General features: G+C 43.7%; 1 protein-coding gene across 2 annotated transcripts; it reads right to left on the bottom strand.

The window, feature by feature from the left end:
* Positions 1-33,266: 33,266 nt before the first annotated feature.
* Mdm4 (MDM4 regulator of p53) lies at positions 33,267-67,823 on the bottom strand. Of its 2 annotated transcripts, XM_032915672.1 has the most exons (11): positions 67,703-67,823; positions 60,658-60,768; positions 54,890-54,967; positions 53,566-53,699; positions 51,990-52,045; positions 47,257-47,324; positions 46,379-46,478; positions 44,200-44,360; positions 39,333-39,479; positions 37,117-37,197; positions 33,267-34,157 (listed from the first exon to the last, which is right to left on the bottom strand). In XM_032915672.1, the coding sequence occupies exons 2-11, from the start codon at positions 60,733-60,735 to the stop codon at positions 33,588-33,590; spliced, it is 1,473 nt and encodes a 490-aa protein (XP_032771563.1). In that variant the 5' UTR covers positions 60,736-60,768; positions 67,703-67,823; the 3' UTR covers positions 33,267-33,587. The 2 variants fall into 2 exon arrangements, with proteins under 2 accessions (XP_032771563.1, XP_032771562.1); XM_032915671.1 differs by lacking the exons at positions 53,566-53,699; positions 54,890-54,967; positions 60,658-60,768; positions 67,703-67,823 and having other exon boundaries at positions 47,257-47,295.
* Positions 67,824-72,089: the final 4,266 nt, after the last annotated feature.

The following is a 72,089-nucleotide window of genomic DNA, read 5'->3' as shown; positions in this document are numbered from 1 at the left end:
AGCAACCACTCAGGTTCCCTTCAGGGCAAACACTGACTGCATCCACTCTGTTCTTCTACCATCTGCTCCTCCATTTCCTGGTATGATAGAGAGAGAGAGAGATGGATGGATGGATAGATAGATAGATAGATAGATAGATAGATAGATAGATAGATAGATAGATAGATAGATAGATAGATGGATGGATAGATAGATAGATAGATAGATAGATAGATAGATAGATAGATAGATAGATAGATAGATAGATGGATGGATGGATAGATAGATAGATAGATAGATAGATAGATAGATAGATAGATAGATAGATAGATAGATGGATGGGCAGGCGGGTGGGCGGGTGGATGGGTAGATGGGTGGATGGGTGGGTAGGTGGATAGATGGATGGATAGATGGATGGATAAAGATAGATGATAGACAGATCCCTCTCTTCCCCTCCCTCTTTCCCTGCCATTCATTCAGCAAAGATGACCCATTCTCGATCATCAAGATGGTGCTCAGGAGCCCCTGAGTCAGGCCTTGAGCCTCAGCTCTCCTACTTACTAGTTCTTGGGCAATGAGCCTCACGTACTGTGTCTGTGAACTGGCAACAATCCAATACTCACACAAGCCGCTACAGACAATGAATGAGGTTCCAGCACACAGGCTGTAGGGGTCTTGGTGGGTCATTTCTCTGAGAATTTAATTCCTTCACTAGGGCGGAAACGATGGCTGCCTCTGATGCACAGCATCTAAGAAGATAGTAACTAGGAAAGTGCTTGCTTTTTTGTTTTTACTTTTGTTTTGAGTCAGGGTATGTCTATGTAGCTCTAGCTGACCTGAAGCTCACTATGTAGACCAGGCTAGCCACTAACTTCCAGAGATCTCCCTGCTTCTGCCCTCTGAGTGCTAGGATTAGAAGAGAACTGTCCATGAACTTGAGGCCACTTTAGGCCACATAGTAAACTAAGCACCATGACTAGATAGTAAGACCCAGCCTCAAACAAGACAAGACAAACAACACACCCCCGCCAAATCCAACCCCTTCAAGCAACCATGTTGCAAGCAAGGCATGGTGGAATGCGCCTGCAACACCGGCACTCAGAAGGATCACCAGTTTGGGGGCAGCCTGGGCTACTTAGTAAGATGCTACCTTAGGAAGAACAAATGAATTGCGAAAAATACACACATCTTATTGCAGTAAAGGTATTCGTGTCATTACTTCTCCTTCAGAGAAATCCTCAAGTCCACGAGTCCACCCATCCCTCAACAGAGCAAAGCAGGAGCACGCTGCTTCTGAACTGTCCTTCTCAAGCCAGAGTAATTCAGGGACGTTTCCCCTAGAAACCTGGGAGCCCTTTGATGAGCTGGGGGGCTCTCTTACTGAGTGATCGTGGATGTGTTAGCCTTTCTATGCTCCAACCTCTGTGACTGACCATAATAAAGTGTCTGATTTGTGAACTGCTCATACACACCCTGGCACAGGGTGAGGCTCCCTTACTGCTCTGCTGCTTCCCACCAGAATGTGGGGGATCTGGAGAGATGGCTCAGCAGTTAGAAGCCCTGACTGCTCTCCCAGAGGACCTGGGTTCAATTCCCAGTACTCATATGACAGCTCACAACCATGTATAAATCCAGTTCCGGGGGATCCGATGCCTTCTTCTGCCTCCATGGGCCCCGGACATGTGATACACAGACATGCATGCAGGGAAAACAGGCATCCACATCAATAAAAATGAGTCTTCAAAACAACAGCACTGCCCAACTACTGGGCACAGAGGTGACGAGATCATGACGGGCCTTTGGGATATTTATGACGTCACGGGAGGTGGGCAGTTCTTATAAAGCAACGAGTCCACACGACTGCTAGTGATCCAGCAGCCCTGGGGCAGGGTCCTCTCCAGCAATATCCTGCTACCCAGGGCCGGGGCCTCAAGGCAGTACTAGTCAAGCACCAATTGGCCCTCTTCTTGGAGGCTGAGGCTGAATCCCCGAGTCCACAGGCACAGTGTTGGCCTGTGCGTCGGTGTCTGCACACTCCAGCCAGCTTCATGAAGAAAGACTGCAGGGCTTCCTCCCATAAACCATCTTTATGGACCTGCAAACGCCAGACTCCAATGCTCTGTCTCTAGGGCGGACCTGCCTGAGTAAGCGATGCTGCCCCCACAGAGACTCCTAAACCAAAGCCTAGGTGGCACGGTGGCTGCCGTCCATAAGTCTAGCTCCATGGGACCGAAACACCCATTAATCTCGAAGAGGACCCCTACCGGCTCTCAGGCAGCGTGCGGCTCGCGTAACTTGCAGTCGTGTGTGTACTTACTAAACCTCCCTCAAATGCGCACTGTCTAGGGGACTCCTAGGACAAGTGACCCCGCCGCTTCCTTCCCAGAAATTGCATATCTGTATAGCAATTACGGCAAGACGCCCAGGGGCCCTGTGCACTGCACTCCCCAGACAACAGAACTGACGAGACAAAGAACGCACAACCCACCTAGCCCAGGCCAACCCACCCTACGAATCTGGATTTGGAACCAAGAGCTTCAGAGTCAGATAAGCTAGAGGTGTTCTTTCCCCCCACATACCAAGGGACGTACAGAAAGCTGGTCTGCAGCAAGAGGAAACACGAGTCTGATCCACAGGGAGAAGGCCCATTGCATCCACGACCCTGGGTTGTGGCCCATGCCTTTAAGCCCAGCACTCAGGAGGTGGGCTAGCCTGGCCTACATGAGTTCCAGAAGAGCCAAGACTACACAGAGAAACCCTGTCTCAAAGCGGGAGGGGGCTTTGTACAAGTTTCTCATGTTTCTCTAGACTTGGTTCTGTTACTCAAAGCCAATAAGGTAAGTCAAAAACCAAGGGTGGTTTTGTTCTCGGGAGACATTTAGGGATATCTCCAGGTATTTTGGGTATTTTGGAAGGAAGGGTGTCACCATCTAAAGACAGCAGGGGTGCTGGACAGGTCATACAGTTTGGAACCATCCAGTCCAAGATGTCAAGAATTGTCACGTGCTGCTGTCCAGGGCCCCTGGTGACTTGAGACACCAAGCTTGCCTCTGTGGTGAGACACTCCAGGATGCACATGGCCCCAGCACCAAAGAAAAGCAAGATGGGAGCCTCCTGATGTTTACTTCTCTCTCTCTCTCTCTCTCTCTCTCTCTCTCTCTCTCTCTCTCTCTCTCTCTCTCCTTTTTTTTTTTTAAGATTCCTTTATCTCGAATGATGATTTCTGGTGGGAAGAATTCTCATGCCTTCAACAGCAGAGCCGTGCTGACCAACGCCAAGGCTCTGAGGGATCATTAGTTTATATAGAACCCCTAGAATCCACTCTGAAACCTGTGGGTTATCTGGTAGAAACACTCCTTGGTAGAAAATCTTAAGTCTGAGACACCCTCCCACAAGGATGATGCAGAGGGATGCTTAGTACAGCTTTATGTAGATGGTAAGGACCCAAACACTGAAGAAATGACTGGCACTTTAGAGCACTTTTGCTCTTGCAGAGGATCTGGGTTCAACTCCCAGTACCTCCATAGTAGCATACAACCATCTGTAGCTCCTGTTCCAGAGGGTCTAACATTCCCTTCTGATCCCTATGGATACAGGAATTCACGCGGTGCATATACAAATATTCATGGAGGCCAGATACCCATACACATAAAATAATAAGATGAATAAAACCCACAGAAGCAACATGAATATCCAATCATCTGGATCTGATGCATGCTCTCACCATGCCCAGCCGCCTAGCCACGTACACATGTGGTTGCCATTCATGCACGGTGACATTCGTCAGACATTAACTGTGGCTATTCCAAAGGAACAGGCTGACACTAGTTTCATTTTCAAATACTTAAAGTATGCCCTTCAATGTTTCTACAATAAATATGTATTACTTTTTACATTTTTAAATTTCATGTGTGTTGGTGTTTTGCCTGCATGAATGTCTATGTTCCACTTGCAGGCATGGTGACCAAGGACTCCAGAATTGGGCATGAGTTTCCCAGGAACTGGAGTTCCAGAAGGTTGTGTACTGCTGTGTGGGTTCTGAGAACTGAATCTAGTCCTCTGGAAAAAGCAACTGGTGTTCTTAACCGCTGAGCCATCTCTGCAGCCCCATATATTACTTTTCTAATTGGAAAATTTTAGTGCTAAAAAAATGAATGGCATTAGAATTGAGGGCATAGATGTAGTCAACATCCAAAAATAAGCCTGTGCCAGACATTGGGAACAGGAGCAGACGGGTGCTGCCGGCATAGGGCTTTGGGTGCTGAAGAAGGAATACTAGGAAGTTTTTAGCCATTTGCAAGTTCACTATCCTAGAAAGCTATCGGAGAGGTCGTTTCACAGGTAATGGTGTGTGTTGAGAATTCATTAGGTAAGCATCATGATCAGACAAGCCCTAGCCGAGAGTATCGGTGGAAGGCAGTGGTCAGCTCAATCAAGATCCATGCTTGGACTGCCAGAGTCAATAGGTTGTCTATTCCACTCCTTCTGTTGCCAGCAAAGGACTCTGGGACCATGGTGGCCTGGTCGACAGGTCAATTCCATGAAGTGGAAAAGTGGGAGTCATCCAGTGGGATTTTAGGGTCAAGACACACAGATAGAAAGGTTCATGCAGGGGACACCTAGGCCACAGGTTGGCCAACAGTTAGATTGTTTGTAGTATGAAAGCTAGAAGGACCCAAGGCTGGCGCAAAGGATCAGTCACTGCCACAGATGCGGTCTTGGTAGCCCACAGGAAGGGAGGGAGAGAAGAGAAGAGAAAGCAACGGTCATTGAAGGACGTGTTTTAGAAAAACAACATGTTTAACGAAGGCTGCCGTAGCTGCAGCTCCGCCAACAAGGAGAGCCTCCCCTTCCCAGGAACCAGGATGTTAGAGGTTGCAGAATATGAGGAACACCTAAAGACAACTGTGTTAGCACCACAGATCCAATCCCGGGGACACGAAGGACAAAGCAAACCGGGAACTGTCAAAGGCTCCAGAGTCTGCCTCCTCCCAAGAAGTCTGGCTGGCTATCAAAGGCACAAAGGACCAGAGTACAGCTGACGGGCTTGAGAACTGGCCATGCAAACTGGAATAAGCTTCAAGACCAGCAGAAGCCTGTGGTGGGACGCCCTGGAGAACTTTGCCTGGAAGGGGTTAGGGGTTTGTGCTTTTAACAGCTGGCCAAAAAGCTCCACTCAAAGAAAGTAACAGCTGTTGGTGGGGACATTCTAGTCCCTTCTGTGACAGATGAGTTCATTTGGAAGAAGTTCTAGGGCAGCCTGAGCTGGCTTCACCCTCTGTTTTCTCTGCTTGGTTCGGATATGTCTTGGTCTGAAGACTTCCAGGGGAAACAGTGCAGAGCCAGGATCGATTGCATGCCACAGGGCCACACGCATCTTCACGCACATACATCCCAGATCCCTCGTCTTCACTTCCCTTGGAAATCGAGGAAGTTGGTGGCCTCCCCTGTTCAGAAGGGTGGTGTCAAAACAACACAGGTAAATAGACCTCTTAGGAACAGCCAGCTCAGGGCTTGAGAGATGTCTCAGGGGTTAAGAGCACAAAAGACTTGTATTGGATTCCCAGCCCCGACATGGCAGAGCACGATAAATCAGTCTATAGGATCCACTGCCCTCTGCTGGCCTCTTGTGGGTACTGCATGAGAGCAATACAGGAAGAACACAAAATGGATTTTCCTTTTAAAGAAACAGCCCACTCTTGCTGATTGGCGCTCCTACTGCTGCAGTTTTTAGGGTAGTTTGAGACAACAGTGTAAAACTCAAAGTATTGTATCTTCAAGTCAAAAGTATGTTGTCACTCCCTTCCCGGAGGCATCTAGCAAACAGACCATCCTTTCCTGGCTCCCCGGATGTCCATGGTGGCCTTTATCAGGCTCTCTCGTGGTCCTTCTCACTCACAAACCCTGCCCTGATTCGTCCCTCATGGAACCTCCCATGATCCTTCTCTGTGCTTCACATGTGCAATGCTCTGTCTTTTCTGCTTTTGTTTTGCCCTAATCCACTACGAATCCCTTGGGCACGGACAGGCTATCCTGACTCTTTTTTTTTCCTAGTATAGTGCTGGGAACTGAACCTCTGACTCGAACATGCTAGACTCCCACTGTACCGCAGGGCACATCCCCAGCCAGACATGTGACTCAGCAAATGTGCGTGGGTTTTAATGAATGAGTGAATAGCAGAATGTCTATGAATCACTTTTTACAGTTTTAGGAATGGTCATTATTAATCGTTTACTCTAAGGGTTCTCATTAATCACCCACTAATCTTCACTAGGCTGCATGGGGCCTCAGGCAACATGTAATGGAGTCTTGCCCTTGAGGAGTTCATAAGGGAAAAGAGGGAAATTTTGCAGTGTCAGTAACACAAACATATTAACACAAACGTGTGCCTGAAGAGGCTGGCTCTGATCTCTGGTAGTGTGGCCAGGGATCCTCCTGATGGAGGGGATCCTGGAGCTCTGCCTCATCTGGGATCCAGCTCTCCAAGCCGTACCCACTTGGTCTATCCTCTTCCTCTAGCTCATCTCAGGCCACCAAGGCCACAGGGTCACATTAGCCTGTGCTGCCTTGTGATGGTTTCTCTATGCTCAGCCCAGGGAGTGACACGATTAGGAGGTGTGGCCTCGTTGAAGTGGGTGGCCTTGGAGTGGGTGTGGCTTGTTGGAGTGGGTGTGGTCTTTGTTGGGTGGGTGTGTCACTGTGGGTGTGGGCTTAAGACCCTCAACTTAGCTGCCTGGAAGCCAGTCTTCCACTAGCAGCCTTCAGATGAAGATGTAGATCTCTCAGCTCCTCCTGCAGCATTCCTGCCTGGTTGCTGCCATGTTCCTGCCCTGATGATACTGGACTGAACCTCTGAACCTGTAAGCCAGCCCCAATTAAATGCTGTCCTTTATAAGACTTGCCTTGGCCACGGTGTCTGTTCATAGCAGTAAACCCTGACTGAGACATAACCCTTGCCTAGGCCTCCCCACCAGCAGAGATTATCTCACACACTCTTTGGAGTCCACCAAGCCCTGGTATGAGTCTAGGCCCTACTACCAGCTATGTGAGGTATTTACTTTACCCAAACCTCAATTTCTCAGAGTACAAAACAGGGGCAATAGTAATCTATGAGATGGCAACAGCTAAAGGAAAGAGAACTGGGCGTAGTTCCTGGGGCCCTCAAGAAATGACTAAGCAGTCAAGGCCTGTGTGGTGGCTTACAACCATCTGTGACTCCAGTTTCAAGGGAATCCAAGAGGTCCTCTATTGACCTCCGAGGGCACCAGGTATGCACATGGCACACATACAGGCAGACAAAACACTCATTTAAAAAAAATCTAGGGCTGGAGGAATGGCTCAGTGGTTAAGAGCACTAACTGCTCTTCCAGAGGTCCTGAGTTCAAATCCCAGCAACCACATGGTGGCTCACAACCATCTGTAATGAGATCTTCTGGTGTGTCTGAAGACAGCTACAGTGTACTTATCTATAATAAATAAATGAATTTAAAAAATCTAAAAAACATTGAAATCCCTCATAATGTCAACTGTTTGCCTCTAGGACCTATAAAATTTCAGTTCTGTGGGGACTCTCTAGTCTCTAGTCTCTAGTTCTCTAAATGGCTCAGAGGCTAACATATTGGGTGTTCTTCCAGACGACACAACTTTAATTCCCAGCCCAGCTCTTCTAGGAGATCCGCTGCCCTCTCCTGGCCCCCATGGGCACAAGGCAGGAAAATGTTAGCAGACAAGACACTCCTACACATAGACAATCCAGGACTGCATCCAGGGCTGCGTGTGCTCTGGGCTGAACAGGTTTGTTACACAGATATTTCATGGGCCCTAATTCTGGACTGCAGAATCTTACACGGATTAGTGAAGCCCAGCTCTCCCACACTTTATAGGGCATTTTGGAATATTTTCTATGTGCCTGAGTGAGGAGGTAAATGAACTCGTGGGTCCATTGAAAGAATTGTGTGTTTTAGCCTTTAATCCAGTGAGACATGTAGGCAGGGATATCTGCCCCAGTTGAAGAAACCAAATCCAAAAAGTGAAAATGATTTGCCAAGGTCATCAGCAAGCTGGTAGCATTCTCTAGAGCAGATTCACACTGTTCTCCACCACACATAGATGTTTATCACCACACTAGCCTGGCGGCACCTGGGGTCCAGAGTTGTGTAAAAGCTTTTGTTGCTAATACCGGTATTTGTCAGGTCTGGGGAGGACGATGCTGGAGGATGATCAGAAGCGTCTGAGAGTATGAGCTGGGGAGGCAGCTCAGGAGCTAAGACCATGAGGACCAGAGGTCAGATCCCAGAGAGCATGCAGCAAGCTGAGCATCCCAGGTATAGCCCAACTCCAAAGGAAACCGAGAGGAGACATGAGGGGATTTCAGGTGTCTGGCTTAGCCAAGAAATGCGAACCCCAGGTTCAGGGAGAGATAGTGACTCAAAGGAATAAGCTGAGGGTGATGGAAGAGAGTGCTGGGGACCACCTTCTGCCTCTATGCCTCCATGCTCACATATGAGTGCACACGCCCCTACATACACACTCACACACACAGAGAGAGACAGACAGACACACACACACACACACACAGAGGCACACTGAGAGGGAGAGACAGGCAGACAGACAGAGCGAGCGATAAACAGATACACACATACAGAGGGAGAAGGGGGAAGGGAGGAGAGAGACAGACATACACACACAGAGAGACAGATAGACAGACACACATACACACACAGAGAGAGATAGACACACAGACACACATACACACACAGAGAAAGACACATGTATACAGAGGGACAGACAGGCACACACACAGAGAGACAAATAGATACACGCAGAGAGATAGACACACACAGAGGGAGATACAGACACACATACACACAGAGGGAGACAGATAGACAGACACACATACACACAGAGACACATGTATACAGAGGGACAGACAGACACACAGAGAGACAAATAGATACACACAGAGAAATAGACACACACAGAGGGAGATACAGACACACATACACACACACACACAGAGACAGATAGACACACAGATACAGAGAGAGAGAGAGAGAGAGAGAGAGAGAGAGAGAGAGAGAGAGAGAGAGATTAATCCCTCTGGGAATGCCTAACAGTCCACCCTGAGGTGTGCTTTACAAGTCTCCTGGGAGCTTCTCAATACAACCAAGTTGACAGATTAACCATTACATATGATACTACCTCCAGGGTCCTCTCTCCTCCCATCCCGCAACTGCGGGAGCCCAGAGAGTCCTAGAAAACAGAGACTCTTTGCTGAGGGACTGAGAGGCATCTGCTCGGGTATCTCAAGCCTGTGCTTTCTAAGACTTGCTCAGTTCTATCGTGCTTGGCCCTTTATGTGGGGAATTGGAGAACAGCCCACGAGCCAGCCTGCCTGGTTCTAGAGCAGAAGCCACCCCGCCTGGTTCTAGAGCAGAAGGCAGCAACTCGATGACTGGCCCAGGTGCTGGCCGGGGAATCCAGAGTCTATTGCACAGTAGTTGTCAGATTGCTCTCCAGTAGCTGGTGTCCAGAATGACAGTGGAGTAGACAATGTGAAGAAGGAGGGAACTTTTTACCTAAGCCAGTTCACTGTATGGATTCAAGGAGAACTCAAGTATCAAAACTGGCACAGACAAAAGTTGGGAATAACAAACGTGGGGAAGAGGGCCTCCAAAGCAATCCCGTGGACCCCTGTTGGCCTCAGTGCCTGCCGCACAACCCCCTCCTGCCGAATCTTTGATTAAGAGAATGAGACCCAGTGAGGACTTGGTATGTAATCTGTCCAGAATGCTAGTGGAGTTGACAGTCGACTGGCCCTTGGATTGGCCAAGGAGATCAAAGCTGCCTCCTGCAGTACTCACTCTCTGGGGAAGCTAGTGGGAAGAAAATGGTTTAAGGACACACACACACACACACACACACACACACACACACTCACTCACTCACACACACACACACACCGGAAAGATGATGAAAGAGAATAGTGGTGAGGGTAGAAAAGTAAGAAAACAAAGCAAAGGGCACAAGCCCAGGCCAGGCTCTGCTCCACAGTGTCTCCCTCACCCCTAGCCTCAATGACAACAGATGCCCTATGTTCAGGCCACTGCAGTAGAAGTCCCTCCCCTGCATGCATTTTTTTTTATTCTGCCCCAATTTTTATTCGAGGGAGGTTAGAAGCTCCCTGATCTCACTGTTTCTCTTTCAGGCTCCAAGCCTTGCAATTGCTGCCACCTTGCCCGGCATATCCTTGGGATGGGTTCTACCTCCCACAATAAAAGGGAGTCTAATTTAAGAGAGTGCTTTCATAGCCAGGTGATGGTGGCACAGGCCTTTAATCCCAGCACCTGGGAGGCAGAAGCAGGCAAATGTCTATGAGTTTGAGGCTAGCCTGGTCTACAGAGTGAGTTCCAGGACAGACAGAGCTACACAGAGAAATCCTGAGAGAAAGAAAGAGGGGAAAAAAGGGAGAGGGAGGGAAAGGGAGGGAGGGGAGGGGAGAAGGGGAGGGAGGAGAGAGAGAGAGAGAGAGAGAGAGAGAGAGAGAGAGAATTTTCACAGGAGGGCACCCACTTGGGTGACCCCAGATAAGTCAACTAACTTCTCCATTCCACTTCTGACAACTTCAGTCAAAACAGTAACTCGCTCACAGAGCAGTAATTAGTGAGGTAATTCCCATAAAGGTCTGACTACCAAAGGACACACACTGCAGGATAGTGGACAGTTTAGCTCTGCCAGAGTAAACAAGTCCTTCACAGTTCCTGCTTCATTTCAAGGTCTGTCAGGTGGTTCTGGGCCAGAAGGCTGAAGACCGATGCTCCGATGTTTTGTGGAATGAGGGACTGTCCGGGTTGTCAGGTGTCTCTGCAACTGGTTAAGTTTTAGAGGCTATGTAGGCTCCCTACATCTTCAGGTAATATCTCACTCATCCTCGGATTTCTGACGGGGTTAAAGACGAGTTATGGTCTCATAATCAAACTCAGGTTGTTCAGCGTTGAGGAAGATGACAGAGAAAGAACGGTTTTCAGATGGTAATACAAGTTAAAGTCAGAACACAATCCAGGTATAAAATTGTAAACTCTTTAAGTCAGGATAAATGGTAGCGTACTTTAGCTAATTGACAAATATGATGGACTGGATGTTAATTATATATCTCATACTTTGTAATTTACATAATTGTTACGGTTATGCTCAATTTGAGTCAGAGAGAAGAGTCTTTATTTTTAATTTGGACAGAAAGGGTGAAATGTTGGGAATTGGCTCTAATGCTTTGTCTTAATTTGGCTCCCAAGAGCTGCTTCTAGACTTGAGGGTCCCTGCCCCTCGGCTGGCTTCAACTGGTAATAAAGAACTGCTGTACAGTCAATGGCTGGGCAGGGAGATGGGGTGGGACTTTTAGATTGCACAGGCAAGGGTAGGAGAGAAAGAGGAGGCGAATCACCATGACTCGGAGGCAGAGGGATCAGATTTAAGAGCTGGGGGGGGGGGGATCATCTAGCAATGTAGGTGGAAAGAGAAGTGGCCCTATGGGGCAGAGGTGAGGAGGAGGCTGCCCAGAAGGTAACAGGGCAACAACACTGAAATATAGATTTAGAAGTTGTCAAGCCAGGAATACTGGAGGGAAATGTGTGCTAGCCTCAGGGAGGTTTAGAAGCGCCCAGCCATGGAGCTATCATAAGCATATCAAAATTAGCTGCTGTGTGTGTGTGTGTGTGTGTGTGTGTGCCTGAGTGCCTGCGTGCGTGTGCATGTGTGTGTATTGCGTGTGTGTGTGTATGTGTGTGTGCATGTGTGTGTGTGCGTGTATGTGTGCATGCGTGGGTATGTGTGTGTGTATGTGTGTGTGTGCATGGGTCTGTGTGTGTGTGTGCGCATGCCTGTGTGTGTGTATGTGCGTGCATGTGTGTGTGCATGCATGTATGCATGTGTGCGTGTGCATGTGTGTGTATTGTGTGTGCGTGTGTGTGTATGTGTGTGTGCATGCATGTGTGCGTGCGTGGGTATGTGTGTGTATGTGTGTGTGCGTGTGTGTGTGCGTGTGTGTACGTGTCTGCACGTGTGTGTGTGTGCGCGTGCATGCATGTGTGCATGTGTGTGTGTGTGTGCGTGTCTGCATGTGCATGTCTGCATGTGTGTGCGTGCGTGTGCATTTGTATGTGTGTGAGATTCGTGAATCCAGAGCTCTTGGGTGGGTGCAGCACACACGCAAGGGACCCGCTGGGAGCCAAAGTGGTTTAACTAATTCACCCCTAGATTTGATTTGTCTCTGTGTCCCTGCGTGGTTATTGAAGGAATCCATATTCCTCACCTTAGCATAACTTTGTACTGTGTCTCAAGAACTCGTTATGTTCCCAGTGGTCAGCATCCGGACCTGGTGTTTCCAGGCTCTCGGCATCTTACTCAGAGAAATGAAAGAAGGGTGAATGGCACTTGCAAAGGTAGCAAGGAGACTTTATTCAAAGACAAAACAACAGTAAAGATCAGGTACACCACCAAAGAGCGTCGGGCACCCGAGGGAGCGAGCCTGGGGCCACGGGTTATTGCTTTTCTTATGAGGCCTTAAGAGACGGAGGGGCTCATTGCTGAAGCATGTGATTCAGTGGGTTCTCTGTTTTGAGTGGCAGGGTTGAGATATGTAAGTCACTGCTGGCTGTGCGTCCCCCTTCTCATGATGCATCTGATTTTGATCCTACGTATCCAAAATTATGTGTAGCTATAATGTGGTAAATAAGAACACTGGAGAGCTGGCTCCGCAGGTGAGAGCATTCCTTGCTCTAGCTGAGGACCAAGGCTCAGTTCCCAGAACTCCACGGTGATTCACAATAACCTGCAACTCCAGTTTAGGGAATTTCGGGGCGTCTGATGTCCTCTTCCGGCCTTCTGGAGCACCAGGTGTACAGATGGTGCATATACATGCATGCAGGCAAACGGCACATAAACTAAAATAATCTAAAGTACTTTTAGAAGAGGCAAATAGGATTCCTTGTTCTCTTCTTTTCTTTTCCTTTTTCTTTCCTCCAGTTCACTCGGCGGACAGTTTGCCGTACTGCACATGCGCCCTGCCTCGGTGAAGAGCAAGGCCAACTTACGGAAGGAAGCGTTTAATTGGCAGCTTGCTTACAATTCCAGCGGTTAAGGCAGCGATCATCGTGGCGGTGAGCATGGCGGCAGGCACATATGGTGCTGGAGCTGGAGCCCAGCGCTTACATCTGATCCGTAAGCAACGTGCAGAGGAGAGAGACTGGGCCTGGTGTGGACTTTTGAAACCTCAAAGCCGGCCCCTGTGGCACACCTCCAGTAAGGCCACGCCTCCTGCGCACAGGAAGCTGGATGTACTTAGGGGTCCTAGGTTGCCAAGTGCATTATTAGAAGAAAGGTGTGGGGAGTCCAAGGTGCTGTGCTTGCCTACCTCGGAATCCCTGGCCTTCATGTACAGGTAGGGCACCCCGTGCGGTGTTGCTGTTGTTGTTGTTGTTGTTGTTTGGTTTGGTTTTTTTTACCTTGCACAGCCTCCTTAAACAAAGCAAATGCATTTTCAGCTGCCCCGTAGAAGGCAGAGAGACAAGGGTACCTGAGGTAGGTCGCGAGGCAAGTTTGACAGCACAAGAGAGTGAGCGAAATGAAGGGCATCCACGTGGCGTTCTTCCTGTGGAGCTCCCATTCTCGTCTGTGTTTCTAGTGAAACTCTGTTGAAGGCCTGCCTTAATAACACGCAATTCTGCTTCCCTTGCTTTGAGAAGTTATGAAGTCTATCTATGTAGCTAACCCAGCAGCAGGTCTGGTCCATACACAGCCTTTGTTTGGGGACCCAGGCCCAACTGACAGATAGGAAGAAGTGCAAGGTGTGGTGGCACACACCTTAGTCCTGGCACTGGGGGCAGAGGCAGAGGCAGAGGCAGAGGCAGAGGCAGAAGGATATCTATGAATGTGAGGCCGTCCTGGGCTACATAGGAAACATCCCAGTCTCAAAAAGAAAGAGGGTGAGAAAGAGAAGAAAGGAGAGATGGGGAGGGGGGGGAAGGGGGAAAGGGGGGGGAGGGAGAGAAGGAAAGGAGAAGAAGAGGGGAGGGGAAGGAGAGGGGAGGGAGGGGGAGGGGGAGGGGGAGGGAGGGAGGGGGGAGGGGGGAGGGGGGGGGGGGGGGGGGGGGAGAGGGGAGGGGAGGGGGGGCACCCCTCCCCCTGAGAGGGTGAGAAAAGGGGAGAAGGGAGGGTTTAGAAAGGGGGGGGAGGGGGGGGGGGGAGGAGAGGGAGGAAGGGGAAGGAGGGGGAGGGGAGGAGGGGGAGGAGAGGGGAAGGAGGGGGGGGGGAGGAGGGGAGGAGAGGGAGAAAGGGGAGGGAGAGGGGAGGGGAGGGGGGAGAGGGAAGGGAAGGGGAGAATGAGAATGTTCATTTCTGAGTGCTGGTTTTCTATTCTTGGTGGAGGACACCGTCTGGTGTAGGGGACTTGAGAAAAGGCTTCTTGACTCCCAACAGTTGTCCTGGATTCAGGTAAGCCGAGGGCAGGCCACTCCTTGTTTGAGGAGTTAGGCTGGGACTCCACAGACAGCGCCAGTGAACAGCCGTCATATAAGACACATTATTGTCCAGCCAAGCCGAGAGCGTGCTGGAAGAGGGCAGCTCTGGTTTGGCAGGGTCCGCCTCAGCCAGGCCTTGCTTTACTCACAGCAGCTGCTGAAGCCCCCCATTGCACTGAGACTCGCTGCTTGTCCTTGACTCGAGCTCTACAGGGAAATCACGGGTCCGTCTCACCCGTCACTGCCTGTATCCTGCATGCTGGGAGATTCCAGGGACAATAATTTCTAAGTGAATTACTTAAGTGCAGAAGTTCTGCCCTGGGAACTTGGGGCATGGAGCAGGGACAGGCTGTGCATTCATCATAAAGCAATCAGTGGCTGGCAGGGGCCTGGAGCCACCGAGTCTGTCCAGTGGGGAAAGCACTTCAGGAAGGTTGCCTGCCAAGGAACGCCCATCTGTCATGAAGACATTGCTCACTGGGCTTCCAAGCCCAGGCCTCCTGGCTTTCCTACTAACAGAGACGTTGCCCTGGCCTTCCCCAACCTTGAGCCTGCCCTCTGTCCCAGCATCCATCTGCCCTGCTACTGTTGGCCCAGACCTTGCTCGAAGCTGCGTCCTTGGCAGGTTAACCTTCAGGATGCCACTTCTTGCATATGGCTTTTCCTCACAGTTCTCAGGTCCTGAGACCTGCTCTGCTCTCCCTAGTTTCCAAGAAGAGAGGACATATTCTTTTTTTTTTTTTTTTTTTGGTTTTTTTTTTCGGAGCTGGGGACCGAACCCAGGGCCTTGCGCTTCCTAGGTAAGCGCCCTCCCCCTGGGCTAAATCCCCACCCCCAAGAGGGGACATATTCTTGGCAGCTCCTTCACTCACTGACTTAGAAGATCCACCCCCAGCATCTCAGGCCATCTCTCCACTGAGATCAGAAACCTGATCTTCATGAGGCTCCCCTCTTACCTCCTTGAGTCATTCTGGACTTGGCCTTAACCCAGGCAAAGTGGCAGGCCTTCCAGATTGTTGCCATTTTACCAGGGAGCAAGAGCCAGGAATGATAGCACACGCCTTTAGTCCCAGCACTTGGGAGGCAGAGGCAGGAGCATCTGAAGATCAGAAGGCAACTTCAAGACTTGGTTCTCAGGCTGGAGAGATGGCTCAGTGGTTAAGAGCACTGACTGCTCTCCCAGAGGTCCTGAGTTCAAATCCCAGCAACTACATGGTGGCTCACGACCATCTATAATGGGATCTGATGCCCTCTTCTGGCGTGTCTGAAGACAGCTACAGTGTACTCATATAAATTAAATAAATAAATAAATAAATAAATAAATAAATAAATAAATAAATAAAAGACTTGGTTCTCTCCTTCCACCACGTAGGTTCTGAGACTCAAATTCCAGTCGTCAGACTTGACAGCAAGCACTGTCACCCTCTGAGCTAGCTCACCAGCCTGGCCCCTGTTCTTTTCTGAGAGGAGGTTCTCCATATGTAGTGCACACTGGTCTCAAACTTGAGGTCTTCGTACCTCAGCCTCCTAAGTGCTGGGACTGCAAAAGACGACTGGGCATAGAGGAAGCAGGAGGATCCAAGACTCTTGACTAAAAGAGCTATGACATGGTGTCGTTCACAGATGAGCCATGAACCTGGGATTCAGACCCCAGGATTGCAAATAAACCCAGAGAGCGCTTTTCTACCTGTATGTCTTTAAGTTCTCTTCTGTCTCCACTCATCCTCCTCCCATCCAGCCCAGGAAAGGATTCAAACGTTGATGCAAAGTCAGACTTTCTCCACCCACTGGCGGAGGTGTGGGTGGGGGTTAGGAAACATCCTTCTGTACCTAGATCCCACTAAGGCACTAAGGCACAGACCCCCCCACACCTAAAACACCTGTACACTGCACCCTGAATCTCTGTTACACTCACCAATGCACTCTCACGCTGTGAAACCCTGGGAAAGGTACTGACACCATAATGCAGATTGTTTGATCGAAAGATTTCCTGCTCTAGGACGTGACAGTAAATGCCTTTAATTCTACAGGGAGGATCTACATAGAAAATCCCTATCTTGAAATTTTTTCTTATTGTTGATTTTGCTTGTAAAAGCAAAGGACATCCCTCCAACCCCAGGCACAGACAACAAGAGGAAACATGGCTTGCACCCCTAGGGGCAGTCAGAAATCCTGCCTAGTCGTTCTCCTATACACCGCTCTCCTCACCCTTAAAACAACGACCTTCGAAAACCAATAGTGTTAAAGGGAATTCTCTTTAAAAGTAAATCCAAATCCCTCATAAAGATCTAAAATTGGCTCATGCCAATGATTCCGTTCAACTCATCAATTAACAAGGGAACTCATCGGAGAGCAGAAGCTATAGGAATGCTGAGAGCAATGTGCTTAGTGGATGGACAACAGTCCACACCTACAGAACAACAACCACCTGTGTCTCCACTCGACAGAGCGCGCATGTCCATAACACAATCGGCTGACACCCTTCTCTCTCTTACAGTCATAAGAAAGAACCCAAAGGAAAACTAAAAGTGGCCGTTCCAAGGTCTTTCATAACTTGACCTAACACTGAAGTTTTTATAAGCACAGAATACGAGGAAGGAGAGTCACCAGGCCTAGCCGGGTGGCTCCCAGATCCAGGCCCTTCTCAGGCCTGGGGAAGCCACATGTGGGATAAAAAGGAGAAAAACAAGGTTGTATGGAGCTGGAGGGATGGCCCAGCAGTTACGAGCACGTGCTGCTCTCGCAGGGTCGAGTTTGAGTGCCAGCACCCACGTCAGGCTGTGTGCAAACGCTGTAACTCCAGATCCAGAGATCCGATGTCCTCTTCTGGCCTCTGCGGGCACCAGTGCTTGTGTGGAACATAAATGTGTGTGTGTGTGTGTGTGTGTGTGTGTGTGTGTGTGTTATGAGGTACACATAAATATATATGCAGGCTTTCACACATACACATAAAATAAAAGTCTTTAAAAAGTAAGAATGTAAAAGTTTCCTATAAGCTAAATGACCTTCAGAGAATTTTACCTTACAGGAAATTATATGCTCCATGCAGGCTGAGGAAATAACTGAGTCATTAAAGTGCTTGTCATACAACCATGAGAGCCTGAATTTGATCCTAAAGCTGGACACTAAAAACAAACGAACAAACAAGCCAGGGCTGGAGAGATGGCTCGGTGGCTCAGAGCATGTGCTGCTCTTGTAGAGGCCCCAGATCAAGTTCCCAGCCCCCACGGAGGCTCACGGTCATCTGAAACTCTAGTTTCGGGGGGGGGGGTCTAATGTCCTCTGTGAGCTCTGCGGGCACCAGGCATGCGCGTGATGCACATTCATTCACAACAGCAAACATACACAAAAAATAAAACGAATAACTCTAAAGAATTTAAGCCAACGTTTTTACTCTTTCTGGGTGTTCAAAGTGGGGACATGGCATGTCCTCCGGTGTGAAATCCTGGGTTTCCCCAAGTTTTTCAATAAGAGCTATCAACAACTGACCTGACAACACAGGAGACAATTTCATTACCATCTCTTGTAGCAGATGATCAAGGGACAGCCTAGCAGATTCCCCCAGGCACCCCCACCCCAAACACACACACACACACACACACACACACACACACACACACACACACACACCCTGTCGCTGTGGCCGCTGCAGCAGCCCCCACAGACACCACAGATGCCTCCACTGCCACTGCTGCCACTGTGGGTGACGTGGTGATGGCCACAGTTAAGAAAGGCACATGTAGAGGATGGATAGGTGACCCACACCTTTGATCCCAGCACTTGGGAGGCAGAGGCAGGCCAAGCTTGAGTTCTACATTGGCTAGGGCTGCAGAGAGAAACTCTTGTTTCAAAGAGAAAGAAAGAAAGGCAGACAGAGAGAAGGGGGTTGGGGGAGGACGCATGGCCATGGCCTACTGAACTACTGGGGATGCCAGAATGGAGATGAAGGGAGGTTATCAGAGCGCCTTTCCTGGTGCTGGACTCCAGGACCATCCCATATCCTGTGTTCTATGGCTTGTGTATGGTCTTGATGCTCATGCACCCCAAATTCATGTTCAGTGTAACCTTTAACCCTATGGTCTGAAGACCTTTGAGAGGCAGTGATGCCATGGGGCTCTACCCCCATGAATAGGCTCACCAGATCACCAGACACAGAACCTACCAGCATCTTGAACACAGGCTTCCATCTCCAGAATGTTAATACATTTCCGATGTTTATCGATTACCCAGTCTTAAGTGGTTTTGCTGCATCAGCTCCAATGGCCAACAACGGCCTTTACCCATACATAGGGTCCTCTCTTGGGTTTTTCGTTTGTTTTGGGGTTTTGATTTGTTTGGAGACAGGGTCTCCCTGTGTAGTCCTGGCTGCCCTAGGGCTCTCTATATAGAACAGGCTGGCCTCAAACTTGAAGAGCTCACCCTGCCTCTACCTCTCAAATGCTAGGATTAAAGGCCTGTGCCACTATGACTTCTTATATGGTCACAGAAACTTATTTCTCTTTTCCGTTTTTAAAAACGCGTACAGGTGTTTTGTCTGCCTGTACGTCTGTTCCCACCTGTGCGGAGTGCCTCAGAGACCAGAAGAAGACATCAGATACCCTGGTGCTGGTGTTAGAGTTACAGACAGTTGGGAAGCACTACGTGGGCACTGGGAATTGAACCTCGCCTTCTGGGAGAACAGCCAGTGTTCTTAGCCATTGAGTCATCTCTCCCGCCCCGCGTAACAGCAATGTCTGAGATACCACCAAATCTAACCTGCCAGAATGCCAGGCCACTGGGACCATCTCCCTTCTGCTTGCTCCTACCTGGGACAAGCAGATGTAGGGAGGAGAGGGCCTCCGGTCTACAGAAACACTGACCGGGACCTAAGAAACAAGAGCAGGAATTTCTCAGTGCATTAGTGATGGAGATTTGCAGCCCACATTGCAGTTCGTTGGGAGTTTGGTTAAGGATGCCCTGCTTTTGCCCCCACTTTAGATCTCCCACTGCTGAAGCACCAGAAGCCATCAGGGGAAAGGCACTGTTTTAAAGGCACAGTGCGGATGGACCAGAGCGCAAGCCCCGTGGCGGCCCTCTCGGACCTGGGAGAACACACTCATTGGAGTTCCGGGTTTCAGCTAAACCCATGAGGAATCCCACTGCGCCTAACTGGGAAGGTGGGTTGAGACCGGTGCAGAGTGCTTGGGCACCAGTGTAGGTGTAGCTGATCTTTTTCCCTGTTGGCAGGAGGGAGGACAGAGCTCCCGGAGGGTTCATGGAACAGCAGGATTGGGAAATCATACATTTAGCTCTAGTAACAGGTGGTGCAGGGACTCTGGCCGAGAGAGAATAAAAACTGTTTGATCTCCCAAACTGCCGATGTTATGAATCAAGGCAAAGGACCCTGGGGAACATGGACTCGGGTAACTTATTTTTTGGTTCCTACACACCAGGCAGAATGACTGGATTTGGCTATGGCTATGTTGAGCTGTTTGCGCTACAACCGCTAGAGCACTGGTTCTCAACCTGTGGGTCACGACCCCCACAGGGGCCATATATCAGATATGTACATTATGATTCATAACAGTAGAAAACTGCAGTTATGAAGTAGCAAGGAAAATAATCTTATGGTTGGGGGTCAGCACTGCTCTGCCCAGTGGCCAGTTTAGACGGTGTCCTCCAGTTCCTTCTGCTATGCATTGAAATCTGCCTTGCAGGGTTGTGAGGTAGGCAAGACACCAAAAACCTTGCTTCCCCTGCCACCAGAACAGTGGGCATATTCAGATGAGCCTGGCCCTCACTTGACCCACAGGTCACAGGATAGTCCACAGACTCACTGACAGCCATTTTTGTATCGTTCTTAAGATCATCATCATCATCATCATCATCATCATCATCATCATCATCACTATTCAGTATTTATAAAAACAGAGGTTTCCTAGGAAACTCTGTCTTTGCATATTCTCTTGTAACATGGACAGGCAGGCAGCAAGGGCCCTGCGTCAGCCCCTGTAACACATCGGGCTGGAGTTAGGTAATGGACATTCATGATAGAGGCACAGCTGTCTAGCTTACCCAGTCCCTACTGTACCATGCTCCAGGTTTTACCAGGGACATGGCCAGGACAGTGCTAGAGTTCAACCCCTTCTGGGATCATGCTGCACCCCGGGTTCTTCTTCCCCATCTCGCTCCTGTGTGCATCTGTGGTCTTATTAATATAAAAATACGCAAGCCAGGAAAGCGAGTCCACATGCTAGTCTCCTTCATGTCCAAACACCTAAATCAGTGAGCCTCAGAAAAGAAAGGCCACTACTCACCCACCCTGAGGGCATCTGGAAAAAGGTTGCTGTGAGTGAAAGCCCAAAGGGTCCAATAGGATCGTCTCACTCTTCCTCTCCCTCTCCCTCTCTCTCTCTCCCCCCTTCCTTGTTTACACGCACACAATTTAGCAATTTATTCCATTCAAAATCCCACTAGCACTCATGGCAAAACACTGATTTAAATGGAATGGTGGTTAACTTTTTTCTCTTTTTTTTGAACAAGATCTCATTCATCCCATACTGGCTCAAACTCCAGAATAGCCAAGGATAACTTGGGCTGATTCTTCTGAGGGCTGAGATAATGGTCTGACGTACTGAACCTGGCATATTTGATTGTGGGGAGTAGAACCATGCTTCATTAAAGCTAGGCAAACACTCTATCCAGCAGGTATATCCCCAGGCTACCACGTCCCTCTTATTTAATTGCCCCATTCCTATGTAAAATGAGAATAACACCTCATTTCTCTAACACTGTATTTCTTTTAGAATTGTTATGATCATGTTGGGGATAGAACCTATGGCCATGCACAGTGCTAAATGAGTGTTCTACCACTGTGCTACACTCCCAAGTGCAAAGCACACTTGGCATGACTAACACACAAGTCTCAGCAACAATGACTCATGAGGACAGTAAAAGGGAGAATTAGTGTGCCTAGACAAGGCCAGCAACTAAGAGTACTTGTTGTTCACCGCACGCACACACGCACGCACGCACACAGAAGCTAACAACACTCTGTAACTCGTTATAAGGGCTCCACTGCCCTCTTTTGGCCTCTGCTGTCACTGCATGCATATGGAACACAGACACATATGCAGGCAAAACTCATACACATAAAAATAAATCTTTATAAATGAGATAAACTGATACTACTGAAGTTTTTGTGCTGGTGGTGCCACTTCTGTCCTCTGAACAAAAAGAGATTGGTACTGATTTCTGGAGAGACACCTCACTTATCTAAGTATTCTGCCGTTCCATGGTCCCAGAATGCACTTGGCGGTTCCTCCTGGCCTCCTGAAGGGCGCTTCTCTGGGACAGTGGTGAGCTAACCTGTAGCTGTATTTCCTTCCCACCAGTTAACCTAAGACAGATTTAAAGTTTTTATGTACGTTGGTGATTTGACTGCGTGTGTCTTTGTGAGGGTGTCGGGTCCCCTGGAACAGGAGTTATGTACAGAGCTGCCATGCAGTGCCAGGAACTGAACCTGGGTCCTCTGAAAGAGCAGCCAGAGCTCTTAATTGCTGAGCTGTCTCTCCAGCCCCCTAAGTTTTAAGAAGCAAATACATATATGATACACACTGAAGTCTGTTACACATTGTTCTCCTGAAGTCAGTGATATTTGTGGGGAGACTTATGGTGGTTGGTGGCCTCAACTTTTAGGTGTCTCCCAACACATGGGAAAATTTTCTCCGGGGGACAAGGCTTTCCGTGGTGAACACTTTCATAGAGCAGTTCAGGAGACATCTAAAGCTCTACAGAGCTTAGAAACAGACCACTGCCCCTTTTGCCTGCTGGGATGAAAGCTGCTCCTGTGGGGGGATGGGAGACAAAGGGGCAATGTATCTCAGAGGATGGAAAGAGCATTTGGATAAGCTGGAAACAAGGGAACTGTGATAGGTTATCACTGAGAGAAGACATTTGTAGCTGGGTTACAGCCAGGCTTGAGATAAGAGAGGGACCAGTAAACGCCGATACAATATTTTTCATAGCTGGTGTGTGCTGTTCAAGTATCACGTGTTCTTTAACTTAACGCTATGGTAGTGGACTTTAGAAGAATCTTACCAAAGATCCCTCAAACATCCTGACTATGGATATTTAAAGACTTAGAGACAATCTAGAGTTGTCTATCTACAACTGTATTCAGAGAAGGAACTTCCTCAAATTTCTAGGTTACTAGTGCCCTCTAGTGGGAGACCAAGGCTATGCCCACTGGTGAAGGCCAGCAAAGCACCTCACCAGTAATAACTCTATCCAGCTTGGCTATTGTATACACCAGGAGCTGAGGGACTAGACATTAAACAGTTTGTCTCAGGTACCCAATAAACCACTGGCAAGTCAGACGTTGTGTCACAGTTTTCATGAAGTGATAGTGTTTCAAACTGTTTTGTACAATCCAGAGAATAGCAACACCCATGCTTTGGATTCTGAAGACGTTTATTAAGTACATACCTCAAACAAAAGCATAAAGTTCTACCAGGCATGGTAATGAATGGACACTCAGGAGGCAAGGACAGATAAATCTCTGAGTTCCAGGATGGTCAGAACTATGTAGAAAGACTCTGTCTCGGGGGTTAAAGTGGGGGTGGGCTGGGGGAGCACAAAGCAATAGGGCTAGAGAGATGCTCTGTGGTTAAGCGACTGGCTGCTTTTTGAGGACCCGAGTTCAATTTTCAGCATTGACATGACAGCTCACAACTGTCCAGTTCAAGGAGATCCAACTCCCTCTTCTGGCCCCTACGAGCAATGCATGCAAAAGCGGTGCAGAAATACACATACACACCACATGCACACATGTTACAAAATAGCCAGTAGCAAAGAAAAGACAAAGAGAAATAGTGAAGCAGCAGCCCAAGTGAGAGAGCAAACAAGATACAGTGGTGTACATCTTTAATCCCAGCACTCAGGAGGCTGGGTAGTAAACAGAGATCTTGGACAGGCAGGGCTACATAGTCTCTCTCTCTCTCTCTCTCTCTCTCTCTCTCTCTCTCTCTCTCTCTCTCTCTCTCACACACACACACACACCACACACACACACACAACACCACACCACACACACACACACACACACACAAGCAGGAACGACAGGGTGGGGGTGTGTGTGGAGGGGAGGGAGCAGCAGCAGCCACAGGAGCAGAGGAGGCAGCCTCGCTGCACTTCCTAGTGGGAGTTGTAGTTGTGGGCAGAGCACAGTGTCCTCTCTTCAGATGAGCATCTGCCTTCTTCCTACCGTAAGCAGCTTTTCATTATGGGATAAAAACAATAACCTTGATGGGAAATAATTTACTTTCTAGCCATTCTCAAGGAAGCAGGCAATGCTCGTTTTAAGAGCTAATTGTATGGCCAAGCGTAGTGTATGCCTTTAATCCCAGCTCTCAGAAGGCAGAGGCAGGTGGACCTCTGAGTCAGCCTGGTCTAGAGTTCCAGGACAGGAAGGACCCTGTCTCAAAAAGACGGCTAATCATGAGGGGTGGTGCATGTGTGCATCTGAGTGAGGTGCCTGAGGAAGCCAGAGATATCGGATGCCCTGGAGCAAGAGTTACAGGCAGTTGTGGGCTACCAGGCTGCCAGCCCTGCGTCCTGGGAACTGAACTCAGACCCTGGGGAAGAGCATCAAGTGCTTCTAACAGTTGAGGCAGCTCTCCAGCCCAACATAGTAATGACTACTCTTAGGTGCTTGCTGTTTCCCATCCTGCTTGTTAGGGGCCAGCTCGGCCAGTTTTAGAGGAAACAAGAGGGTCTCCTCACTCCCAGAGTCTCACTGAAGCAACATCACAGATGTGTGCAGGTTTTGCAAGAACTTAAAGACTCCCAATTAGGGCAGTAGAAGTTTGAAGTCTCTACAGCTCAAATGCTCTGCTTAATGCCCATAATGATTTTTTTTCCAGAGGTTGAAGGATAAAGCCCCAGGTAGCTGAGACCAGACAAGGTCATAGGTCAAATATCACTTCCTGTCTTTGCAAATTGAAGATGATCGAGTCATGACAAAGTCATGTTAGCCTAAAAGACATCTTTTTACAAGTTGTGTCCTACACCTAAAACAAGTAGTTGCTTTGCTGACATGTTCTCTGTGGATATTTGCTGTTTTTGTTTGAGACAGAGTTTCTCTTTGAAGCCCCGGTGTCCTGGAACTCTGTCTGTATACCAGGCTGGCCTTGAACTCACAAAGATCAGCTTGCCTCTGCTTCCTGGGTGCTGGGATTAAAGGCATGCACCACCACCACCACCCAGCTAAGAAGAACTTTCAATCATGTGCAAGTGTTATTGAGGCCAGAAGCATTGGATCCCCAGAGCTGGAGTAACAGTGGAGGTGAGTCACCTTATGTGTGGCTGAGCCCAAACACAGGGCTTCTGAAGGGAAGTATGCACTGTTAACCACTGAGCCATCTCTTTAGCGCCCATGTTTTCCCCTCTCAATACCACAACAATCTCATCTCTAGTTACTGTTGGTCTCCACATGTAGCCCACACTGGCTTCGACTTTCAGTCCTGCCTCTGCTTCCCCAGGGCAGAGGTTAAAGGTGCACACCAGGAGTGGATGCAGGATTTTATCCATCTTTTTAAATTATTTTTGAGGCAGAGTTTTACTACGCAACCCTCACTGGCCTGGCCCTCAGAATTCTGCCTGCTTCTGCCTCCCAATAGCTAAAACTAAAGGCATGCACCACCTCCCCTGGCTTTCACTCCTGATTCTGATGAGTGGGAACCAGTCGTCCCAGCAGCTGGATACCTTTTACTCACTCCATACCCATTCCTATATTGGCTGTGTTCTCCACCATATCTTTGCTATCCCTAAACTCAACCATTTTTTTGCTATTTGTCTCAAACGTACCAAGTTAAGTCGCTGACTACAATTCCTGGGGCCTTGGACACATATCTAATGCCTCTACACCTTTATCGTCTCATGGATAACAGACACCAAGTGGGTCTCTCCAGGCCATCAGCTTGGGAATGACAGCATTCCCAGCTCCCATCTCTCCCGGCCTCACTGTGATCTGTTCCTGCTCTACAGCACTTGTCAGCAGAGAAATACAATGCAAGTACAAGCATGTCCGCCTACCACCTTTTCGTGGACCACCAGTGTCTTTGGGATGTAGATCGTCATCCTAGCCTGGCTCACGACCTTCTGCCCCCTCAGCACTCCAGCCCCCTTGCTCCATTCTCACTCCTGCCTCCTTGGTCATCACTGAGTTTACCTTTCATCCTAGTGACGTCCTTAAATGGCTAACTTGAAGGCAGCTTCCAAGTCACTGATGGGTTCACTATGTTCAGTATTTACTGGATCAATCTATCCTAAATGTGACTAATTATGAATGTGGGGCTGAGAATATGACAGTTAAAATTATCCCCATAATATCAAACTACAGTACCACTAAATATTCCTCTTTTAATGCAGTCACAGGTTGTGTTTTGCAGATCTGGGGCAGGGGTCGGGGGAGATGGGAGGAGACACTGACTTAGAATCTAACGAGTTCTGAAGCCGGTACTAGACTCCGCTTACTTCCCCTCCAGCATCACAAACATCAATCTTCAACCTTTGGCACCGTCAACTCCAGGACACGATATGTTAGGCAAAGAGCTGAGAATGGTGCTGCATACCTGTAATCCCAAGACCAGAGGCTAAGGCAGGAGGATCACAAGTTATGTAGTTATGTAATAAAAAGTTATGTACAGTTAGGGTTAGCCTGGGCTACATAAGCAACCTCTACTCCAAAACCAAACCAAACCAAAAGCACCTTGATGAGGTCACAAAATGTGAAAAGGTTGCCAAGATGAAAGCATCAGAACTGTTGTCAATCCACCGGCTTGGGTCCCACTTTAAAGTGCCACACCACAGCATCCCAGGGCTCATATAGGTGGAGCCACACACACTAGGAGGATAGTATTTATTTGGCATTCTGTGAGCAGTGCTCAGAGGTATGCCATACGCAACCATGTGTATCAATTACATGGCAGCCCATCCCCACCACAGGTTGGGGAACTGATTTCAGGGGTGTTTAGGTGAACTGCCTCTTGAATAGCATTTGCACTAGCAAGGTATCCCTCCAAAGAGCAGAACCCGAGAACCATGGAATGAAGGCCCTGAAATTTAATATAAAACATTTACACCAGATGGGGTGGCACATACCTTTCATCCCAGCACTTGAGAGACAGAGACAGAGGCAGGCAGATCTCTGTGAATTTGAGACCAGATACATAACAAGTTTCAGGCCAACCAAGGCTATAGAGTGAAACCTTGCCTAAAAATAAACAAACAAACACAGTTTAGAAAGAGCTTCCATACATTTCATTAATTTTCCCAGAACTCTACTCTCCAAAGGTCACGAGTCGCACTGCTGGACTCGCCAGGAGACCAGGGACGTACATGATCAGTATGCTTCATGATAAACACTCTGCACTCATCCTGACTGAAACTGCAGTGAGCTCCGTCTTTAATATTACCCTGCAGATGCTCAGTTTCTTTCAGACATGGGAAGCAGAAATGAATACAATTACTCTAATAGGCAACTTGAGGAAAAGTTGCCACTGACTTTAATCACTTCCCCAAATCATGCCAAAGATAACAGAAAATGGGTTAGCAGTACATAAACAAAATCACTCATTTTCAATAATGACAACACACAATGAAATGAAAATTGTTTAATCACACAAAAACACAATAAAAAGGCATTAGAAGCATTACATAGTGCAAACACCCAGGTACAGGGCTATTAATTTAGTGGCGCTGTAAAAAGTTACACAAGGACACACGGAAACATTTCCCTCTGGCCTCGTTAGTAAGCTGCCGTTCTTCTCAGTTTATTACCCTCGTTTGCTCCTGCACTGGCAAGCACCAGACTGGGAATGCCATGAACCTCCTCCTGCATACCAGCAGCAGGGCATCTTATGCCAGCTACTCAAGTGTATGCAGAACCAGTTCCTACACAGCAAGCCCACAGAAGAGCAAGCGCTCCATCAGCAGAGTGTGCTACGGAAACTTACATGTGCTTCTCAAAGCATCTGGAGACGACTCTTCCTAATCAAGAGCCTGGTGCCAAGGAAAGGACGAGCAGGGGAGCAGAGACTTACAGCAAACAATGCAGGTTCTACTAAGTAGGCAGCAGGAGAAGTAAACACTTCCAGAACATAAGGAATTCTCAATATAAACCTCAGAGCACAGTTGACCAAGACTACTAGCTTCCTCCACCTTCAAGGCAGTCAGAGTTGTTAAGAGTTGCTCCTCCATAGTCTCCGCAATAAACTGAGGTAGAAGGGTAGGTAGGTGTGTGTGCTGGCTTTACAGGTGAGAAAAACTGTAGCTTACAACTTCTAGAGTAGGCCCCAAGCTGCTGGCTAAGGCCAAAAGCACTGCATCTCCTCCTGTTTTCTTTTAAGGGGTGGTTCTTACTGAAAGGAAAGTGAAAACTATGGGCAGGAAGAGGGGGAAGACTGACCAAATTCCTTAGTGCTCAAACAAACCCCAACACCCCACGAAGGAAGCAGCTGGCCCTCACAGCTTCCCTCCTGAGAGAGCTCATGGTCCCACTCTGTAACCACAACACTGCTCAGGACAGGCTGAAGAAGGGCCCTACTTAAGTACACTGCACTTCTAAACACCCAGAGTGACAGATGGCCTCTGGCATAAAAACAATGTTCAAACGCAATGGGGAAGGAGGGAGGGAAAACGAAGGGAATGTCTACACACATCAAAGTACTTGCTGTTTAAAAATACAAAGCACCTTTGGGTAACAAATTAAATCCTCATATTGGCCCTCAAGAGTCACAACACAATGCTGATCTTCAGTAAAGCATCTGCCAAGCTCTAAAACCACTGAAGGAACTACTAGCCTTTTTAGCTTATCTCGGACTCCTCCACTCTAAGAAACGGGATTCTACTGTGCTGTGCCTATGCAAAGACATAAACTGGGAAAGCAACACCACAGATGTGAGATCACTTTTTGTGACATCGGTCATTCAGAAAACTACTGAGGGTGGGCATGGTGGCAGAAAGGCAGATCTCTGTGAGTTTGGGGACAGCCTAGTCATAAAGCAAGTTCTAGGTCAACCAAATAGTGAGACTCTGTCTCTGAAAACAAAACAAAAACAAAAAAAAAAAAAAAAAAAAACAAAAAACGAAGGCTATCAAGAGAAGATCAGAAATAACCTACAGCAAGAGTTTAACAATGCTACATTCACCAATAATGGCATTACTTGGGATTGCACATTACATCGAAAGATTTCAAAATGTCTACGCGACAATCTCTCACAGGAGGGGAGGGCTGGCAGCTCCTCTAAAGAAAGCATATGGTATCTGCTTGAAGCCATGAAGAACTGTCAACAGAAAGACCCAAGTGAGGTCTAGGAAATCACTCTAACCAACCACCTGTCTCGGAACTCTTACCAGCTTAGCCTTAAAAGGCTCAACAGATCCTCTCATAAGCTTAACTGCAACCACCTACTCATAAATCTAAGGGTCTAGTGACATAGTCTCACCATTCCCTACGGCAGTGCAAACGTCACCCATCTGTAAACATTGTACACTTTACTTTTGGCACAGAGGGCAGCTTCCCGGTTTATCTTTGAAGTGCAGGTTCTAAACAGCTAGTTCTTTATCTTAAGACATTTTTAGCAAAGGTAGCATCAATCTAGACAGTGTGCACACACAAGGGGCATCAAAAAATAGTATTCTTAAGACTGAATCAACAATTTGGGCTAAAGGGAAAATAACAGTCACAGTATCTAAAGCCGTGGAGATTCATAGAATATCATGGAAACAGAACAAAACAAAACAGCCGAACAGCTGGTCCAAGTGTCTTCCTTTCCAGAGAGAACTAAACAGGTAACATGAAGGAACTGGGAATGTTCCCTAATTTCTCAATCAACTTTTCAAAGGCCCCAACATTACACTGAATTGACACACAAAGATCCTGGCTTTCAGAATAAATTCTTTCAAACCATGCCAAGTATCACACACATCTAAATATACATAAATAATGAACACATCCACAGTCACAAATGCCTGGTGGTGCCATGTTCTATTATACAATCCTGTGGCAGGGAAGGGCCAGTCTGGCTGCTCTAATCTACCAGTTCCAGCCCTCGATCATAAATCTACTGTGTCCTAAGTAGGCCAGGGAGGCAGTAACCTGTGTGGAGCCTTGCTCTGACCCTCCCACCTGACACAGCAGTAAACTGAAGCACATCATCGATCATGAAGTCCCCTGTGAGTAACAGTGAGGCCCTGGAGACTGTTCTAATAATCTATCATCTCTGCTCTGCACTTTTTGTCCAAAATAGCATAACAAAACCTAACTTAAATGACTTAAAATAAGAAATTTAGTCATCACATGCCTAGAATTCCAGCAATGGAGAGGCAAAAGCGGGAAGGTCACTGAAAAGAAGGCCAGCCTGAGATATAGGGTAAGGCCCAGGCCAGTCATGGCAAAACAGCTAAATTCTACCCCTAAAGATTAAGAGAAGCCTTAGATGAAACTGATGTACTATATAACGCATCCTATCTTGAAAGTTGTGCTTGGAATTAAACATCCTAATGACCCAATTCCACCCAGGAGGTCCATGTCTAGGAAATGACTAGAGTCCAGGGCTAGGTAGATCACAGCCTATTCTCAAGTAGGGACTGAGACTGATAACAGCTATGATTACCTCGAAGCTACTTTTTCTCACTACCATGGAGATGCGGATAAACATGTCTGTTATCAGTTCCTCAAAGAAAATGCACATCAAGCCCAACTGGAGCTGCAGGATTTTCAATATGAGCAGAAGATGTGACCACTGAGAAAGGCAAAACTACCCAAGTTAACTAGTGAAATCGTCAACTGGGGGAAGCACAGATGTGACTAGGAAAGAGCTCCTTGGGAAACTAGTGGTTTGACGGAGAATGCTCCCCCACTCATGTTGAATATTTGGTCCCCAGTTGGAGGAACTACTTGGAAAGGACTAGGAGATAAGGCTTTGTTGGGGAGGTGTGTCACAAGGTGAAGGCTTTGAGGTTTCAGAAGTCCATGCCCTTCCCGGAGCTTTCTTTTCGCATCCTACTTGCAGATCAAGATAAAAGTTCTCAACTGTTCTTCTATCATGAACTAAAACCCTCTTAAACTATAAACCCAATAAATGCTTTCCTGTATACTCTGCCTTAGTCGGGTGCTTTGTCACAGCAATTGAAGAATAGCCAAGACACAGAAGCTGGTACCAGGAAGCGGATCTTAGCTGTGAAAGACCTGACCATATGGGTTTTTGTTTTTTGTTTTGTTTTTTTGTTTTTTTTGAGGAATGTAGAAAACTCTGGGACTTTGAACTAAGAAAATAAAGGGTTCAAGGCTGTAAGCAGAGCTTAATGGGTCCAGTAGGAGCCTAGGAGACAGCCGTGCTGAGAGTATGATCTGTGGAGGGCTAGAGCAAGAGGCTTAGGGGTAAAACATTAGTAACTGGCTAAAGACTTACTCTTGTTTTCTTTTGGCAAAGAATGTAGCTGCCTTCTACCCTTGTCCCAAGAATCTGCCTAAGTCCGAAGTGAAAAGTAATGAGACTAATTTCTTTGATAGAGGAGATTGCAGGAAAGCTTAATTCTGGCTCTGCAGCATTTTTATACAGGACTACAATAAAAAAAATCTCCAAGAAAAGCGCACAGGGAAGTTAATGTGCTCAAAGAGATAGAGATTAAGGAGAAGCCAGATAAAGAGGGATGACCAGGATAAAACCCCCGCCCAGTTAGGATTCCAACTTATGAAAGGAAAAGGCCTAAGGAATTCTCTGCTTCTAAAAGGCAACAACACATGAACACTACTGGGAGTGACTCAAGGTCAGGCTCCATCTGAGGCATGCAGAACTCAGCAATGTCATCTGGCTTTAGAGTCATGAAGGATACATGGAAGGATGCATGGGCTGTGGAATCTTTCTCCATAGTTAAGGAGTCACTAATATCACACAATGGGTTGTGAGGCAGTTTCTGCATGAAGGCCCTGAGAGGGCAAGAAGCCCCAAGAGGCCACTGCATGAAGCTGTGAAAGTAAAGCCTGAGTTGCACTGGAACCTATGAATGTCAGAAGCGTCAGAACCATGTGCTATCTGTCAGGGAGAGCTGCACACAAGAAATGGAATCAGGCAAAGTATGTTGCAGTCAACAAATCCAAAAGGGTAACTATAAACCCTTTGATATAGACATGGAGTTATAGGACTTGTAAATTGCCCTGCTGGGTTTCAGTCGAGCGTTGGTCCAGAATTTTCTCACTATTGCTGAAATATAACTTTTTGGAATAGTAATGTATATTCTGTGCCATTGTGTGTTAGAAATGTATAATTTGCTTTTTTGCTTTTTCAGGGGGTTACAATTATGAGACTGCCTTTGAGTTCAGAAGAGAATCTGACTTTAAATTATGTCAAGAGTAAAAAAAGACTCTGAGGAATTTTGAGGTTGGGCTAAATGCATTTTGCATTGTAATATGGCCAAGAGCCTATGGTGACTAGGGAGTGGAATGTGGCACTTTACATGAAAATATAAACCATAGGCTCATAAGTTTGAATACTTGACCCCCAGTTGGTGGAAACAGTAGACCAAGTATGACACTGGGGGGCAGGCCCTGGGGTTTCCCAGGGTTCTTTCTCTGCCTCCGACTTGCAGATCAAGATGTGAGCTCTCAGCTGTTCCTGCCATCATGGATTCTTAACGTCTCAAAAGCAAACCCAATTAATACTTCCTTTTCTATTTTGCATGGGCGCTTTGTCACGGCAATAGAGAGTAACTATGATAACTCATCTCCTGGGAATTGAGGTCTACTGGTAAAGCACGGGACGGACAGGAAACATGGGGGCAATGTAAGAACATAAGCTAACAGAGCTCCCCTCAGTACTGATTACAAGAGCCCCAGTGGTCCCGATCCAGCAGAGACATAATGACATAACAGGACTAGATATCCCCCTTCCTAACAGCAGGAGCCAAAGGAAGGCCAAGACGGCTAGATTACCCTCAAGTTCAATAGTTCTAGGAACTTGTCTTTAAAATGACATATTCATATCCCTGGGGAAACATCAAGATGGCCTCTATGGGTTCAGTGGACACAGAACAGATACAAGGGGTTCAGTTCAAAGACCTTCAGGTCATTTGTCGGTATTCTACTAAATTGATGTGGTCTAAAATGACTAAGCAGAACTGAAGTGATCAATTTGTTTCCCTCCCTTTCACAGCTGCTACACTGCTCCTCACACTTGCTCAAGCCCCATCATAGGCCACTGCCTTAGAATGGGAACAACTCCAGAGCACAAGATACAGAACGCCTAGCCAGCTTCTGACAAATGCAAAGTGCTGGCTACAAAGTCTGCACCTTTTCTCTTTTAGGACTGATAACTAATAAGGCTGTGAGATGTACACCTGTGGTATTTGTTCTAAAACTAAGATTTCACATGGGCACAGTAAGCAGAGGTGTGTAGATGGCAGAGATAAGGGGATGAGGGGATGAAGAGTTTAATGTCATCCTTGGCTGCACAATGAGCGACTGCTCATCAGATCTGCTCTCTTCAGTGTTAGCCCTAGTATTTTTTTTTTTTTTTTTTTTTTTTGGTTCTTTTTTTTGGAGTTGGGGACCGAATCCAGGGCCTTGCGCTTCCTAGGCAAGCGCTCTACCACTGAGCTAAATCCCCAACCCCCCTAGTATGTTTTTTAATAACTACCTTAGACTTTGATGCCTCAAGAACATTACATAACAGCAGGGTAAAGAATAAATCGACTAATGTATTATATTATTCTTGCAATAATTTTGGAAGTGAATAAAAGAATGCATTGTTATGTTTGTATTGGTATTATTGCCTCTCGGGTTTACAATTCGGAAGGAAAACAAAGTTATTTATGTATCTTCTCATCAATGAAACCCTCAAAACTGATCTAAAATTCCATATATGCTTATATAAATAAATATATATGATGGGTCACATTTATAAAAGATGCTCAATACTGATCCTTTTAAGACCGAGGTCTCATTATATGGCCCAGACTGGCATCAAAATTGGTAATCTTCTGCCCCTTCCTCTAAGAATACTGACTTTTGATAAATGACCTGGTACTCCTAGTATTTCTCTGCAACTGACTCAACTATGCTATAAAAACTTTAATAACCAACTGAATCTCTTTCTTACAAGTAGGACATGAAGCCCCAGACTTCTTCAGTCTCCTGGCACAGTGGAAACATGTAGTCAGATGGCTCGTCTTCCCATGAATAATGTTCCCATCCCGAGGCCTTTTTTCACATAAGCTACAGGGCTTCAAGACATTCTGGAAATCTTCCATACTTTCTGTTTCCGTCTTCTGCTCAGAGAAAATATCTGTTTGTTCTCTTGTGCTTGAGATGATCTCTTGGCTTTCAGAACTATGGGCCAAATCCAAAAATTCCACTGAGTTGCAAGGGTCAAACCTGGGCTTTTCCTCCTTTAAATATCCATCTTTAGGCCTAACCACAGGAGCAGAAATGGTTCTCCGACAATCGGGGACATCGATTCCTTCATTGTCCTTCTTTTCAGGTATGGCAGTGATATTAGATGTAGAGAGAGAATGAGTTAATTTAGAGCAATCCGAATACCAATCCTTCCTCAAGGCCCAGCAACGAAAACAGTACCTCTTGCTTGGAGAATTAAACTTCTTGCATTCCGTACACTGCCACTCATCCTACAAGAGGTTAGGTGAAGCCAGTGAATACTACGGTAAAGAAGATGCTGAGACAAATGTGTTCACCATCCCCCACAGTAATAACAAATAATAATTTTAAAACAAGTCGGGCCAAATTCGCATTTCCTTAAGTGTTTGGCAAGACATCCCAAACCAGAGGTCCAACCTGAGACCTAAACAAATTTCACAGTCACGAGGAAGAAGATCTTTGTAAGAACAGCCTATATGCTCTTAACCACTGCTCTTCCAGAGGTCCTGAGTTCAATTCCCAGCAAGCACATGGTAGCTCACAACCATCTGTAATGGGATCCCATGCCCTCTTCTGGTATGCAGGTGCACACAAAGAACAATCATATACAATCAATCAATAAACAGACAAAACAGGTTAAAAAAGAGGACACTACAGCTTAGTGAAATTTAGATGCCTTGCTTAATTACAAGGTAGTTATTTGGAATTGCCTAGTTTTGACAGAATCAATGGTTTAATAACACACAGACTGAGGGTTGGGGATTTAGCTCAGTGGTAGAGCGCTTGCCTAGCAAGCGCAAGGCCCTGGGTTTGGTCCCCAGCTCCGGAAAAAAAAGAAAAAATAAATAAATAAATAACACACAGACTGCATTTCTTTCAGGATGTGGTAGTCTGAATGAATTTCCCCTACAAGTCTCTAGCATTTGAATACTCAATCCCCAGTTGGTGAACTATTGGGAACAATTAGGAGTTATGGCCTGTGTTAGTATGAGTTTAGTTGAGAATGGCCCCCAAAGGTTCAAAGATTTGAATGCTTCCTTACTAGGCAATGGCACTATTTGAAAGAATTAAGAGGTATAGCCTTGTTGGAGGAAGTGTGTCACTGTAGGTGGGCTTTGAGGTTTACAAAAGCCCAAGCCAGATCCAGTGGCCCTCCCTTCTTGCTGTCTGAGGACTGAGATCTAGAACTCTCAACTACTTCTCCAGGACCATGTCTGCCTGCGTGCCACCCTGCTCCCTACCATGTTGATAATGGACTAAACCTCTGAAACTATAAGCCAGCCCCAATTAAATGTTTTCTTTGATAAGAGTTGTCTTGGTCATGGTGTCTCTTTAGAGTAATAGAACAGTGACTAAGATACGGCCTTACTGGAAGAGGTATAACTGGGAGACAGCCTGAGGTTTCAAAAACCCCCCTGCCTCCCCAGTGAGTTCTCTGCTCCTTGCAGTTTACTATGTGAGAAATCCAAGGTGCCCTCATTCTGCTATCACAGGCTCTAACCATCGAGGACTGTAGGAGTAATTAAATGCTTTCCAAGTTGCCTTGGTCATGGTGTTTTATCAGAACAACAGAAAAATAGCAGATGCACAGGACAAAGACCAAGCACCGCAAGTCGTTACTCAACTGTCTAGAACGAGAGGCAAGAGACATACAACACATGTTAAACTCAACACTCACCAGTTTAGGACCCTTCAATCTTGTATGAAATACTATATAAATACTCAAAAGACCATCATAGTAATTTGGAACTCATAATTGAGAGTTTGCTAGTTTAATTGCCATTGCTTTTTTTATAGTACATAACAGGGCTTATTAAGTCTAATGGCATCTTTTTGATGACATACCATCTATTTGCTTAATAGCTTTTCTGTGCCCAAGTGCCAAAGAAGTCTGGGTAAGATAAGAACATTTATCTAGTTATTTGTATCATGGTCAAGAACATTTATCAGACCGATTATGGCCCACTTATCTTTGCAAAGAATTACCGTAATAGTCAATAGTAGTAGGGATGGACAGGGGGTGAGAAACAACACCAGGAACAACCTAGAGATCTACCCCAAGCAGCAAAATGTGAAATAACCTTTTTATTGAACTCTATCATCTGTTTCCATTGTGAGTAATCTACAGGGGAAACATGATTCAAAAAGGAAGAGGAAGAAGAAAAAATTCAAAGTATACACTTGGGTTTAGATTTGTCACTTGGTAACAAAATCTGTTACCTAAAAGCTGAATTATCAACTCTTCTTCAGTAACCCTCCATTTATATCAACTTCATGGAAACGAAGCTGCTTCACCTGCAGTGGGGCTTTGTTGCTGCTGTTTGCTATTTCTATGGGGTCTCTGTGTAGCTCTGGCGTTCCTAGAACTTGCTCTGTACAACAGGCAAAGAGATCCCACTGCTTCTGCTTTCTGTGTACAATTTTTAACAGATGCTGATTAACTGTTTTTGTACATTAAATTATAGATCTGTCCTTAGATAAGAAAGTTGTTCAAGCCAGGAAAGTAATGGAGGGCTACTCTGCACAACTCTGCATCAGTCCTGCTGGATAACCAAAGAATTTGTGTTGTCACTACACTATGGGTTTTTGCATGTGTTTGTGTGTACACTGTGGGTCCAAGGATCAAATTCAAGTGGTTAGGTTAAGGCTTGGCAGCAAGCATCTTTGTCGTAAGACACAAGTGTGCCATAGCACGCTCTTGGAGGCCAAGGGGGAACTTTAGGTATGGTTTGTCATCTCTACCCTGTTTAAGACAAGGTCCCTGTCATTTGCTACTACATGTGCCAGGCTAGTTGGCCTTCAGGAATTCTTCTGCCTCCACCACCCTTATTGCTACAGGAGTACTGGGATTTCAGACATGCACTCTCAAGTCTGCTTTCCATGGGTTCTGGGGATTCAAAAGAAATTCCTTGTGCTTCATAGCAAGTGTTTCTCTAGTAAACTATTCTCCCCATGCCCTGTCCAGAGTTTTGTTAGCAGAACAGAGATAGTGATCATCTTTTCCAAAGTAGAAAAACATATTAGAACAAATTATTCTTTTATCTTCTCAAATTCTAATTAAAGGCTTCTAAAGAAGATGAAATGTAAAGTTCCCAACATATCTTAGTAAGTAGGAAAAGCAGACAGAAACAGGAAGAAAAAAAAGACAGTCTAGGATGCACAGGAACTAGGATTCAGCTAAAAATTGGCCACAGTAAAAACAGCTTTTACCTCAGAAGTGACTTCCACATCAGTATCATCACTTAAGGACTTGGAGTCCTCAAGGTCATCATCTTTTCCCCCTTCAACCATCTGTGAAGGAAAAGAGACCTCATCAGAAACGCTAACCTGCTTTACAGGAGATTATTTATCTGAGAGGAAAAATGATGAACAGCTTGAATATAAAACTCGCTCCATCCCACATAACTACCACTTAAAAAGGAGAATATAAATGTGAGACCTTGATCCTATAGACTCATGGCTGACATTTTAGTAGCACAAATGACCAAAAAGCAGCCACAAGGTTACCAAGTACCTTCTATATTCAGAAATAGGTGTCCAAATTCATAGCTTCAAAGAAAATGAATGCCAGAAGTATAAAAGCAACAATTCCTATGCCGGGAATTTCATCTTGTGTGTAGTAGCCACAGGGAATGAAATGGGAGCACTTTAAAGCTTTACTTTTCACACTCAGAAAGAAAGCCATGTGACAATCTGGCTGCCTTACAAAAGCCTGCCCACACACCAGGAATCAAAGCCAGTGTGCTACTACACACCTTTAATCCCAGCAGGCAGGAGGCAGAAGCAGACAGATTTCTGTGAGTTCCAGGCCAATCTGGTCTAATAGCGAGATTCTGCTTCAAAAGAAGGAAAGGAAAAGGGTATGGGGAGAGGAGGGGAGGGTAGAGGAGGGGAGGGGAGGGAAGAAAGAAAGAAATGTGGATGTTCTTGAACCCCATAGTGGTGCAGACCCATAATCTCAACATTCTGTAGGGAAAGACAAGAGACTGCCAATAGTACAGGGTCTACTTACTGAGTCTGCACATTGGGTTCCAGATCAAATAGTGATACAGAGCATTCCTTTCTCAAGAAATAATTCATTACCTAGGCATGGTAGTGCAGGCCTATACTTTGTGAAAGGCAGAGGGATCTTTGTGAGTTCTGGGCTACCCAGGACAACATGGACAAACTCTGATTTTCTCTCAAAAGTTCAAGTATTTAAGACCCATTCTTTTATATAAAAATATCCAAACTGCCATCTTCATTTCAGTCACTAATATTCCTGCCGATGTTTATGATTGGTTTAGAGAGTCTAATACATATTTATAGCAAACAACACAAATTCCTATGAAAACCTGTATGAATGAGATAGCCCAATTTAAGCCACCATTTGTTTTTTGTTGCTACCTTTATCTACAGTGGTATTTATTCAGTGGCTTTTTTTAGTAATTTATTTTTATTTTGTGTATTAGTGTTTTGCCTATATGTATGTGTGTGGTGTCAGATCCTATTGTTACTGACAGCTGTAAGCTGCCACGTAGGTATTGGGATTTGAACCTGGGACCTCTGAAAGAATAACTAGTGTTCTTAACCACTGAGCACCTCTCTGGCCCCTCAGTGTCTTTCTTTAAAGATCTTTCTTCAGTTAGTGTACAGTGACAATGGGTCTTGTATGACACTTCCCACCGTCAGTGGACACTGCTGAAGCCTGTCTCCGTGCTGAGCACTAGCTCTGCTGCCTAGTCTTCTGACACCCACGCTGCTACTTTAAGTGTGTGCCTTCACTGTGATACCTTTTTAAGTTCTTTTCAAGATAAGGTTTCTCTGTGTAGCCCTGGCTATCCTGGAACTAGCTCTGTAGACCAGGATGTCCACAAACTCAGAGGTCCACCCTCCTGCCCCTGCCCTCCAGTGCAGGGATTAATGGTGTGTACCACCATAAACAGGTCTAATTTCTTTTACTTTAAACAATGTGTATGTATGTGGCTTTAATCCTGTGAACAATGTTCAAGGAGACCAAGAGAGAGCATGGGCCTGAGAGACTGAATGCAAGCTCTTGGGGAGAACAATGGAAGCTCAAGCTCCTATCCTCATATAGGAGAAAAATCACACTGACTTTAAAACAGGTCTTAGAAATTAGCTTTTTCCAATTTTGTTATGAAGTGGTTACAAAGCTACCAAAGTTCTCTAAATTCAAGAAGTCTCTTCTCCTGTAACAGAAAACTGTTAAGGCCATTTATAGTTTTGCCTTATAAGCAAAAGTTTCTAAAAGAACCATTCCATAGTGAGCCCACTGAAGTGGAGGGGCAGCAGGTCCCTAACATTGCAAGAACCTCTCCATGAATCTTGGCTCACTTCTGAGGCAGCCTTGTCTAACGATTTAAATCTTAAAACTGAGGACAGTTCTAGAACACAGACAGACACCGGGTGAGGACGCTGGCACATACCTTCTTGTCTCTCGTTCTCCCTACTTCACTTGCTTGCTCACAGTTAGCAGCTTCAACTTTTACTCCAACACCTAATTGCTCTGACACGGTCTCATTTAAAAACCACAAATCGTCCGTAGTGTCTGAAACAATGGCAGTACCTATATCCTAACAGAGAAATAAAAGGAGCTTTGTAACTGGTGACTTATCAGACGCTGAGTCAACGTAAAGCCACCCAGAGAGCACCATCCAGAGAGCACCACGGCTCTCCTCAGCAGGATGTCCTCACTCAGCAGGTCTCTACAGAATGGACAGATGCAAGGGTACCTGACAAACAATTCTTTAACAGTAAATGAGGTACAAAATACAAGAAATGGTATAAAAGGAGCTTAAAAGAACTTAACAGTTGTTCTACTAAACAGAATGCACTCTACAGTCATCTCCATAAGTGAAAATCTAGAAAAGTCCTGTGCTTTCTGACATATCCTTCCTAATTTAATGCCAATGACTGCTTTCCAGAGAAACACTGATGCAATCCCATTCTTTGAACATGATACTTTTAAAATTTGTGTTTCTTTTTGAAAAATAGTTTCATTATGCAGTTCTAGTGAACCTGGAATTCACTGGATTCAAACTCAATATCCTCCTACCCCAGACTCTAGGTGCAGTCTACACACATATACCACCACACACAACTACTTTCTGAAGCTTTCAACAACATCCACCATATACAAACTTAACTTACTGCATTCACCTATACAGGTTTTTTAAAGATTTATTTTTATTCTGTCTGCACAGGTGTTTTGCTGCATACAGAGCCCACAAGGACCAGAAAAGGGCATCCTCTGGAACTGAGCATCACCAGCTGTGAGCCACCAAGTGGATGCTGAGAAGTAAGACTAGGTCCTCCGTAAGAAGAGTAAGCATTCTTAGTCTCTAAACCACCCCATTATCCACATGATATTTTATAGAACTTTGTACTCTGCCATTTAGGAATTATTTACTGTATACGAGTACTCTACCCTCATGTACACCTACACATCAGAAGAGGGCATCAGATCCCATTACAAATCTACCATGTGGATGCTGGGAATTGAACTCAGGACCTCTGGAAGAACAGCCTATATGGTCTTAATCACTGAGCCATCTCTCCAACCCTGCTCTGCTACTGTTATGCTATTACCAAATACTGCTAGTACCAGTTACTACTGGTGTAGGTACAGTAAGTAATCAATGAAAAGGCTCTGGTCTTACATTTCATTGAGAGTAAACAAACAATAAACACAAATGTAAAAACTAAAGTAGCAAGAGCAATTGAGACTATCAATTAAGATAACTAATTAAGGTAAGCAAACAAATGATGAAAGGGATGTTTATGCACTACTACTCACACACACACATACACACACACACACACACACACACACACACACACACACACTCACACACACACCATTAATGGAGTGACTATGGACATCAGCATGAAGGTTTCACATAAAACTCTTCCATTCCAGTACATACTCAAAGGACTCTAGGTCCTACCACATACATATTTGCATATCTATGTTTACTGCTGTACTTCTTCCAAAAGCAAAGAAATGGACCTACCCTAGATGTTCATCAACAGATGAATGGATAAAGAAAGTATGGTACATAGAGACAACAGAATCTTATTCAGCCATAAGAAACAAATGACATTCTCAGGCATTGTGTTAAGTGAAATAAGCCAGGCTCAGAAAGATATATACTGAATGGTGTGTGTGTGTGTGCGTGCGTGTGTGTGTGCGTGCGTGTGTGTGTGCGTGCGTGTGTGTGTGCGTGCGTGTGTGTGTGCGCGCGCGCGAGCGCGCGCGCATGTGGTGGTGGTGGTGGTGGTGGTGTCTTGTAAAACCACCAAGGAAAATAGAGATAGTCATTGAATACATGTGACATGAAAGCAAGTGGTGGTGGTGGAGGGGGCTACTAAGAGGGAAGAAAAGGACAACAGTAGACGACATAGGAAGGGAGTAGAGATGAAGGACCACTAAGGATGATCCATAAACCCTCCAAATCAACTGAGTAAAGTCCATATAACTCAGAGACAGAAACAGCAAATGCAAGCACAGGGCTTACACAAGTCTACAGCAGGTCTTCTGTGTATATATTACAGTTTTCTAGTTTAGTATTTTTATGGGATTCCTGAGTGTGTGAACAGAAGGGCCTCTAATTCTTGTGTTCTTGGGCTCTTTTCCTTCTGTTGATTTGCCCTGCCTAGCTTCAATGTGATGGTTTCTATCTTATATTTTATTTTACTAAAAAAATGTAAATGAGCCAGGTGGTGGCGGCACATGCCTTTGATCCTAGCACTTGGGGAGCAGAAGCAAGTGTATTTCATAAGTTCGAGGTCAGCCTGATCTACAAAATAAGTTCCAAGGCTACACCATGTCTTGAAAAACAAAAACAAAATAAACAAAATATATATAAATGAAATTACTAATTACTTCTGACACCCTCACATATACATGCAGGCAAAACACCAAGTCACATAAAATAAAAATAAATTTAAAAATGTTGATTCAAAGAGATCATCAAGACTCTGTCCATGGAGGAAGACACCAAGAAATGAAGCTTCCCTCATGTCTGTGCATAGTGGCCTTGCTGGGGTGGAATGTGGATCAGTCATTAAAATAAAGCAAGCCTTTGTCCACTAAAAAAAAAAAAAAAGTTGATTCACATTCTAAATGTCCAGCTTGCTTTTTATTATTAAAAGTACTTTTGTTATTAATAAAAGCATTTTTACTTCAAAGAAAAATGATATATGAAAATGACATAATGAAGCCCATTACTTTATATCCTGCTTTTTAATGCACTCCCAGTCCCATCCTTACAAATCCTTCTCCCCATTGCCCCCTCCACTTGGATACAACCCCACCCTGGGACATCTAGGTTTAGGACGACTAGGCATATCCTCTCCCACTGAGGCCCAACCAGGCAGTCCAGGTAAGGGGAAGATGACCTAATAGCAGGGAACAGAGACTGAGACAGCCCCACTCCACTCCACTTGTTAGGGGATTTTTTTTTTAACTTTATATGAGTACACTGCAGCTGTGTTCAGATACACAAAAGAAGGCATCAGATTCCATTACAGATGGTTGTGAGCCATCATGTACTTCCTGGGAATGGAACTCAGGACCTCTGGAAGAGCAGTCAGTGCTCTTAACCAGTGAGCCATCTCTCCAGCCTGGGAATTTATTTTTTTTTAATGGTTTGTTTTTATTTACATTGGTGTTCTGCCTGCATGTACATCTGTGTGAAGGAGTCAGATCCCCGGAAACTGGAACTACAGATGGTTGTGAGCTACCATGTGGGTACTGGGAAATGAACTCAGGACCTCTGGAAGAGCGGCCAGTGTTCTTAACTGCTGAGCCATCTCTCTAGCTCCCTTTATATACTAACTTTAAACATTTTTAAAAAGGCTTAAGAAAAAAAATGCCAAAAGAACAGGATAGCTGGAGAGGAAGAAATGTTGAAGGTGGGGTCATGCAGGGTTACCACTTAGGAGTGGACATCTAAAGGTAAGAAATGGATCCCTATGGGACATACAACATAGTCATCTTGGAATCAGTTATGAGGACTCCTCTAAAAAAGAAGTTACATTCACATTCTAAATCACAAAAAGGAAAGAAATAGATTTGAGGGGGATGTTTCACAAACCGGAAAACAAATTTAAGTAGCCTCAAGAAAGAAGGAGTTCTGAACTAGAGCATTAAAAAGCCGTGTGTCTGGAATACAGGCAGTGAACAGTGGAGACTGATACAGACTGATGCAGACTGATGCAGACTGATACGGACTGATATGGACTGATGCAGACTGATGCAGACTGATACAGACTGATACAGACTGATGCAGACTGATACAGAAGCTCTGCAGCTATTTCTTCATCCCGCTGAAGAACTATAAACATGGCAGTAACGCAAGGTAAGCATTTGAAAAATGTACTGTTGGGGGCTGGAGAGATGGCTCACAGGTTAAGAGCACTGGCTGCCCTTCCAAAGGTCCTGAGTTCAAGTCCCAGCAACCACATGGTGGCTCACAATCATCTGTAATTGGATCCGATGCCCTCTTCTGGTGTGTCTGAAGACAGTGTCAGTGTACTCACATAAATGAAATAAATAAATCTTAAAAAAAAAAATAGGAGTATCAGGTTTAGTTCCCGGATGGCAGCTCACAACTGTTTGTAACTCTGGTTCTAAGAGATCTTAGAGGGGTTGGGGATTTAGCTCAGTGGTAGAGCGCTTGCCTAGCAAGCGCAAGGCCCTGAGTTCGGTCCCCAGCTCTGAAAAAAAAAAAAAAAAAAAAAAGAGAGAGATCTTAGAACCTCCTTCTGGCTTCTGGACACCTGCATAGGCAGTATACAGACATATATTCAGATGCTCATGCATACATTCATGCACTAAAAATATTTTTTAAAAAAATCAAAAATATTAAAATCAAGAAATATAGCTGTGGTGTGAAACTGCTCAACCACATACATGAAAAACACCAATGGTACCAGGTGGTGGTAGTGTATATCTTTAATCCCAGCACCAGGGAGGTGAGACAGGTACATCTCTGAGCTCCATACCAGCTTGGTTTAAGTGTATATGATGGAGAAGAAAGTCAGCATCTCCTGTAGTTTAGCTAGACTTATTAAGTAGAAAGAAAGATAGGGAAGACTTAAGAAAAAGAGGTTTCATGTTCAAGGTCAAACTCTGTAACAGTGGGGGTTCAATGTGGAATTTAGAAGTCAGGACTACATTTGAGCATCATACACATACAGATCAAACAAAACAGTAAGAGCTTTAGCAACACAGTCAGAGTAAAAGAACAAAACACAAAGCAAAAACAGCTCCTCAGATGTCACTTTTACCTGATTTGTCTGTAAATCAGTTGAGCCATTACTTCTAGGTATATAGTTGTTTCTCAAATTCCCTAGAAACCACCAAGGCAGGCCAGCAACATCCCACTCCTCAAAATCAAGATCAAGCCTAGATGTCTCATCTTGAGATAAATGTTCTATCAAGTCTTCATCTACAGAAATCAAATGAAAATAACTATAGGTAATATAGAAGAACCAAGATTTTTCTCAGAATACTTAACAATCTTTGTAAAATAAGTAAAAAGAAACTCCTATTCTCAGTAAGAAGGAAACAGAAATCAAATACCTTAGTGGCATGTCTCAAACCTCCCATTTAGGTTTCATTAGCAAGCAGGAACACTCAGGACACAAAACTCTAAAAGCATCTGAATGTGCTGTTCTAAAAGGATTTCAAAATGGCCATTTTCTGAAATTTTTAACATCCCAACCCTGTAATAAATAATGGTGATGATTTAGAGCTAGGCACAGTAGTATACACCTGCCTTCAATCCCAGCACATAGCATGCTCTGGCTTTAGCCAGGGCTGCACAGTTTAGACTCCGTCTCAAAAACAAACAAAAACAGTATCATTACAATGATGCAATCTAATGCACCTTTTGATACTGGCTTAGCCACTGGATTACAAATGGCAATTACATAGTAGCCCAACCCCTGAGGTCAGGGAGGTACAGACCCTATTGGGAGTAAAAGGTTAAGAAAGTCTTACTGGTGGCACATATTTGGGACAGTTATCAATAAAGCTTGCTTTGTTAGGTAACAACCACTATCAACAGAGAACTGTCCAAATAAACACATATATGTGTCTTTTCTGGATCAAGGGCTCTTTGAGAAATCAGTACCTGAAAGTCCCACAGATAACAAGGCCACCCGTATTTTAAGTAAAAGACTTGGACAGTTACTAAGCTCCTCTTGTCAGAGGTCATCTTTTTCTTCCCATTTGCTAGTCTTAATGTAGTACTTTACCCTTTCCCTACTTTCTCCCTGTCGTCCACCTCTTCCCAATGCACTGGACCTAGTGAAGGCAGTCACAGAAGCATAAACATGCCCAGGCATATACAGTTCAAAGATTTCTACAACCAACTGGTCCCTGCCAGAACACAGTTTAACTAATTACATCCTGCTATCATCATAAGACATATTTGTGGCCAGAAAAACTTCAATTACATTTTATCCATTCATTACTTTAATGATCAGAAACTAATTCCCAAGACAGAATCATTAAAGTTATACTCAATGTATTCAAGCTCTACAATTTAGTATAAAAGGAATATGAATGATTATTTCCACAAGTAAAATGTTGTCCTGTCTACCTGTAGATCTTGCTGAAAAGTCTAGAACTATTCATTCCTAAATTTCTATACAAATTACACATAGTGTCCAGATTTTTCTGAGTAGAAAATATGAATTTGCAGTTAAATGAAATCACACATTTAAAGGACTGAAATAACTTCAACGTAAACATAGATTAAAACCAATTTAAATGTTCAAATACAATGAGAAAACAATCCAGCATGATAAACTATTCAAATTTAATTTAAACTTATAAAACAACTTTAGTAACATAACTTTCTCAGATATAATCAAAAGTCTAATCTACCTTTGACTCAATTATGAACCAGAAAGGAGTTACTAGAAAACGTTATACTATAAACTAGATACCTTTATCATTTTGTACATAAAACAAAACAAAACAAAATACAAACTCCATAATTTCCAAAGATTATGTTATAATATTTTAAGAGAAACTTCCAAAATATCAGTTAACTCACTCACCCTGACCACGTATCTAGCAGGATGAAAGGTTCTATCAGGGCACCAGAAGTTCTCAACTTGCTATGTAATGTCTGCTTCTCTGCTATTACATATATTGTGCTGCTATATATATATTGCCATTTTTTCAAACTTTATCTTTAAAATATTAGCATCTACCTCAAAAGATAAAAGCGAAGTCAAAATATGAAGTCTACAGTAGGTGAAAGAAACTCAAAAGACTGAGAGCAAACTTGGACAACATCCTCTCAAGCTCGCTGGCTCATAAAGGTTCTGTACTACCCACGGCCCAGAAGCTGCCAAAGAATCCCTACTATCGAGATAAATGTCATTTCTAGAAGTGCAAATAAAGAAAGAAAGGACAGAGGGTTAGAGGGAGAAGTCTTCATCCAAAGCTCACCTGCTCTAGAATCTCTGCATTTACGTCGTGAGGTAGGCAGTGTGTGAGTATCATCTTCTTCAGTTCTTTTTCTGGGGTTGGAGCACTCTGTTGCACCGTGCTGAAAGGGAAGGGTGTCAGTTAGTACAGCTGAAATGACTAAGACCAGGGGATGTAGCAGTTCCATTCTGGCTCACCAGTTAGTGTGCAACACAATGGGTTATGCACAAGAAAAGAGAGCTCTAAAGCTGACAAGAATCCTCAAGAAAAGCAACACACACCTCTCAACACCACCAGCAGAACTAGCAGGACCCCAAACTTGGGGAAGGGGAATAACTTGTGTACAAAGGACAAAATACACTCTTGAAAAACAGGTTCTCTGCACAGCCTACTTCCTATTAGGTATATTCAGAAAGAAGCAAGTGACACCCTCATCATATTTCAAGATGATCTTAAAAGTTTCCCTACATTTGAGGAAACTTTTAGGAAATGCCATGACATAAACTTAACTGCAACCAGCCTGCTACAGTCTAATACAGCAATGCCTCAAACACTCAAATATATACCATCTTAAACACACGAATGCGTGAACACACACACACACACACACACACACACACACACACACACACACACACGCAAAGAAATAGAAAGAGAGAAGAGCAACTGGAAGGAGTGAAAATCAGAAGTGCTACATCCCAAAGACACATTCAGAGACTGGAACTCTGTTAAGGGCAGAACAGAGAAGGTTCACTCTGTCCCTGGTCTGTGAACTCCCAAGGGCTTTTCTTATTAAATCCTTACCACATTCATGAAAAGGCCTTGGGAGCCCAAGATCCACAGGTACAGAGAAGGGGCCACTCTGTACAAGAAAAGAAGTCACCGTGTGGTGATTTTACCTTCAGTCGGTCTTGACTTGGAATATCCATAGTGTGATCCTGTGCGAGAGCGAGAGTCTGAGCAGCATCTGGATAGCAAGTAAAACAAAAGGAAAACCTTCCCTGGTAATAACCATTCTTTCCACAAAGACCTCAGCACACAGCCCTGAAGCAGGCTTGTTCTCTAGAGATGGACTTCTACCTGGAAAAGAGTCTCTTCCCAAATGGGGGCAAAAAAAAAACTTCTAAAACTCACAAACCCAACAAAGCCAGGTTAAAAGACAGCACCAGAGCAACCTGGAGGAAGCAGAAGAGGCTGAGTTTGCTGTCCAGGGCAGGTGTTCAGACTTTTATTCAAAAATGTGGTGTTCATCTCTTCCTATTTCAGCAAACTGCCTACTTTATAAACAACAACAAACATTACCTGTCTATTAAAGTTTGTATTTTTAAGTGTTGTATTACAAAACCTGAAAACTAGAAATTTGCCAGACTTGTTTCAGAAAACAAACTTTCATCTTCAAACAAACCTGCATTCTTAAATGCCATGGTGATTCCATGGTCTGAATACAGAATGTTACTAAGTCTTATTCTTCTCAGCAACTACATTTTCCTAAAAGTACTGAATGTTTCTCTCCAAACAATCAACAGAAGCAGAAAGGGAGGCAGAGTAGAGAGAAACTCTTTGTTTTTAGATGTTCTTGTCTTACTATTATGTGTTGTGACAAGCATACACATCAGTCACAGTTGCACTGTGAACTATGGGACAGAAGTCAGTCCTCTCCTTCCACAGTGGGTTCTGTGAATCAAAACTCAGGTCCTCGAGACTGTGTAAGTCCTTTAACCCACTGAGCTGTCACCATGGCCAGACAGACATCCCTATGTTGCAATAGCTGAAGAGGGAAATGTATCCCAAGAACTTAGAAACGTTTCAAGTGAAACAAAACCTAAAAATATGACCACAGGAAAAAACAAGCTACTGAGACACTAACCTGACCTACACAATTACTATAAGCTTCATGGAACTAACAGACATTCAAGTGTGCCTGCTAAGGACTGGGTTCACCAGCCACTAGCAGAGATAGAAAGAAGCCATTCATGAAAACAACAGCATCAATGGACCACCAAGAACCCAGATCCAGACTCTAACTATTCTGACAATTCAGTTGTTTTTCACAAAACAAATGTTTTTCAAAATTGTTATACCATTTCTAGAAGCACTTTTATAGCTAAGTGAGTATAAATTCAGAAATAGCATCTTCTGGCCAAAGTCATCTTCAAAATAAGAAACAAGACTAAACTAACACAATGTAGGTAGAAGTAGGAGGTTTTCTGTTTTGTTTTGTTTTGTTTTGTTTTGGGGTGGGGGGGGTTAAAAGCAATCTGTCGTTATTACTAAAAAGCCTTATTTAGGCTTAACTACTTAAAAACAAAAAGGAAATCATCTAAAAAGCTACAATATAAAAGGAAATTTAAAACTACAAAGCTTGTTATATCTATTTCATTTTATTAATATACCTGGGAAGTTATAAAGAACCACCTTCATTTTAATTAATGACCATCTTCCTCAACAACCAAAACAGATAAAGATCTAAACCCACTTAAAAAGGTCCAAAAATTGTAAGTATAGCACTTTTTTCATTTCTTTCAAATAAAAAAAGCACATGCAATCCAATTTATTTTTAGGTCAACAGAGAGATCCAACTATAAACACTAAGAGAGCAAGCCAGAGCAGACAATCCAAACTCCTTGCAAAATTCCCTGTGAAACTCTATAGAATACACTTTTTAAAAATTCTCTAAAAGTGTTTTGCAGCCATTTCCTAAGGCACTGTAATTACATTACATATGGTCAGTGAGGGATCTCAGTAAAGAACATCCCTGGGGGCTGGGGAGATGGCTCAGTGGTTAAGAGCACTGGCTGCTCTTCCAGAGGTCCTGAGTTCAAATCCTGGCAACCATATGGTGGCTCACAACCATCTGTAATGGGGTTGGGTGTGTCTGAAGACAGCTACAGTGTGCTTATATACAATAAAAAAAATAAAACTTTAAAAAAAAAAAAAAAAAAGAACATCCCAAAACACTTAATACTTCTTCTTTTTCCCTGAAACTGAGGAGCTAAGCAGCCTACACTAACCTGAAACTTTACAGCCCCATCTCTGCCTCCCAAGTAATGGTGTTCACCATTGAGTCAGGATCCTGTGGCTTTTAAGGACAAAATTTCTTCAAAATGACAAGTTAAATAAAAATTAAAATGTTGCAAGAACTTAATGCTCAGAGGGAAAGTATGTGCCAAAAACTGGGGAGGGTGAGCAGCTTGTATTGAGAGTTAAGAGAGGTTAAGGATAGGGCGGAGTATGGCAGAATGGCTAGCACAATCATGGCCCGTGACCAAGATGGCCAAACCACTGACTGAACTGAATAAAATCCTCTGCTTCTTTACCTCTAGAACCTCTTCAGATGATGGCTGCAAAGGTGAACTGAACTGTTAAAGAAATGTTCTTTATAATACACTACAGAAAAAGATATGTGCAGAAAAAGTACAAGAAAGAAAATAAGGAAGGAAAATGTAAGAACTAGCTATGCTCACTTGAAATATTCAGAGGATCAATTAGAAAACAAATTAAGCAATATACAAAACAAAATTATGCAGTCCTTCATGTATTTCAGCCATCAGTGACTTTCCAAAGAAAATTTTAACTCACAAATGACTGGATTTCATTCAATAAAGCTGCCTCTCATTTACAAAGCTCCCAGTCTCAATGTCCTTCAGTGACATGAAAAGAGATTCAGGAAGGGTCTTTGCAATATGTCTACTTCCATGAGCATGACAATGATACAGCAAGACAGTATCATTTGGTCAGTGTTCCTCAAATCTAACGGAGATGAACAGAAGAGGACAGCTTCATTAGAGCGAGAAAGAGTGTCACACACATTTCAGTACCATCTCTACCCTACCTCTTTGGAAACCAGACTCCAAACAGCTAGCTTTCTCCCCATAACTAAGAAATTTGGGGAAGTATTTAAAAGGTCTGGGAAGGGGCTGGAGAGATGGCTCAGTGGTTAAGAGCACCCGACTGCTCTTCCAGAGGTCCTGAGTTCAATTCCCAACAACCACATGGTGGCTCACAGCCATCTGTAAAGAGATCCGATGCCCTCTTCTGGTGTGTCTGAAGACAGCTACAGTGTACTTATATATAATAAGTGAATAAATCTTTTAAAAAAAGGGGGGGGCTGGGGATTTAGCTCAGTTGTAGAGCGCTTGCTTAGCAAGCGCAAGGCCCTGGGTTCGGGTCCCCAGCTCCAAAAAAAAAAAAAAAAAAAAAAAAAAAAAAAAAAAGGTCTGGGAAGGGGCAAATTGACTTACGGATAACAGTTTATTGAGCCAAGTGTGGGGACTCATGCCTGAGATTTCAACAGTCAGAAGGCTGGGAGTAGCAGGTATTTCCAAGCTTGAAGCTAGCCAGAGTACAAATCAAGTTCCAAGCCAACCTGAACTACAATATATGTCATAAATAAGCACACCACCATGTGTGTTTATATAAACAAATTACAAAAATTATTAAAGTGAAAATGTCTTGGGGGAACCTTTATAATGGACCAGAGCAATACTACCAAGAGCCTACATCGTATGTGAAGGCGGGACAGACTTACATAACTAATATGAGACACACAAAGCAGGGGGAGGGAAGGAGTCCAAAGCACCATCGATAAATATCTGTCAGCAAAGACATTTAAACTTGAATTTATCCACTCATTAAGAAATACAAACACAAGGATATAATCTGTCAATTCTAGAACACAGGCAATCCTATAGGACAAATTACAATTACAAATCAATAAACAGGATGAAAGCCAAAAGTACAGTGGCCACAGTAATTTACTGAATAATTTAATAGCTGGAAGTGGAGATTTTGAATGGTTCCAACACACAAAAAAAGCAGGTATGTTAGATTACCCTAATTTGGTCAGTGAAGATTCTATATGTAACAAAATTACCTCTCTCTCTCACACACACACACACACACACACACACACACACACCCCCACACACACACACCACACACACACAGAGGGCAGATGAGTATTTGGTTTTTGCAATAAACCCAATGCAATGTGTGGACTTTGTTTGGATCATCACCTAACAAACCAAAAATAAAAAAAGTATTATTACTTATGAGTACAGTAATAATGTGGTTATGTTTGAAGGGGAAAAGTCCTTATCTAAGAGATTTTTTTTAAATATATCATGATGAAGCAAATATATAATGCAACATTTATAATTATTAAGTTTAAGCTGGGCCTGCCTGCCTCCACAGACCAGAAAAATCTATCTACTAGGAAGACAGTCACAGGGGAACCCACAAATTCAAGGCCTGCCTTTGCTACAGAGTGAGTTAAAAGGCCAGCATGGGCAACTTAGGAAGCTACTCTCTCAAAATAGTAAGCAGAAAGCTAGAACCATAGGTCAGTGGTAAAGTGCATAAACACAAGGCCCTAGGTTCAATCCCTTATGCTGCATAAAGAAAAACATCCCATCTAGGATATAGACATCGTTCCTCCTCTAAGCTTCAGTATGACTGAGTTCATCAGTGAGAACTTACTTAACAGTAATACCATGCTGTATGACAAACAGTCATACCAACATCCCTGCAGTCATGTCATAGACAGCACTCCATTTCATCTTGACCCTGGTTCCCATCATTTGCTTCCTTAAACTCAAAGCTTCAATACAAACTGAAGAAACATATAACATACCTGTGTTAACAGAGGCTGACGTAACAAGGTTCTTTCTTAGCATGTCATACAGAGGGCTGTAAAAGAAATACTATGTAAATATTTGTGATTTTCCATTATATATTAAATACACCTGTGGCGTGTTACTTTCCTACTTTCTCTTAGATATACAAACAGAATCTTTTTCTTTCTTTTTTTTTGACCTAGAAATAATAGAACAGAATCTTTTTCTTAAAAAAAAATTTTTTTTTAAATAACTTAAAAATTAAAGAGGAGCCAGGCACAATAGCGCTTGCCTGAAACGCCAGCATCTGGGAAGTTCAGACTGGAAGATCAAGTTCAAGGTTATTCTTAGCAACTTACTGATTAAAGCCTACCCTAGGTTCAAAGGTGAGTCTATTTAAACACAAAACAAACAAACAAACAAACAAGCTAGGCGTGGTGGCACGCACCTTTAACCGCAGTGATTAGTGTGTGAATACAGGTGGATCTCTTTGAGTTCGAGACCAGCCTAGTCTACAGAGTGAGTCCAGGACACGGCCAGGGCTGGTTACACCAAGAAACCCTCCCTGTCTCAAAAAAAGGAAAGGAAAGGAAAGGAAAGAAAAAAAAATGAACATCTAACCCCTGCTATCTTGTCCTCAATAAAAATTTGATCAAATTTTATTTTATTAACTATTGGTTAACCTGATTGGGAAGATTTTCTTTGAAGATTATTCTTTTCTTCCAGATGTCAAGTTTTGCATTTTTGACTCAAAAAATGGAAGTGTAAAAAGAAGTTTTATCAATGTTAAGAAAAAATAAGTTCAGAAAAAAGCAATCACTAAGGCGCAATCATTAAGGGCGGGGGAACAAACACCAGAAGGTTGAGGGTGGGCTAGAAAGATGACCCAACTGAAGGGCATTGACTGCTCTTACAGGGAAACAACTTAACAGCAGCCACATGGTGGTTCATGACCATGTACTTCAGTTCCAGATCTCACACCCTCTTCTGGCCTCCTTGGGCACCAAGCGTGTACCTGAGCAGACATATGCATGCAGGAAAAACACTCACACACATGAATTAAAAGTTTAAAGAAAATGTTAGGGTTGGGGATTTAGCTCAGTGGTAGAGCGCTTGCCAAGGAAGCGCAAGGCCCTGGGTTCGGTCCCCAGCTCCGAAAAAAAAAAAAAGAATCAAAAAAAAAAGAAAATGTTAAAGAACACCAACTTGTGACCAACTACATGACCCCCTCCTATTCAACCTTCACACAAGATGTTCAACCAGACGCTACCCACCCATTAGCCCTCTAGAAACTGTCACAGCTCAGCTCACATTCTCTCCTTCCTCAAGGAACCTTAGACAGGATAAGTCCTAGCCATTCCATTTCATATACTTCTCTCTACAGCTCTTATTGTCTGTCATGCTATTTTACCATGTATGAAGATGATTACTATTCTGTATGTACCATCAAATCAAACTGTCCACACTGCAAACCACCGGCTATACAACATATGTAGCCCTTAAAACACTTATTGACTATAGAAAACATAACCTATACAGAATGAGTGAGCAGATATAAGCCCTCAAAGATACATAAACCCTCACCCTTTTTACCTTGGATCTTTCACAGAAAAGCTCTGACATCCAAGTAGATCTCCCAAAAGGTCTCCACCACAGTACACCAGATGTTGCTCCTGTTGATCATAGAGCTGCTTCACCATTATATACTGGCCTAGATAGTGCATTACCTACATGAGAATAAAACACCATGAAATGATATGTCTGACTACAACCAAAACCACAACTACGCATGAGTGACTGAGATATTTTGCTAGAGAAAGACATAAGACCACTGGTATTTGGATGCTGACAGAGTGTAAGCAATCCCCAAACAGGATAGATGTTTCCTACAGTAGGTTCATCCATTCATCCATCAACAGAACCTGATCTGACAATGAAAAAAGGCAGCAACTTAACATTCAACTGCAGTGCCCGATCTTTAATGGACCATTAGTCCTAATACAGAGACCAGAATCTAGGTCTCTCACAAATAAAAACATAGTTTACCTGGCTTTTTCCTTTCAAGTTTCAAAAACTCATGATTCTAAACTTGAAAAGTGCTCTTTCCCACGCAGATGAAGCATGTCATAGAACCTTTATTAAATCACCTAGGCTGATAGATACACTGTTTGACAATAGACCTGGATAAATTTTATGACAAACAGGGAGAAAATGAAAGGGGAAAGGGAAAGAATCTACTGATAGAGTTTTTAATGCTTCATGTTTTAATTTCCCTTCTACCCACCCACCCTGGAATGTTTCTTAAAAGTAGGTTAAAAAGCACCAAACTTCTCACCCAACAATTAAGTTCTTGTAAAATATCAAAAGCAAGTCAAAGACATCTATAATCTCAACAGTATTACTGATAGATGTGGCAATGAAGGAAAAAGAAGGTCTATAATTTGTTTTCTGTGTAAGAAAGGTGGAAGGTTCTACCATACTAAATGCAAATTGTTGAGTACATTAACATTTGAATAATTCCACTGAAAAAATTCAATGTGCTGGCTTTTTAAAAAAAAAGCTTCCAGATGCTAAGTTATTTAAATTCTTAAACATTCAAAATGACTGGGTACCTGACAGATGCAGTGATAAAGTTCCTGCCTTGGTCCCTGCCTGCTGCAAGTCTTACAATCTGTGGCTTTTTTTTAACCCATGCATTTTGCTTTATCATTCAATGAATGATGAATGAATGGTAAATGAATTTGTGGACGACTACATATATATGCACTTCAAAAGGAAGTGTGGAGGAAACAGGAAATGAACAAGGCAGTCCTCACAATATGAAAACCGTTCCTTTCCTGGCCCTGACTTCAGAACTGTACAAATGATAGCCTCTACTCAACTGTCCTTAAAACTGGGAGCTGTCCCTGATGCTTACCTCTTTCATGGTGAAAACTTCCCCCTGAGCACCTGCTGCTTGCAAAATCTTCAGAAGCTGCAGTTTTGGCCGTACCTGCTATAAACATAAAACATTAACACAGAATTTTCATGTCCCTGAAAGGCCTGGACTTACTATGTGGTAAAAGATGACCTTGAACTCTGGATCCTCCTGCACAAACCCCAGCATAAAGCCCCTATTTACATTTCACTTAGATCAGTTTCTAAAAAAATTAAGGAAGCAATCTTCCAAAAAAAAAAAACAAAAAACAAAACAAAAAGCTCTAGGAGACACTTGCCGTCTTTCTGATAAATCATTTACAACAGGAAGTATATTCGTACCTACAAGGATGACAATAATGATAAATTTTTAAGGAAAATAGCTGTTGGCTTGAAAACAGGAAAACTAGAATCTTTGTGCATTTATGATGGAAATAAATGGTATAACTGCTGTGGAAAAAAAAACCAGCAGCCCTTGGAAAGATGGCTCAGTAGTTAGGAACACTGGCTGCTCTTGCAGGGAACCTGCATTCAAGTCCTAGTACTCACAAGGCACCTCACAACTGTAACTCTAGTTACAGGATACTCACTTCTGGCCTTGGTTGGCATGAGACACACCTGTGAGGCACAGACATACATGCAGGCAAAACACTGATACTCACAAAATTTTTAATTACATTCCAAGGTAACTATTAAAAACCTGAAAGCTGGGGTTGGGGATTTGGCTCAGTGGTAGAGCGCTTGCCTAGGAAGCGCAAGGCCCTGGGTTCAGTCCCCAGCTCCGAAAAAAATTAAATTAAAAAAAAAAAAAAAAAAAAAAAACCTGAAAGCTGGGGCTGGAGAGATGGCTCAGTGGTTAAGAGCACTGGCTATTCTTCCAGAGGTCCTAATTTCAATTCCCAGCAACCACATGGCAGCTCATAACTCTTTATAATGAAGTCTGCCCTCTTCTGGCCTGCAGGCATACATGCAAACAGAACAATGTATACATAATAAATCTAAAACAGAAACAAAAACAAAACCTGAAAGCTGGGGCCAGGCATGGGGACACACTTTTAATCTCACATTGCAGGGGTAAGGGGGGCAAGAGGATCTTTAAGTTTGAGGTCAGCCTGGTCTATACAGCAATTTCCAGTACAGCCAGAACGTCATAAAGACCCCATCTCTGAAAAAGAAAAGGAAAGAACCTTAAAAAGGTCCAGACTAAATATTTGTATACTTGTATTATTCTGAAATCATCAAAGGATGATGGCACTGAAACTCAGCAGGTTTGATAAAGAGTATTATTTGTTATGTACAACATCACTGACTGTAGAAATTTGTAAGTTCTTTAGCCAATAATTGTGACTTTGGGTTTTTGTTTTTAGACATTTTTATTACAAAACTGAAATGAAAACTGAGGCACTAAGGAAGACAAAGTTATCTAGTTACTGCTCTGGTGTCCTATTCCAGCCACAGGAGCTGACTTTATCATATATATACATTTTGTGATATTTGCCTCCACTTGTATACTTTCCTATCTTTTATCTTTCACTTAAAATGTTGTCTTTCATATTCCTTACTCATTTTTTTAAAGATTTATTTATTTATTATATATAAGTACACTGTAGCTGTCTTCAGATACACCAGAAGAGGGCATCAGATCTCCCTTACAGATGGTTGTGAGCCACCATGTGGTTGCTGGGATTTGAACTCAGGACCTCTGGAAGAGCAGTCCGTGCTCTTAACCGCTGAGCCATCTCTCCAGCCCCTTACTCATTTTTATATGCTGCTTGAAACTGATCTTAGAACCTCACACATGCTAAGCAAGTATTCTATCACTCAGCTATGGTCTCAGTTCCCTTACTAATTATTAATAAACACAAAATGTAACCACTTTTATGTGTCAACTTATTAACTATTTATTAAACCAAGGAACAAAAAACCTGTTTTGCATCTGTGAAAAGACTTTCCCACTCCTCATTTCGGCGGCTCTGGGGATCTATTCCTGAGCCCTGCACATCCACATCAAGTGAGTACTCTGGAGCTCAGCTAACCCTACTACTGCTGTAGATGGTTACACTAGAATATGACCATGACCAGAAGTTCATGTTATTTTTAAGGCTACAGTACTGAAGGGGTAAGACACAAACTTTATGGCCTGCAAAGCCTAATATATATGTTTTCTAGCCCTATACAGAACATCTGTTGACTCCTACCCTAAACTTCAAATAGTTCATAATTTGTGTTAGTAAAAGTAATGCCACTTGAAAGCTGGGTAGTGAGTCACAATTGTAACCAGGGCACTTGGGAGAGCCAAGTTTATCTAGAACTTGCTATGTAGACCAGGCTGGCTTCAAAAAAAAAAAAAAAGTATCCTACTTGAATCATTATGCATATATTTTTTCATAGTATGAACAACCTACCTGGATTATTAAAGAAAATGGAGCAGCTGGGAGCTGGGGAGATGGCTCAGTCAACAGTGTTTGTTGTACAAGCATGAAAACCTGAGGCCACTCAGATTTCCAGCCACCCAAAGAGAAAGCCACATGTAGTAGCCGATAGTCCAGCACTGAGAAGGCTGTGACAAAGGGACCATCCTGGAACTTACTGGCCAGTCTAGCTCAATCAGTGAGCTAGAAATACTATATAATTGTAATATGTAATTTGTAATTCATAACATAATGTATAATTAAAATACAGAATATAAAAATAGTAATATACAATGTATAGATTTAATAACAGACCCTGCCTCAAAAGTAAGGTATAGCACAACTGAGGCAGACAAGCCATTTTAACTTCTGGTCTTCACAGAATCATGAACAATATCACAGGCACATGGGGGGGGGGAGTCAAGTAGCTGAGTGTAGTTAATCCATAGATTATATATATATATATATATATATATATATATATATATATATAATGCCAAGGTTATCCTTAAATTCACTCTGTAGTCCAAGCAAGCTTTGAACTTTTAATTCTCCTGCTTGAGCCTTCCAAGTAGTTGGGATTATAGGATTTCACCATCAGATCCCTCAGTAAAGACATTTTAAGACTACTACTTCCCAGCTTCCCTAATGCTTTAGCTATAAGGATGGTAGTAAAAATAAAAAAGACCCAGTCCTCTCTAGCAATTCTTTACTCCCTATTAATTTAGATATGTAACTAAGCTCTCCAAGTAGAAAAGAAACCAGGACACTCCATGCCAGTCTCTCTGTACTGGCCGGAGGAGAAAGCAGCCATCTCAACCATCTCAACCATGAGCTGGCAGTGGATATAAGAAGTGAACAAAGGCAGCTATGGCTGTGGATGTCAGTACAGGACTCCACTCCTCAAAACACATCCTGGGCATATGCCTAACTCCAACAGTAACTAAGCTGCCTCCAGATGAGGAACTTCTACGCAACTACCTACATTTCTGAGTAATAAAGATTCTTCTATATAGGGAAACTTTTATTGTTACAAAAAAAAAAAAAAAAAAGGGTGGCTGGGGATACAGCTCCATGGTAGAGCACCTGTCCAGTATGCATGAGGCCTAAATTCAACCTTGAGCACAGAGATAGGCAAAAAAACAGAAAGTTTCTTGTAAAGATTTATTTATTTATTATCTATAAGTACACTGTGGCTGTCCTCAGACACACCAGAAGAGGGCATCAGATCTCATTACAGATGGTTGTGAGCCACCATGTGGTTGCTGGGATTTGAACTCAGAACCTCTGAAGAGCAGTCGGTGCTCTTAACCACTGAGCCATCTCTCCAACCCAGAAACAAAATTTAAGGAATGGGACCAGCTTAAATTAACCCTATCTCTGACATCAAAGAAAAGCAGGCTGATGAGTCTCAGATACAAATTTGTGTGGACAGAATAAACACCAGAAAAAGTAGATGCTGTGTCCGAGGGGTATCTGAGATCTTGGCAGCGTCAGTAACTTTATAACACACTATTATTATATAATATAACATAGAACTGGGAAGCCTATTTTTGAGATAGCTTCAAAACCTTCTCATTCTGCTGTACAAGAAGCAGACGGTGTAGGCACTGGACTATGTCTCCCTTTCCCTGTCTCACTACCAACAAGACAGATGAGCTAGAGCCTTTCTAACCCCACAGTTTATTTACCCCAGGCTACATTAACTTTACACCAATTACACTATCTTAATGCCATCACTCCGGAACGCTCAGGAGGTGACTGTGATCTACTACACTCCCACTAAGCTGGCCCTTACAGTATGCCCATCATATACAATTTTGTTATTTACTTATTTTTGTTTTATTTAAGACAGGGTCTCTCTATTATGTAACTCAGGCTGGCCTCAAACTCACAGAAATCCACCTGCCTCTGCCTCCTAAGTGCTAGAATTATAAAGACTTGCATATACCAAGTCCATATAGCATAGTTTTGTTATTCTATTTTATATTATCAAGTTTGTATCATTTCCTTTTAGAGCTTCCTCAATGTTAAGAACTCCTTCATTCTAAAGATTCTTATATTTTCTTCCAATGTCTTGACTTTCTACATTTAAATCTTTACCTGGAATTTGTGTTTTCCAGAGACATGTGACTATCACAAAATTATTTTATAAAATTAATTTATACTGCCTCTTTTTCTCGTCAACTCCAAATCCTACTTTCAGCATATATAAAGGAACAAGCATGAAGAAATGTTTCTGAAACACAAAAATAAAGTAATTTTTTAAAAAAACTCTACTAAAGGAAAAAGTCTGGAGCTGGAGAGATAGCTCAATGGTTAAAGGCACATGTTTGTCTTCTACAGCCACACAATGGCTCACAATCATCTGTAACTCCAATCCCAGGGTATCCAATTCCCTCTTCTGGCTTCCAAGGGCAACACATGCATGTTATTTAAAGACAATGCATTCAGACAAAACATACAGGCATGCATATACATATAATAACAATAAATAAATCTTAAAAAATAAAAAATAGGGCTGGAGAGATGGCTCAGAGGTTAAGAGCACTGACTGCTCTTCCAGAGGTCCTGAGTTCAATTCCCAGCAACCACATGGTGGCTTACAACCATCTATAATCAGGTTTGGTGCCCTCTTCTGGCCTGCAGGCATACATGCAGGGAGAAAGCTGTATGATGTATAAATAATAATTTTAAAAAATAAAAATAAAAAATAACATTTAAAAAAGTCTGTCTGCAATGGGATATACCAAATCTGAGAGGAGACTGTCAAGTCTGTATCCACAATGCCTAGCTAGATAAGCTATGGATCTGTAAGAATGTATTTGCCATATTCACCATTTAAGATAGACAGCCTTTTAAATAAAACGAACCAGCCTGGCCTGGTGCTGCATGCCTAGAATCCCAGCACCTGGAAGCCAGGCAAGAGAATCAAGCAAGTTCACAGCAGTCTGCTCTACAAAGGAAGCTCCAGGTCAGCTAAGAGTAACAGACTCTGTCTGTGTCTCTTTCTAATAGCTCCAAAGTAGACTGCACAAACAAAAAGAAAGAAAATTAACCCCCAGATGAGACAAAAAAGACCTTAGATAACCTGGCCCCAAATTCTCTACTACCTACCTCCAACCTAAACCATGCCTAGTTTAACCAAATGTAAGAAATAACATGCGGAGGGGCATAAGTAGTGAAAACCGAGATTGATCTTGACCATTTCAAGCTGTCTGTAACTTTCAAATAGGTAATTTAAGATTTACAACATCACCACTTCTGCTTGAAGCAAACCCTAATCAGTGAACTCAGCCATATACCTCAATTCAATTTAAAGTATTTAAAGAAAAGTAAGATGTCTGGTAATGATTACCTGATTGATTTGTTCCGAAGAAATTCTGCAAGCACTGTCAGATGCTGAACACTGGGCAGAGGTGGAATGTGATGTCATTTTGGCAGTGAAGATTCCAAACTCAGTTAGCAACTACAAGGGAAAAACATATATAAAATTGTAAAGCAGAGACTTCTGTCTTTAGCATTCACTGAGAAGTAAGCTCGGGGCTAGAGACATAGCACTCAGTTAAGAGCACTGGCTTCTCTTCCAGAGGACCTACTACGTTTAATTCCCAGCACCCACAATGCAGCTCACAACTCTCTTTAATTACAGATTCTGGGGACCTGACACCCTCACACATGCAGGTAAAACACCAATGCCCATAAAATAAAAACAAATTTAAAAAGAAATAAGCTGGGCATGGTGGGCACACACCTTGAATACCAGCACCCAGAAGGCAGAGGCAAGTGGATCTTTATGAGTTCAAGAGCAGCCTGTACTACACAGCAAGTTGAAGGATACTCAGGGCCTATATAGAGAACCTGTCTCCTAAACAGAAGGAAAAAGAAAAGACAAAAGTGCCAGCAACATTTTTTTAAATCTGATACACACACATACACACAAACACACACATCTGCTTAAATACAAAATATACTGAACTGAAATTCTCAATAATCAAATCCAGCACAAAAGCTAGAGACTAAACCACGAGTCTCCCTCAGATGAATCCTAAAAGACAGGTTTGGACTTGCCCCACCTTCAATGCTGATGCTAATGAGTAGTACACTGTTCCTAGCTGCAAGTCAAATTTACAATCACTGCTTCCCACGGCTGTCAGGAGGACTAGACACTACTGAGGGGAGTGATAAAGATAAGAACTAGGAGACACCCACAGCTGGGAAATCACAGAATTTCTAAGACCGCACTCCAACATGCCTGAACAAGAAACCACAGGAAAGTGAGTGTCAAAGTTTGCCTGGTAATCGTGGTAGGACACACTGGCAATGTCAGCACTTAGGAGGAGGCTTATCTTGAATTCAAGGCCAGCCTGAGGTTCATGGTAGACCTCAAAAAAACAAAAAACCTTTAAAAATACATTTCTAATATCATATACAAGAACTTTTAAATGTATTAAAAATCTGCAAAAGAGTGACCACTGCTACTGCATAGGACCAGAGTTTGATTCCCAATTTGACCCATGAAGGTTGGGGTGGTCACAATGGCCTATAATTCAGCTCCAAGGATCTCTTCATCCCAAATATAGTTTTGTTCCCTTGTTTTCTTCAAAGTGGAGTCCTAAGAAATATATAATGGGCTAGCTTGCTTTAAAAAAATGAAAAAGAACATTGTAGGTAATTGGGATTTAACTGTTTCACTGCAATCACTTAATTCTTCTCATATCAGGAGGGATGAGATAGGCTAATTTCACAACAGGTTTCAAATTGACAGTTAAGGAGACTAGGTCTAAATCTGTTTCCAAGAACAGGTCTAGACAAGCCCAGACAAGTCAGTTACTGAAAAAAGCCCCAGGCTTCAGGCAGCTAGTCAGAAACTGCCCCAGCACAGTTTCTGAGGCAAGGACCATGGGTCAGCAAGTTTCCAGCCCCACACGCCAGTATTGCTTCTAGAAAGTCCATAGAGATTGACCCAACAGATTGAGAGAGAGGTCGCCTAATGTGCTTTAACTGGGCCTGTGAGCTCACTTCAGGGTCTATCTTGGTAATGGGAAGACTCGCATGCTGGACTTCTATAGAATAAAACACTCTTTGTGTTTACATACTATTTGAGTCCAGGGTATCATTATTCAGTGAATCATGGGCCCTTACAAGATCTCTTTAGCTAACTTTTTAAAAAAGGTTGATTTATTTTATATGAGTACACTGTAGCTGTCTTCAGACACACCAGAAGAGGGCATTGGATCCCATTACAGATGGTTATGAGCCACCATGTGGTTGCTGAGAATTGAACTCAGAACCTCTGGAAGAGCAGAACTTTTTTTTTTTAAGATTTATTTATTTACTATACATAAGTACACTGTAGCTGTCTTCACACACACCAGAAGAGGGCATCAGATCTCATTACAGATGGCTGTGAGCCACCATGGGATTTGAATTCTGGAAGAGCAGCGGTGATCTTAACCGCTGAGCCATCTCTCCAGCCCACATTTTTAATTTTTATTACATTTATTTTATGTATGGGGCTTGTGCCATAGCGCGTATACGGGAGTCATAGTACAGAGCAGTTTACTCCTTCCACCTCATTGGTTCTAGGGACTGAATTTAGATCAGGCATGCGGTAGGCATCTTTACTCACTGAGCCTAAAGTTTGCTCTAAGTTTTGTTTTTTTTTTTTTTCTTTTTTTCTTCAAGACAGGGTTTTCCACCTGCCTCTGACTCCTAAGTGCTGAGATTAAAGGCGTGTACCAATATTGAGGCCTTGTTAAAGGAGGTATATACAGTGGGAGTGAGGTTTCCAAAGCCAGAGCCAGGGCCAGAGTCCCATCCTTGGCCTGACACCTAAGGGTCAGGCTCTAAAGCTCACAGTTACTTCTCCTGCACAATGCCTCCTTGTGTGCTACCATGCTCCCCTCCAAGATGATAATGGACTAAGCCTCTGAAACTATAAGCAAGCGCCCAATTAAACGTTCTCCTTTCTAAGAGCTGCTTTGGTTATGGTATTTCTTCACAGCAACAGAACACTAAGTGTCCAATCTCCTGGAGTTACAGGTGATGGTGAGGTACCTGATGTGGGTGCTCAGATGTAAATTCTGGTCTTCTCAAAAGTTAAAGCAGGGGCTGGAGAGATGGCTCAGAGGTTAAGAGCACTGTCTATTCTTCCAGGGGTCCTGAGTTCAATTTCCAGCAACCACATGGTAGCTCACAACCATCTGTAATGAGATCTGGTGCCCCCTTCTGGCTGCAGGCATACATGCAGGCAGAAAGCTGTACAATGTATACGTAATAAATAAATATTTTTTAAAAAGTTAAAGCAGTAAGCACTCTAAACTTCTGAGCCATCTCTCCAGTCCCTGGTCTACTTTCAATATAATTTCATTTAAAAGAAAATCAAAACAAGAATTTTTAAATGTGTCTTTTCTTGTTCACTTTTTTTTTATTTGTTTGTGTTTTCAGGCAAGAGTAGAGGTCCTTACTCTGCAGCGTATGTCATTGAATTGACCACAAAGTCAGTTTGACCACCAGGAACTTGAGATGCTCCTGCCTCCACTTTTTTTTTTTTTTTTTTTTTTTTTTTGTTTTTTTTTTTTCCCCCGGAGCGGGGGGCCGAACCCAGGGCCTTGCGCCTCCTAGGCAAGCGCCTACCACTGAGCTAAATCCCCAACCCCCTGCCTCCACTTTCTAAGGGTTAATATTATAGGAATGTATCACCACTCCTGGCTTTGGGAATTTTTATAGAACCCTGTAATGCTAAAAATGTATATGGAAGAGTTAAGAGGTTAAGAATAGCAATTCACTTCCAAAAGAACATGAGGGGAAGGACTTAGCTGTCTAGATAGCCAAACTTCTAAAAAGCCCATTTGAGGACCTAGAAAATGATTCAAAATTAAGAGCACTCACTTGCTGCTCTTGCAAAGGACTTAGGCTCAGTTGCCAGCACCCACATGGCAGCTAAGCATCTATAACTCCAGTTCCAGAGGACCTGATGCCTTCTCCTGGCCTCTGTGGGCACTGCTTACACACAGGACACATACACACAGTACATGCAGGCAAAACTCCCATACACATACAATAAAAATAAATCGTTTTTAAAAGTCTACTTGTGATAGTGAGAAAATATTAAATAAAATATATAGAATAAAATAAAGAACTAGACATACAAATTGAAAATTCAGTGTTTGACAGGTGGTTGTCAGTTTTGAAAAGAATGTATGTTCAATAAAATAAGCTAGAAAAAAGTAAGTTATGTGAAGTAAAACTGTTCCCTGAGCCAGGTGGTAGTGCCACACACATTTAATCCCAGCATTCAGGGGGCAAAGTTAGACAAATCTCTAAGTTTGAGGCCAGCCTGGTCTACAGAGAGTTCCAGGACAGCCTGGGCTAAACAGAGAAACTCGGTTTAGTGGGGAGCAGGGGTAAGTTCCCTGAAGAAGAAAGAGGCTGGAGAGTAAAGACCCTTGAACCTCTGAAGTTCAGACCCTCCAGACACTCAGCCCATTTGTGTCTAACAAATCTTTGTAAAATTCATATTGGTTAGGTCAGGCTCTCGAAAATGTCTTATACACGCTTATTACCTTGTAGCAAGAGATACAGTGAAATTTCCAGCTACGATGCTACTAGATTTGTTTGCTTACCCTAGTGTAGTTTCAGTCTGATCCATTCACTCATTTTAAGATCTAATCAAGATGTGTGTTTTATTGCTGTATTTTAGCAGTTATCCTAAGGAATTCTGCCTTAATATATATTAATCATACAATTTATCAACTTGCTGTTTGTTATTATTCCCAGCTCGGTCTTTTCTCAACCTTTTACTTCCAGTGTTTTCGTGTACTAGGAACTTTTAGAATATATCTTGCATATATATGACTTTGGCATTTTTTTAAAACACGTCAGAGATGTGCATAAAACTTTACCCCAGCACTCCAGAGGCAGAGGTAGGAGCAGGATCTGTGATCTCAAGCCTAACTTGATCTACACAGCCAGAACCAGGCCTCAGAACTGTTCACCAAGACTGCCTCAAAGTAAATAAAATCCATCTTAAGATGCAGAGGCCAGAAAGATGGCTCAACAGTTAGGAACATTTGCTGTTCTCAGAGAGGTCCTAGGTTTGGGTCTCAGCACCTACATACAGTTAACAACCCTCTGTAAATCCAGTGCTGGGACCCACACCCTCTTACTGGCCTCTAAGGATACTAGGTACACACAGGGCACGCAAACAAACATATAGGCAAAATATACAGGCAAAAATAAAGAAACATACGAGCAAGCCTACCTTTAAAACAGAAATAACAAGCCCACCCAGTCACCCTCCACCCCTGCCACCACTACTCAGACCAGAGTAAAGAAGTTTCTGATAGGGATTTGGCAAGACCTAAAGAGTAAGAGGTAAGAAACACAGAGGAGACTACAAATCATTCATCACCCCACTTACTTGGAGGGTTTTTTTTCTCAATTCCTCCCAAGCATGGGTTTCTGACCTTATACAGTATGTTTGAAAGGCTAGACTTGGACCAAAAGGACCCCAGCAAGACAGGTCAGCTGACAGTCGCAGGATCGATAAGTAGGAAGGAGAGAACTAATTTCCCAGAGGTACTCTCTTAATCACTACATGCACATACAAAAAAATAACGATAAATTGTTTTGTTATAATAAAAATATAGAAGGCTTTTGACCCAGCACTCAGGAGGTAGAGGCAGACAGATCTCTGAGTTCAAGGCTAGGCAAGACTACAGAGTGAAACCCTGTCTCAAAAAGAAAAAAAAAAAAAAATTCCAGGTATATGGACAGCACATGCCTTTAATTCCAGCACTTGGGAGGTAAGAAAGGTGGACTGATCTCTTTTGAGTTCAAGGCCAGCTGAGGTTACATAGCTAGATCCTGTCCCAAAAATAAAGTCTAGTAAAAAAAAAAAAAAAATCAAAAACATATTCACATAACATTTCTGTGTTTCTAAAGAAACCAAAATTCTCACTGCAGGGCCCCCCAGGAGCACACCTCCTTCAACAAGACCATATCTCTTAATCCTTCCCCAAACAGTTCCACCAGCTAGGGATCAAGCATTCAAACATCTGACCCATTATCATTAAAACCACCACAGTGTGCATTAATGACTGTTAAAAGGGTGGTATTTACCCTTACACTTGAAGGTTTAAGGTGAACCAGGATATGGGGCTGCTTCAGATTGTCCAGAGAATACCCTAAAAGTACAACCAATGAGGACTCAGCTATAGAAAGTCTATCTTACAAAAAGCTGCCGTTATCTGAAAAGTTTAAGGTGTGTAATAATGCCTGCAAAATGATTCCTGTATAATTCAAATCTGAGAATATGTATAGCACAAGTCAGAAAGGCTAAGACCCCAGTGATTAGAACATTGGGAATCCTGAGGGGTTAGGGACACAGGTCAACTTTACACATTCACATTTATCAAACAGGAGTTGTGTTGTGGTCTTGACCAGGACAGTGAATGAATACTGTAAGTAATACTGTGGAGCTAAAATACTTTTTCCTAGCAGAAATGTATGAAGGAGGAGACTAAACTTGAATAGATATGAAGCAAATGACACTTAGTATTATTAAACGTTTCAAATATCTTTGACAGACACATTCCATGCCTGTCATTAGGTGGAGCTTCCTAATCCACAAAGACCTTTCTGGAGTAGGACAAGACAGGCATTGTTTTATGCAGATGTGGCTTAGTAGAGTGGTGTCAAGATCTGGGGATGTACAAGAATCACTGGGAGAGGTGCTATTTTAAAGTTCATATTCGTGGGCCCAGTGAGGTAGAGGAGCAGGCTATTTTTGAGGTAAGGGTAGATGACTCTTTGTGAGTTCGAGACCAGCCTGGTATATACAGCAAGTTCCAGGTTAGCCAGGGCTGGCCACAGCGTGATCCTGTCATGTCTCAAAATAATAATAATTAATAATAACAATTATTATTAATTATTATCATTACAGTTCATATTCGTGGAGGATATTAAATTTTTAAAAAACTACCTTAGGTCCGTATGAAGACCGCAAACGAGTATCTTTCATACACTAAAGCAGATAATCTGAAGCCCTAAAAATTATTTAAATCTAAAGTCACGTCAATGTCACTCTCCAGGACTCCGTTTCTTGGACTCCTTTCCTTCAAAGTGCCTCAATATCCCCTCAAAGTGGAGGCGCAAATAAAACATCAACCCCCTTCACTTTGCTTTTAGAGTGTAACTGTAGACTCCGTTTCATCACACTCCACTTTTCTCAACCGCGGGGTCGAAACGCCACCCTTCCCCCACAGCTTCTTCCGCGGTCCCGCGGCCCACGCCGCCCTCCGCGCCCCAGGCTCCTCCCGCCGGGTCCCCAGCTATTAGGCCTCCGGGCCTTCTGTCCGCCCTCCCCGCACCCCGCGGACCAGACCCCACCGCCACACCTTACGGCCGCTCCATGAGTCGCTCCCCCCTCCTAGCTGGGGGAGGGGTGGCAGTTGAAGGTCCTAAGGCCTGCACAGCATTTTGAAACTGCGAGCAACGGCAGCACCACTTCCGGCCTCTCATACCCAGCGTTCACAAGAGCTTCCGGGGAGGCCGGCGAAACCATAGAGGGGACCCTGGAGGACTAGAGAGCTAGAAAGGCTGAAGAATCTACCATCGAGTACATGCTAGTCCGGGCGGAGAACCTCCAACCATAGACTATGTCCACCAGAGATAGTTTTCTATTTTACTTTTGAGACAGGGATTCTCTGTGTAGCTCTGGCTGTCCTGGAACTCACTATCCAAACCAGGCTGCCTTCCGAGTGCTGAGATTTAAGGATTGCCACACCATGCCTTGCATAAAGAGGTTTTGAAAGAGAAAAGGGATTTTCTTCAACCTCTGCACGTGTCATTTGTTTTTGGAGACAGGGTCTCCCTATTTATCCCTGGCTGTCCTCTGCCTTCATTCTGAGTGCTAGGTTTAAAGATGTGCCTCTACTACCCCCGTTCTTTGAAGACAATGTTCATATCCCATCCCTAATCCTCTTATTTCCCTACAAGCTAAACCTTCCTGATCCTTTGACTATTTCTTTTTTTGACATGTCAATGGGCCACCTTACTACCCTGGTCGTTATTTTATGGACAAGAATTTGTTTGCGTTAAGATGTAGATCCCAGAAACAGATGCATTCTTATGCAAAGAAAATGAGAAATTAATTAATTAAAAAAAGAAAATGCAGCCTTGATCTCCCGTGCACACATTGCACGCTCCCGACTATGAATTTATTGGTTGAGCAAATTATTTAGGTGGGCATATTGGAGAACCATACGAATTCATTATTCCCAATGTAAACATTACCCCGTTTGTTTTGTAATGTTCTAGACAAGGTCTTACTATGTAGTTCTGGCTGTCGTGGACTCACCATGTACACTGGGATGGCCTGGAAACTCAGAGATCTGCCTTCTGCTTCCCTAGTGCTGGACATAAAGGCTTGTGCCACTGCTCCTAGCTCCTGCTTATAACCTTTCCCCACTGGGAGATTCCAAGTTTTTTGAAGGAGGTCATTCTCTTTCTGACAATGAGCTTGAAGTCAACACAGTTTTCTCAGAAGAGGGGGGAAGGCATTTTAGGCAAATTCTAGTCGAGTCCTTTTTATTTTTCAAAATATTTCTCAGTGTAATGTTTTTATCTCAAGCCTTAATAAGAAGGCTGGAGAGAGATTTCCGTAGTTATAAGCATCAGCTGCTCTTTCGGAGGACCCAGGCTTGACTCCTAGCAATCACACGGCGGCTCGCACCTATCCGTAACTCCAATTCCAAGTAATCCAACACTCTCTTCTTGCCCCAAAGGGCACTGTACACAGTGATACTCAGACATAAACACAGGCAAAATGATAGTTATTTCTCCGCTGACAGTGAAGTGAGCCAATTGAAGCCAGATTAGATTGCATTAAATGCGGGTTTATTGGGAAGATGCTATCCATCGACTTCACTGACCCCAAGGACAGAGGCCAGGGAATACGCGTGCATGTGCGTGTGTGTGTGTGTGTGTGTGTGTGTGTGTGTGTGTGCTTGTATATGAGAGGGAGAGCATGCACACACGTGTATGCAGAGAGAGAAGAGAAAAGGAGAGAGGAGGAGAATAAGGAGACCGAATTGTCTAGATTGTATAGGGAAGAGCCTCTGGGGGAAGTGGAACAGGGTATGTATGGCAGGTAGAGACTGAGGGAATCTAAGAGAACCTTAAGACCAGGTCTGCTTTGATGTGTAAAATATGCACCTCAGTCCCTTGTCCCAAAACCAAACACAAATCACCCATACTCATAAATAATTGTGCTTAAAGCTCTGGTTGTCCCGGGACTCACTATGTAGACCAGGCTGGCCTCGAACTCACAAAGATCCACCTGCCTTTCCCTCAGGAGTGGATGAAAGGCGTGTGCCACTATGCCAAGACATAACTAACTTTCTAAAAACAAAGCCTTAATATAATTATGTCAAACAGAGCAGGGCTTACAAAACAGAGCGTTACCAGTATGTGGAGGACTGAAGCGGGAAGGTCACTCAAGGCCCTGTCTTGAAAAAAAAAAAAGTCATGGAGCCTTACCCGTCATGATTGGCATGCTATACATGTTGAGGTCAGAAGACAAGGTGGAGGCTGGGGAGATGGCTCAGTGGTTAAGAGCACTGACTGCTCTTTCAGAGGTCCTGAGTTCAAATCCCAGCAACCACATGGTGGCTCACAACCATCTGTAATGGGGTTGGGTGTGTCTGAAGACAGCTACAGTGTGCTTATATACATTAAGTAAATAAATAAATCTTTAAAAAAAAAAAAAGACAAGGTGGGTAAATCTATTCTCTACTACCACATAGACTTCTTTTTTTTCTTTTCTTTTTTTTAGGAGCTGGGGACCGAACCCAGGGCCTTGCACTTGCTAGGCAAGAGCTCTACCACTGAGCTAAATCCCCAGCCCCCTCATTAGACTTCTTTGCAAGTATCTTTACCCGTTGGGCCATCTTGATGGGCTCCCAGCATGGCTGTTAAACCACCAATGAACTTGCCTAATGGTGGTTAACATCAACTTAACATCAGCGGCATATCTCCATCTTCTCTATGCTTTCTGTAAGACTTCATTGGTTTACTACAGTAAAAAATAAACTAAGGCCAGGCAAGGTGGTACACCCTTATAATCCCAACATTCCAGAGGCAGAAACAGGAGGAGCTCTGATCCAGGCCAGCCTGATCTTCAGGGCAAGAGAGACCCTGTCTCAAAACAAAATAAAAAGTAAACCATAACTGTACCATTCCCTATATCTAACAATCAAATAAACTTAACAAAAAAATAAATTGGCTTAAAGGTTCAAAGCTAACCTTGGTGTTCACCACTTCCTTCCTTAAGAAGACTGTGACAAATAAACAGGAAACCTGATTTCTGGTCTGTTTCTTGAAACTGAAACATTACCAAGTTTTATAACTTTCAGTGTCTCAAGTTATAAAAGAAAATGAATGAATTAAACGTCTTTATGACCCTTTTAATATTGAAAGAATTAGCAGACAATAATTTCTGAAATACATCCTTTCTGAAACGAAGCTACAATGGTAACTCCATGTTTTTCGTATAAAAGGATATGAAGATAAATGTAATTTTTCTGTACCACTCTTCCTAAGGAATAGAACTTAACTACACAAAGAGACGTCCTCTCTGACATCTCCAGCTTCGAATTCACAGAGAATCATTTTCCCGAGTCTGGTGTTTACCTGTACAATGCATTTCTTTACATGGTTAGGATTTGTAAAAATGTTATTTGTGTATGAGAGGTGAGTATGCTTGCGGGGGGAAGGGGGTGTCAGAGCTGATTTTCTCTTTCTCCAATGTGGGTCCCAGGATTCAAACTCCGGTCCTCGGGGTTAGCAGCAAGTGCCTGTACACACTGAACCGTTCTGTTTGACCATCCTTAAGGACTTGTTATGGAAACATTCCTTTAAAATGTTTTGAACTGCTCTCTGTCCCTTTTTTCTCCCTGACCCCTTTCTCCCTCTCTTCTTCTTCCCCCCTTCTCCCCCTCTCCACATGTCTCTCTCTCTCTCTCTCTCTCTCTCTCTCTCTCTCTCTCTCTCTCTCTCTCTCTCTCTCTGTCCCCTCTTCCTCTGCCTCTACTCCTTTCTTATCTCCCCTTCCCATGACCCCAAATAAACTCTATTCTATACTTAAAAAAAAAGAGTTCCCAGCTTTTTGTTTACTTTTTGTTTAGTTGGGTTGTTGTAGCAGGTCTTTGCTACTTTGTGGATTCTTCTTCTTTCCACCTTTCACACACACCCTTTGACCCCCCTAATAGTAGATAGGAAGGAAACAATGATAGAGGGGAGAGAGGATTAGGAAAATCCCTGAGTCTGAATTCATTCCTTTTGTTTCTTCTATGACTACTGCTGCCTTAAACGACCAACAACCAGCCACCCACCTCTCAGGGCCCTAGCATTTATGTACCTTCTGAAAAGTTCCCACAATTCCAAATGCCATGCAATTGCAGCTGGAAGAACCTGGCTTCTGCTAGAGCACGAAGCAAATCAGCTTCTGCGGAGAGTCTGAAGCAGCCCCATAACCTAAACCTGGGATTAAGACCAAAGCACGTTCTTAAGACATTTCTGTGTGTGTTTTTTTTTTTTTTAAAGAAACCAAAATTTGGGGTTGGGGATTTAGCTCAGTGGTAGAGCGCTTGCCTAGGAAGCGCAAGGCCCTGGGTTCGGTCCCCAGCTCCAAAAAAAAAGAACCAAAAAAAAAAAAAAAAAAAGAAACCAAAATTTCAGAATTTTCAAAACTATCACTACAGATTATTATTCTTAAGACTGTTT

Source organism: Rattus rattus, chromosome 10 (genome assembly GCF_011064425.1).
Source record: "Rattus rattus isolate New Zealand chromosome 10, Rrattus_CSIRO_v1, whole genome shotgun sequence".
NCBI lineage: Eukaryota > Metazoa > Chordata > Mammalia > Rodentia > Muridae > Rattus > Rattus rattus.
The sequence above is the reverse complement of the archived record's forward strand: the minus strand, read 5'-3'. Positions and strand labels throughout refer to the sequence as shown.

What these genes read in the sequence shown, in the direction of transcription:
- Mdm4 (XM_032915672.1), bottom strand. Translation starts at nt 60,735, where the DNA reads ATGACATCACATTCCACCTCTGCCCAGTGTTCAGCATCTGACAGTGCT. An exon ending in GTCAGCCTCTGTTAACACAG is followed by an intron (nt 47,325 to 51,989) that starts GTATGTTATATG and finishes CTTGCTATCCAG; the next exon opens with ATGCTGCTCAGACTCTCGCT. An exon ending in ATGTGGAAGTCACTTCTGAG is followed by an intron (nt 34,158 to 37,116) that starts GTAAAAGCTGTT and finishes AACCTCTTGTAG; the next exon opens with GATGAGTGGCAGTGTACGGA.